Here is a 71,278-nt window from a genome sequence, read left to right as displayed (position 1 = left end):
AGCCGCCGGGTGTCTAGTTTTCAGAAATGCATGGGTTTGGTAGGTTTCCCTAGATGGCCGCCGAGCACCGGGTCAAAAACCAAAGTGAACCCCCTTGCAAAACCAGGTGGTTTTGCGATAGGCCATTTTGATGTCATCTCACTACGTTTTGGGCCCTTGCCTGCCGCGGGTACTTTGGCCTCCCACACAAGTGAGGCACCATTTTTACCGGGAGACCTGGGGGAACGCTGGGTGGTGGTAAATTTGTGTGAGCCTGGTGATGCCACAACTTTTCCACCCCAAAAAGTGTGAAAAAAGTGATTTTTTCAGCTAAAATTGAGGTTTGCAGGGGATTCTGGGTAAGGAAACGTTGAGGGATCCACGCAAGCCATACCTCCCTGGAAGCCGCCGGGTGTCTAGTTTTCAGAAATGCGTGGGTTTGGTAGGTTTCCCTAGATGGCCGCCGAGCACCGGGTCAAAAACCAAAGTGACCCCCCTTGCAAAACCAGGTGGTTTTGCGATAGGCCATTTTGATGTCATCTCACTACGTTTTGGGCCCTTGCCTGCCGCGGGTACTTGGGCCTCCCACAAAAGTGAGGCACCATTTTTACCGGGAGACCTGGGGGAACGCTGGGTGGTGGTAACTTTGTGTAATCCCGGTGATGCCACAACTTTCCCACCCCAAAATGTGTGAAAAAGTGATTTTTTCAGCTAAAATTGAGGTTTGCAGGGGATTCTGGGTAAGGAAACGTTGGGGGATCCACGCAATCCACACCTCCCTGGAAGCCGCCGGGTGTCTAGTTTTCAGAAATACGTGGGTTTGGTAGGTTTCCCTAGATGGCCGCCGAGCACCGGGTCAAAAACCAAAGTGACCCCCCTTGCAAAACTAGGTGGTTTTGCGATAGGCCATTTTGATGTCGCCTCACTACGTTTTGGGCCCTTGCCTGCCGCGGGTACTTGGGCCTCCCACACAAGTGAGGCACCATTTTTACCGGGAGACCTGGGGGAACGCTGGGTGGTGGTAAATTTGTGTGAGCCCGGTGATGCCACAACTTTCCCACCCCAAAATGTGTGAAAAAGTGATGTTTTCAGCTAAAATTGAGGTTTGCAGGGGATTCTGGGTAAGGAAACGTTGGGGGATCCACGCAAGCCATACCTCCCTGGAAGCCGCCGGGTGTCTAGTTTTCAGAAATGCGTGGGTTTGGTAGGTTTCCCTAGATGGCCGCCGAGCACCGGGTCAAAAACCAAAGTGACCCCCCTTGCAAAACCAGGTGGTTTTGCGATAGGCCATTTTGATGTCATCTCACTACGTTTTGGGCCCTTGCCTGCCGCGGGTACTTGGGCCTCCCACACAAGTGAGGCCCCATTTTTACCGGGAGACCTGGGGGAACGCTGGGTGGTGGTAAATTTGTGTGAGCCCGGTGATGCCACAACTTTCCCACCCCAAAATGTGTGAAAAAAGTGATTTTTTCAGCAAAAATTGAGGTTTGCAGGGGATTCTGGGTAAGGAAACGTTGAGGGATCCACGCAAGCCATACCTCCCTGGAAGCCGCCGGGTGTCTAGCTTAAGAAATGCGTGGGTTTGGTAGGTTTTCCTAGATGGCCGCCGAGCACCGGGTCAAAAACCAAAGTGACCCCCCTTGCAAAACCAGGGGGTTTGCGATAGGCCATTTTGATGTCATCTCACTACGTTTTGGGCCCTTGCCTGCCGCGGGTACTTGGGCCTCCCACACAAGTGAGGAACCATTTTTACCGGGAGACCTGGGGGAACGCTGGGTGGTGGTAAATTTGTGTGAGCCCGGTGATGCCACAACTTCCCCACCCCAAAATGTGTGAAAAAAGTGATTTTTTCAGCAACAATTGAGGTTTGCAGGGGATTCTGGGTAAGGAAACGTTGAGGGATCCACGCAAGCCATACCTCCCTGGAAGCCGCCGGGTGTCTAGTTTTCAGAAATGCATGGGTTTGGTAGGTTTCCCTAGATGGCCGCCGAGCACCGGGTCAAAAACCAAAGTGACCCCCCTTGCAAAACCAGGTGGTTTTGCGTTAGCCATTTTGATGTCGCCTCACTACGTTTTGGGCCCTTGCCTGCCGCGGGTACTTGGGCCTCCCACACACGTGAGGCACCATTTTTACCGGGAGACCTGGGGGAACGCTGGGTGGTGGTAAATTTGTGTGAGCCCGGTGATGCCACAACTTTCCCACCCCAAAATGTGTGAAAAAGTGATTTTTTCAGCTAAAATTGAGGTTTGCAGGGGATTCTGGGTAAGGAAACGTTGGGGGATACAACATTTTCTAGCTATCGCGACAAGAATTTTAGATTCTATTAAGGACACGGAGGCGAGGATTATGCTTTCTCTATTTCTTTACTGAACTCAGCAGCCAATGAGAAATAAACTACAATAAGTAAAAACATCACAACCCATGAGGCTTTGAACCACGCCTCCTCGTAACCACCAATGGCAATCAGGCAAAGTATACAAAACAGAGAGACACTTCCTTGTCTTCCTCTTTCTTTGCAAAACAGTCTATAAGTCCGAACGAAAACACAGCACAGGAACTCCAGCTCTCAACGGAGAGAAAAAACAGTCTTTAGGATTCTCAACAGAGAATATAGTCACCCGGTCCATAGAACACCATCTTCTCAACGGAGAGTCCACCTCTCAGCGGAGCAAAGCTGCAGGTCTTGACAGAGCCCTTCCGCAGATCCGAGAGCCACTCCTCGCTCCCGGGAAAAAACATCTCCAGTTGGAGCACCCCTTCAATTCTTGTTAGAATCATTTCCTGGAAAAAGAAATAAGATTGAAAAAAGGGGAAGTCCACAATCTGGTTCTTTAAGGGTGGGCAATAATCTGATATGCATATAATAGTCATATAACTAAACATTAGTTACTACAGTCCCAACGGGTGGGATAATCCTCGCCTCCGTGTCCTTAATAGAATCTAAAATTCTTGTCGCGATAGCTAGAAAATTTTGTATTCTATGGCAGGACCGGAGGCTTCTGATTATGCTGGTTCAAAGCTCATCAATAACAACAGAAGAAACATGAGGTATAGGCTTGTAATAAAACATTTTGAACATAGAATCTGTAGACCAATCAGCCGCTCTCAGGATATCCTCCAACCGAGAGCCCAACAAATAAGCTTTAGAGGCCATGGCTCCCCTAGTGGAATGAGCACCATAAACATTGACATCAATGCCCGCTTCAGACATCACCCATCTAACCCACCTGGCCAAGGTGGCCGCTGATACAGGCTTATAAGGTTTTTGAATAGCAATTAACAACTGCCCTAAAGGCTCAGATCTGTGGGTAAGCGTGCGTTCCTCATAGGTTTTCAAACAATGCAAAACACATAACTTATTATTGTGAGGGAAAGCAGGATACTCTACCGAACGTGACATCGTCTTAGTCCGCCTCGTGATGACAAAAGAGACGCCCTGTGGAGAAAACATTCTGCCCGCCAGATCCAGAGCTCGCACATCCGAGACTCGGCGGCAGGAAATCAGACATAATAGCATAGTGAGCTTGGCCGATAATTGCTTTAATGAAAGTTGTGGATTGTCCGGCCAAGATTCCAATAAAGAGAGTACCTTAGAAACATCCCATAGGGTCGAATACCTGGGTCTTGGGGGATTGGCCACTCTAATCCCTTTAAGAAGCTTGTACACTAGGGGATGCATCCCCACCGGCTTACCGTCAATAGAATCATGACCGGCCGAGATCGCTGACCTGAAATTATTAACTGACCTGTAAGCCAGCCCTGATTCCGCGCACTCCGACAGGAAATTCAAAATCTCCGTCACATCTGATCCCACGGGATCCACCTTCCGTTGAAGGCACCAACCCACCCATCGTTTCCATGAAGCCGAATATCGCTTCCGGGTGGATGGAGCCCAAGCCTGTCGCATAAAGCCGGCAGCCGCCTGTGAAAGGCCTGCAATGCTCTCGTGTCTCCCGAGAGCGTCCACACCATGAGCGGAAGTTGGTTCTGCAGGATCAGCGGGTGGCACTCCCCCACTGGGTCCTGGAGAATCGTCGGGAAAATCGGGAGCTGAAATGGAAGATCCACAGACAACTCCAATAGTGTGGGAAACCACGACTGAGTCTTCCACAATGGCGTCACCAACACTACTGAAGCCGTCTGGCGACGGACAAAGGCCGCCACTCTCGGGATCAGGGCAAACGGAGGAAAGGCATAATTCCTCTGCCGGCCCCAATGCTGAAGGAACGCGTCCGTTCCCAATGCCAGCGGGTCCGGTCTCCAGCTGAAGAACAACGGAATCTGGGCGTTGAGGCGAGAGGCAAAAAGGTCTATTGTGCAAGGGCCTCGCATACTCATGATCTCCGCAAACAGCGGGGGGTGACGCTTCCAATCGCTGTAATCGCGCAGGAACCTGGAGTTCCAGTCCGCCACCTGGTTGAGCTTGCCCGGGAGATATTCCGCTATGACCGTAATCCTGTGATTGAGGCAGAAGTGCCAGAACTCCTTGACGATGTTGACCAACATCTGGGACTTCGTCCCCCCTAACCGATTGATATATCTCACTGCTGAGACATTGTCCATCCGGAGGAGGATGCAACAATTGCTCTTCAGGGGAGATATCGATCGTATCGCAAACGAACCCGCTAACAGCTCGAGGCAGTTGATGTGCAGCCTTAACTCGTCGGCAGACCACCGTCCGCCTGTGGCAAAGTCTCCACACCGAGCACCCCAGCCCCAGCGGCTGGCGTCGGATTCTATAATGACATCCGGAGCGGCGCCAAAAATCGCCCGTCCGTTCCAGGCCGACATGTGCTCCAGCCACCACTGAAGCTCCTCTCGAGCGTCTAGAGATAATGGAACGAGGTGATCGTAATGAAACCTCCGCTGGAGGTAGTGTATCTTGAGTCGCTGAAGGGCTCGATAGTGAAGGGGACCCGGGAAAATGGCCTGAATGGAAGAGGCCAATAGGCCTACGATCCGTGCCAAAACTCTCAAGGAAATCATTTCCTTGGACAAGACAGATTTGATCTCCCGCTTGATAGACCTGACCTTGGGCAGAGGGAGAAGCAGTTGAGCCGAGACCGAATTTATTTGAAAGCCCAAGAATTCCATCTGTTGGTTCGGAACCATCATGGACTTCGAGTGATTGATGACGAACCCCAGATCCTGTAAAAGGGACACTGTCCACTCTAAGTGTGTGAGCAGTAGATCCCGGTTTTGGGCCAGGAGCAGCATGTCGTCGAGGTAGACAATCATGCGCACTCCCCATTCTCGCAACCGAGAGACCACCGGTTTCAGGAGTTTCGTGAAGACCCACGGGGCCGACGATAGACCGAAGGGAAGGGAAAGATACCGGTACCATTGTCCCTTCCATTGAAACTGAAGGAATTTCTGATGAGAGGGACAAATGGGAACCGTAAGATAAGCATCCTTCAAGTCCAACCGGACCATCCAATCCTTTTCCAGCAGCAGGTCTCTGAGGAGATGGATGCCCTCCATCCTGAAGTGCCGGTAGACTACAAAGGGGTTGAAATCTCTGAGGTTCAACACTAACCTCTGATCTCCTCCCTTCTTTTGCACCAAAAAGACGTTGCTGCAAAACCCTCCGGGAACGAAAGGTCCTACGGCAATGGCCTGTTTGTCCAAAAGCTCTTGCAGTTCGGAGTCTATAAAATTCTGTTCTAGAAGGGAAAAATGGAGAGGTCGCGGAGGACCCAGTTGACCTGGTGGGTCCAGCAGCTCTATCTGGTAACCCTGAACTGTCTGCAAAACCCAAACATCTGTGGTGAGGTGAGCCCAATTCACAACAAAGTGTAACAATCTGCCCCCCAGGGGAATCGCTGGGTACACAGGACTTACCAGAAGACTGGGACTCAAAGTTTTTGTGGCCGCGGTTGACACCTCGATTGAAGCGGCCCCTGTATCCACGTGATCTGGATGGATAGAAACCAGCCTGCTCAGGCTCTTGGGTATAGCCTCGGCGTCTGGGTGCGAAACCTCGCTGAGGACTGGGATTTGAGTAGCGGCCGGTCGAGCGTCCTCTACCACGCCCGGCCCTACCAGAGACCTGGTGAAATACTTTCTTCAAGGATGATTGGGACTTGTCGAGAGAGGCAAAAGTGTTCACAAATTTAGCAATGTCCTTCACGAATTTGTCACCAAAAAGTTGACCCTCTGCCAATGGACCCGGCTCCGCCGTGGCTAATTCCACCAGTTGCGGATCGGTCCTTAAAAGGACTGACTTGCGCCGCTCAGAAGCCAAGGCGCAATTGGCATTGCCCAGCATACATATCGCTCTCTGAGCCCATCCTGCGAGCACCTCAGGGTGGATGGTCGCCCCCGTCTCTTTCGCCTGTAGGGCCAACTCAAGAATTTTAGCTAAGGGGCCCGCAAGGTCAAGAACCTTATCTTGACACGCCCGAAGGGCGCGATCGATTCCCTTCTTGGGGTCTTTCTTATATTTTTTAAGGAAAGTGGTCATGGAGGAGTCAATGTCGGGAGTGATAGCTACTTTATGGGGCAAGTCGGGACGCGGGCATTCAGACTTCAGGCGGGCCCTCACCTCTTTGTCAAAGCTCTTCCTTAAATGAGTCTGCATGTAGTCAGCCACCGCTGATGGTGGGACCCAGTCCGCAGAGCGGGGGTGTACAATATCCGAGGGATCGAAAAGGAAAGGAGAGGGTTGGGCCGGGGGAGAGGAAGAGTGTTTGCGCTTTTTTGTGCGTTTACGAGGCCGAGACTCCCTTGAGGAGTCTGTGTCAGTATCAGGCTCTGATGAGGTGTCAATGACAGGGATGGGAGAGGGAGGCTTAGGCGGGAGGGCTGGGGCGTCAGCCAGGACCTGCTCGTTAGACTTGTAAAGTTTGGAATACGAGTGGGCGTGCGGCCAAGGAATACCAAAGGGCTCGGAAGGAGGGGGGGGGAGGAATCGGAGCAGGACCAGGGTTCGGGGCGACCAAACGATCCAACTTCTGAGCAATAGGCAACAAGGCGGAGGAGAGCGCCTTGTCTAACTTGGCATCCAATTTTTTATCAATTAAGTCCTCCATGGAGTCGTCATAGTAATAATCATCATCACCCTGGTCGTCACACGCAGCCACCTCCTCCTGGTAGAACTCACAGTCTGCCATGTCTCAGGTGAATATCTAGGTATTCAATCACAAAATCCCCAGAGGGAAGCTCAGTAAGCCAACCCCAACCTCCACAGGTTAGGGTGTCAGGTGGGAGCGATGCCAGAGCAAAAGGGAGCCCAGGAGTACAAACAGTCCCAACAGGGGTTCGAAAATTAGAGCTGCACCACTCAGGAGAGATGAGGGGGGACTGCCCCTCCAACCTGTGTGAGCCCAAAGTTCCACAAAGTACTTGTAGGGCCACCCGGCCAATGTTGAAGGTATTAGTGGCCACACCACAGCTAAAAGACAAGCGCTGCACAAAATATGTTAATTCACGTGCACCGGCCCGTACTCCGCTCCCGTTTTGCCTGCTGCGTTAATCCCCAATTCAGCCCGGGGCAAGGCGTCTTTACCGGCACATAGCAGGGAGGCGCGCGCGTCAGCGAGCATGCGTGCTCCCGAGGCGCACGCCGGAAGCCGTTCTGGCCTCGGCGTGCGACTCGCTCCCAAGAGGGGGGGGGCCAAATCCCTCCGATCGCTCACCGCGATCCAAATGCAGCGCGGGGACAAGGGCAAGAATAAAGGAACACCAAGAACACAGCGCAACACGCGCTGACCCTACCGGAGAAAAACCGACACCAAAGCCACCAACGCGCGCAGTGTGCAGCGCGCGACCGTAGCGACGAGCGGACCCTTCGTTCCGAGAGCAAACCTTCGCCTAGCGTACAGGTACAACCTGAACAACAGGAGCAATATGTGGCGAATAAACAATGAAACCAATGCTTGACAAAGCGGCACAGAGTCAAAGAATACAAAAGAGAGAGACACTTATCTTGACTGCGGAGCAGCAAAGAAAGAGGAAGACAAGGAAGTGTCTCTCTGTTTTGTATACTTTGCCTGATTGCCATTGGTGGTTACGAGGAGGCGTGGTTCAAAGCCTCATGGGTTGTGATGTTTTTACTTATTGTAGTTTATTTCTCATTGGCTGCTGAGTTCAGTAAAGAAATAGAGAAAGCATAATCCTCGCCTCCGTGTCCTTAATAGAATCTAAAATTCTTGTCGCGATAGCTAGAAAATTTTGTATCCCCCAACGTTTCCTTACCCAGAATCCCCTGCAAACCTCAATTTTAGCTGAAAAAATCACTTTTTCACACATTTTGGGGTGGGAAAGTTGTGGCATCACCGGGCTCACACAAATTTACCACCACCCAGCGTTCCCCCAGGTCTCCCGGTAAAAATGGTGCCTCACTTGTGTGGGAGGCCCAAGTACCCGCGGCAGGCAAGGGCCCAAAACGTAGTGAGGCGACATCAAAATGGCTAACGCAAAACCACCTGGTTTTGCAAGGGGGGTCACTTTGGTTTTTGACCCGGTGCTCGGCGGCCATCTAGGGAAACCTACCAAACCCATGCATTTCTGAAAACTAGACACCCGGCGGCTTCCAGGGAGGTATGGCTTGCGTGGATCCCTCAACGTTTCCTTACCCAGAATCCCCTGCAAACCTCAATTGTTGCTGAAAAAATCACTTTTTTCACACATTTTGGGGTGGGGAAGTTGTGGCATCACCGGGCTCACACAAATTTACCACCACCCAGCGTTCCCCCAGGTCTCCCGGTAAAAATGGTTCCTCACTTGTGTGGGAGGCCCAAGTACCCGCGGCAGGCAAGGGCCCAAAACGTAGTGAGATGACATCAAAATGGCCTATCGCAAAACCCCCTGGTTTTGCAAGGGGGGTCACTTTGGTTTTTGACCCGGTGCTCGGCGGCCATCTAGGAAAACCTACCAAACCCACGCATTTCTTAAGCTAGACACCCGGCGGCTTCCAGGGAGGTATGGCTTGCGTGGATCCCTCAACGTTTCCTTACCCAGAATCCCCTGCAAACCTCAATTTTTGCTGAAAAAATCCCTTTTTTCACACATTTTGGGGTGGGAAAGTTGTGGCATCACCGGGCTCACACAAATTTACCACCACCCAGCGTTCCCCCAGGTCTCCCGGTAAAAATGGTGCCTCACTTGTTGGGAGGCCCAAGTACCCGCGGCAGGCAAGGGCCCAAAACGTAGTGAGGCGACATCAAAATGGCTAACGCAAAACCACCTGGTTTTGCAAGGGGGGTCACTTTGGTTTTTGACCCGGTGCTCGGCGGCCATCTAGGGAAACCTACCAAACCCACGCATTTCTGAAAACTAGACACCCGGCGGCTTCCAGGGAGGTATGGCTTGCGTGGATCCCCCAACGTTTCCTTACCCAGAATCCCCTGCAAACCTCAATTTTAGCTGAAAACATCACTTTTTCACACATTTTGGGGTGGGAAAGTTGTGGCATCACCGGGCTCACACAAATTTACCACCACCCAGCGTTCCCCCAGGTCTCCCGGTAAAAATGGTGCCTCACTTGTGTGGGAGGCCCAAGTACCCGCGGCAGGCAAGGGCCCAAAACGTAGTGAGGCGACATCAAAATGGCCTATCGCAAAACCACCTAGTTTTGCAAGGGGGGTCACTTTGGTTTTTGACCCGGTGCTCGGCGGCCATCTAGGGAAACCTACCAAACCCACGTATTTCTGAAAACTAGACACCCGGCGGCTTCCAGGGAGGTGTGGCTTGCGTGGATCCCCCAACGTTTCCTTACCCAGAATCCCCTGCAAACCTTAATTTTAGCTGAAAAAATCACTTTTTCACACATTTTGGGGTGGGAAAGTTGTGGCATCACCGGGCTTACACAAAGTTACCACCACCCAGCGTTCCCCCAGGTCTCCTGGTAAAAATGGTGCCTCACTTGTGTGGGAGGCCCAAGTACCCGCGGCAGGCAAGGGCCCAAAACGTAGTGAGGTGACATCAAAATGGCCTATCGCAAAACCACCTGGTTTTGCAAGGGGGGTCACTTTGGTTTTTGACCCGGTGCTCGGCGGCCATCTAGGGAAACCTACCAAACCCACGCATTTCTGAAAACTAGACACCCGGCGGCTTCCAGGGAGGTATGGCTTGCGTGGATCCCCCAACGTTTCCTTACCCAGAATCCCCTGCAAACCTCAATTTTAGCTGAAAAAATCACTTTTTCACACAGCCTCCGGTCCTGCCATAGAATCCACGCAAGCCATACCTCCCTGGAAGCCGCCGGGTGTCTAGTTTTCAGAAATGCGTGGGTTTGGTAGGTTTCCCTAGATGGCCGCCGAGCACCGGGTCAAAAACCAAAGTGACCCCCCTTGCAAAACTAGGTGGTTTTGCGATAGGCCATTTTGATGTCACCTCACTACGTTTTGGGCCCTTGCCTGCCGCGGGTACTTGGGCCTCCCACACAAGTGAGGTACCATTTTTACCGGGAGACCTAGGGGAACGCTGGGTGGTGGTAAATTTGTGTGAGCCCGGTGATGCCACAACTTTCCCACCCCAAAATGTGTGAAAAAAGTGATTTTTTCTGCTAAAATTGAGGTTTGCAGGGGATTCTGGGTAAGAAAACGTTGGGGGATCCACGCAAGCCATACCTCCCTGGAAGCCGCCGGGTGTCTAGTTTTCAGAAATGTGTGGGTTTGGTAGGTTTCCCTAGATGACCGCCGAGCACCGGGTCAAAAACCAAAGTGACCCCCTTGCAAAACCAGGTGGTTTTGCGTTAGCCATTTTGATGTCGCCTCACTACGTTTTGGGCCCTTGCCTGCCACGGGTACTTGGGCCTCCCAACAAGTGCGGCACCATTTTTACCGGGAGACCTGGGGGAACGCTGGGTGGTGGTAAATTTGTGTGAGCCCGGTGATGCCACAACTTTCCCACCCCAAAATGTGTGAAAAAAGTGATTTTTTCTGCTAAAATTGAGGTTAGCAGGGGATTCTGGGTAAGGAAACGTTGGGGGATCCACGCAAGCCATACCTCCCTGGAAGCCGCCGGGTGTCTAGTTTTCAGAAATGCATGGGTTTGGTAGGTTTCCCTAGATGGCCGCCGAGCACCGGGTCAAAAAACAAAGTGACCCCGCTTGCAAAACCAGGTGGTTTTGCGTTAGCCATTTTGATGTCGCCTCACTACGTTTTGGGCCCTTGCCTGCCGCGGGTACTTGGGCCTCCCACACAAGTGAGGCACCATTTTTACCGGGAGACCTGGGGGAACGCTGGGTGGTGGTAAATTTGTGTGAGCCCGGTGATGCCACAACTTTCCCACCCCAAAATGTGTGAAAAAAGTGATTTTTTCAGCTAAAATTGAGGTTTGCAGGGGATTCTGGGTAAGGAAACGTTGGGGGATCCACGCAAACCATACCTCCCTGGAAGCCGCCGGGTGTCTAGTTTTCAGAAATGCGTGGGTTTGGTAGGTTTCCCTAGATGGCCGCCGAGCACCGGGTCAAAAACCAAAGTGACCCCCCTTGCAAAACCAGGTGGTTTTGCGTTAGCCATTTTGATGTCGCCTCACTACGTTTTGGGCCCTTGCCTGCCGCGGGTACTTGGGCCTCCCACACAAATGAGGCACCATTTTTACCGGGAGACCTGGGGGAACGCTGGGTGGTGGTAAATTTGTGTGAGCCCGGTGATACCACAACTTTCCCACCCCAAAATGTGTGAAAAAAGTGATTTTTTCAGCTACAATTGAGGTTTGCAGGGGATTCTGGGTAAGGAAACGTTGGGGGATCCACGCAAGCCATACCTCCCTGGAAGCCGCCGGGTGTCTAGTTTTCAGAAATGCGTGGGTTTGGTAGGTTTCCCTAGATGGTCGCCGAGCACCGGGTCAAAAACCAAAGTGACCCCCCTTGCAAAACTAGGTGGTTTTGCGATAGGCCATTTTGATGTTGCCTCACTAAGTTTTGGGCCCTTGCCTGCCGCGGGTACTTGGGCCTCCCACACAAGTGAGGCACCATTTTTACCAGTAGACCTGGGGGAACGCTGGGTGGTGGTAAATTTGTGTGATCCTGGTGATGCCACAACTTTACCACCCCAAAATGTGTGAAAAAACTGATTTTTTCAGCAAAAATTCAGGTTTGCAGGGGATTCTGGGTAAGGAAACGTTGAGGGATCCACGCAAGCCATACCTCCCTGGAAGCCGCCGGGTGTCTAGTTTTCAGAAATGCGTGGGTTTGGTAGGTTTTCCTAGATGGCCGCCGAGCACCGGGTCAAAAACCAAAGTGACCCCCCTTGCAAAACCAGGTGGTTTTGCGATAGGCCATTTTGATGTCATCTCACTACGTTTTGGGCCCTTGCCTGCCGCGGGTACTTGGGCCTCCCAACAAGTGAGGCACCATTTTTACCGGGAGACCTGGGGGAACGCTGGGTGGTGGTAAATTTGTGTGAGCCCGGTGATGCCACAACTTTCCCACCCCAAAATGTGTGAAAAAAGTGATTTTTTCAGCTAAAATTGAGGTTTGCAGGGGATTCTGGGTAAGGAAACGTTGGGGGATCCACGCAAACCATACCTCCCTGGAAGCCGCCGGGTGTCCAGTTTTCAGAAATGCATGGGTTTGGTAGGTTTCCCTAGATGGCCGCCGAGCACCGGGTCAAAAACCAAAGTGACCCCCCTTGCAAAACCAGGTGGTTTTGCGTTAGCCATTTTGATGTCGCCTCACTACGTTTTGGGCCCTTGCCTGCCGCGGGTACTTGGGCCTCCCACACAAGTGAGGCACCATTTATACCGGGAGACCTGGGGGAACGCTGGGTGGTGGTAAATTTGTGTGAGCCCGGTGATGCCACAACTTTCCCACCCCAAAATGTGTGAAAAAAGTGATTTTTTCAGCTAAAATTGAGGTTTGCAGGGGATTCTGGGTAAGGAAACGTTGGGGGATACACGCAAGCCATACCTCCCTGGAAGCCGCCGGGTGTCTAGTTTTCAGAAATGCGTGGATTTGGTAGGTTTCCCTAGATGGCCGCCGAGCACCGGGTCAAAAACCAAAGTGACCCCCCTTGCAAAACCAGGTGGTTTTGCGATAGGCCATTTTGATGTCACCTCACTACGTTTTGGGCCCTTGCCTGCCGCGGGTACTTGGGCCTCCCACACAAGTGAGGCCCCATTTTTACCGGGAGACCTGGGGGAACGCTGGGTGGTGGTAAATTTGTGTAAGCCCGGTGATGCCACAACTTTCCCACCCCAAAATGTGTGAAAAAAGTGATTTTTTCAGCTAAAATTGAGGTTTGCAGGGGATTCTGGGTAAGGAAACGTTGGGGGATCCATGCAAGCCATACCACCCTGGAAGCCGCCGGGTGTCTAGTTTTCAGAAATGCGTGGGTTTGGTAGGTTTCCCAAGATGGCCGCCGAGCACCGGGTCAAAAACCAAAGTGACCCCCCTTGCAAAACTAGGATTTCTGGTTGGCTAAGGCTTGCGCCAAAGTCAGGCAGAAACCACCACTCTAGTCAGGGCAAGGAAGTTACACGCCAAAGATAACCCCTGCTCACCCCCTTGGTAGCTTGGCACGAGCAGTCAGGCTTATCCCTGAGGCGATGTGTAAAGCGTTTGCGCGCGCACCCAGCAACAACACCCAAGGCCCACCACAAAGGAAACTCCATACAAGGTATTCTATAAAAATAGCCTTTGTATTATACACAACACATTAGATAAAAACACACACTCTACAATGTGCCAACAGGCACGGGCAGAATTTACAAGGGATTATATATACAGGGGACAGGGCCACCTGGACCACTGTCAGGAATTAGCACTTTTTAGAACATAGGAATAATACTGTAGTACAAAATAACATATGTAGCACACAACCAGTAACTACTGGTATCAGGTAAGTACCACCTACGCAACCCTAACCACCTTAGGAAAATATTGCGCAGGGAATCAGGACCTCACTAGCACCACCTGTACTAGGAAGAAAACAACCACCTAAGTATCACTCTACCTGTAGGGGTCTAAGCACATAAACACATGATGCATAAAATACATTCAGAGGTGTAAAGCAAAGCACATGACGCATAAACACATTCAGAGGTGCAGGAAAGGAACAATGGCGCAAAAACTCACATTAGCCACTATCTGTGGCAGTCCCTAGGCCAACTGGCCTTGACGGGGCTAGGACGCCCGGCGTCCAACAAAGTCAGAGGCAAGACTGCGCAGGAGGCGCAGTCCAAAACTCAGAGTCAGGGCAAGACTGCGCACGCAGTCAGGGCAAAGCGCCACGGGCCCCAACCTAAACGTTGGTTAGAGAGGCGGCGTCTCCTCACTCGGGGGTCTCCTCTGCAGCGCGGACCTTCGTTCGCCCGGGCCCCCTCCTGGGACCCGGGACTTGGGAGCGGAGCCGGCCGGGCTCCGGACTTCAGGATTCCTTTTCCGCCTCGCAGCGCAGGAGCGCGGGGTAGGCTCCCGTCGCTTCCTGCGTGAAGCCCCGCCCACGTCTCACGAAGGCTGCCTGACTTCCTGGGTTTCGGCCCGGGCTGCAGCGGTGATTCTCGGATCGCGGTGATGCGGGGTGGGCACCCGCTAGGGGGATGAATAAAACGAAAAGCGGCAAAGTCCCTGGCGGGGTGGGCACCCGCTAGCCAAATAAGCAAATAAGCGGGGTAGGCGCCGGGTGGGCACCGGCTCGTGCAACAGAGCGCTGAAGGAAAACAAAAGCGCTTCCAGGGGCTTTGGGATACAGATAAAGCGCTCCCAGCGCTTTAGGGCAAAATAATCCACCAAGTCCAGCAAAGTTCTTCCCTGCATGCAGCAGGGCAGGGGTGGGGGGCAAGGCTGGACCCAGAGCCAGCTCACTGGGCCTCCAGGCAGGGAGGTAGTCCAGGTGGCGGTCCTCTGGTCCAGCAGCAGCAGCAGCCCCCCCTCAGGTAAGATCCTGGCAGAGAACAGTTTCTGTGGGGACACAGCCCCATTTTTATACAGCAAACCCCTTTTTTCTGGGTTCAGGGTGAGGGGGAAAACCAGTCGCAGCTGGTTGGGGAGCACCCTTGATGTGCTCAGCCCCTCACTCTATTCATTGGCAGGGCTAGGGTCGTCAGTCGCACCGCAGGGGGCGGGGCCAGCATTGTGTGTGGAAAACCCTGTCCTATTCAGGACCCAGGTGTACTCCTCCCACCCATCTAGCTGCTGATCTCCCCATTCACCACTGGGTGACTCATCCTGACTCTGGGGAATCCCTAGCCCGTCACATGACATGACCAGCCAATCAGGCGACAGACACACTGCACACAGAAGTGCCCACTTCTAGAAGTGGCACTTCCACACTAGGTACATGCACGCCGCACACATCATCGCGCAGCATTCACTCCCACGAGTCCGCACATACCAAACTCGGGCCTGCACACCCCACGCATCAGGAACTACTAGGGACACATACATTCCCCATGCGTTCCTATGGGAGGGCAGGCCTATCTCACCACATGCACTCAGAGCGCGCACGCACTTTACCCTGGGACACAGGGAAAGTGCGCAGAAACCAAAAAATCACCACACCAAGTCACCAGTAAAAAGCAAAAAGGTTCAGGGGTGAACCTGCCAGAAGGGCCAAGTCCAACACAACCCCCTTCCAGCCAAAACGCAGGGCAGCCCAATCACCACCGTGATGGACTTCCCTGCTTGGGGCGATAGAACACGGACGCGGGCCCGCAACTGCAGGGACACCCTCCGGTTCTACGCCACGGTGAACCCATGGAACTCTTTCTAACACCACTGCCTGGACCAACTGGGCTACCCCACTGGTACTCCCAAGCTGTCCGCGGCCAAGACCAGGCCCTAGGCCACCCAGGTGCCACCGGTCTTTGCCTAATCACAGAGTGGGGGGTAGTAACCCCTGGCACATAGCGGCCATTCTCCACTCTTCCTCTCTGCAAGACAGGACTAGACTGCCACTGGTTCTCCAGCCTAGGGTCTACACCCTCAGGCGGACCAGGAGTCTCAGGGAAGGCTCTCCTCCCCTTACCTCTTCTCCTAGGGTTCCTCCTCCTCTGGCGAGGGGTACACCTAGAACGCCATTCCAACCCAGGGTTTAACCCCTCAGGTTGTACCGGGGGCAGAGGTGGGCTCTCCCACCCTCTGCACCCCCTTCCAGAACCCTGCTCCCTACCAACTGGGGCGGTACCTCTGGAAGAAGAACTGGTCGGGACGCTGATTACAGACGTCCCACCCTTCAGGTCAGGCTGATCCTGAACCTGGCCTCCCAACCTCCGGCCTAGAACCTTTGGTGGAATAATTGCCTGGCACTCCAGGACTTCTGGGGATTTCCACTCCATCCCCCTGAGGCTATCAAAGGACACATATGTCGAGCGACTGTCTGTCTGGCGCTGATCTCCCGTCCCCTGTCCACCTGACAGTGTGCGGAGATCCCCCAGAACAGAAGTGGTGCCACCCTAGTCACTACACGGGATCCTAGCCCAACTGGGTAGTCCCTGACCCACAGGCTCTTCCACTGGGAAACTCATCCCCCAATCACTCCTCACACTGGACTCCTGTACCCTCCCTACCGGAGCGGTACTGCCAGACTCTAGAACCACAGGAGCCCTGGTTACAGGTGCTCCAGGTCCTCTACTCACCAGGAGATCTTCCTCAAATGGGCTAACAGGACAGCCTAGGTCCCCAACTTGGGGTTCCCTCATGGAACCATCCAAGTCCTGAGGCAGGGTTTCGTACGTCCGGGGACCCTCGGTCACCCTCTCACTCCTGCTCCACTGAGCCAGGCAGTGAGCCCCTACACCCTCCTCGCTATCCTGGGACCTAGCTGGGCTACACTGAGCCTCTTCCACCACGCTGGGCTGGAAGATACCTGACCCACTACTTTTGGAGTCACTCCCTAATGAATCTAGAGAACCTCTAGCCCTTTCCCAGCGCTCTGCTTCCTCCGCTAGCTCAAGGGGCTCAGACAATCCACACCCCAACAGGTGTTGGCGCAACCCTGGCACACAACAACTGAGCAGGTGTTCTTTGAGAACCAGATTACACAGTATGTCAAAATCACTTGCTGTGGAAATCCAATCAAACATTGCATCCTCACATCCATCCACAAACTCCTCCCAAGTCTGGTGAGACAGTTTCCTACTGCCCCTGAATTTCAACCTTAACTCCTCCTCCTGGGAAACAGGTACTAGACTGGGGGAACTGGGACTGGGATTTCCTACACTGGAATCTATCTGGCTGCTACCACTGGACTCAACCCTCCCTGGGGAGTCCAGAAAATTAAAACTGCGCGCAGGGGATAGTCTACCCTCCAGAGCTACTTTGCCTCTGGTGGAGGCCCTCTCAGCCTCCTCTACCCTCTCCCGCGCCAAGACCCACTCAGTCTCTCGCTGTTGCTTCCTGGCCTCCAGCTGCGCCATAGCCTGTGCATGCTCTAACCTGAGCTTCTCTAACGCCAGCTGGTGCTCCCTTTCTTTCCTCCTATCTTCCCACTCCTCTGGGGACAGGGAAAGGGATGAGGCGCTGCCTCCTACGCTGGACCCAGCAAGGGACGCCCTACCTATGGGGTCCTCACTCTCTACTGGCGTCCAGGTATTGTCATCCTCTACCTCCTCTTCTGAATCTTCAGGGCTCCCCACAGACCCACCACCCTCCAGGTGTGAGGCCCGGGCCCTTTCCATACTGTGCTCAAGATCCCATGGACCCTTTTGCCATAGGACCAGGTGGTCCTGAAGTTCGTACCGAGTGTCGGACTCTCTCCCTGTACAGGACCTTTCTAACTCCTGCCTCTGGCGCCAAGCTAGCTCATAGGGATCACAAGCAGGCTCCATTCTGGCGGACGTTATGGTAAAAATTATACAGGGAACCTAGGGGTCTGAGTTTCACACAGGAGCACACAATTCACAAAAAGATTCAGCAAGCTCTCTAACCCAGAGAACTCACACTCACTTGCCTAGTGCCACACACCATCCATCCACACACACAACCCTCCCCTCGGACTGATAAGGCAGTTTCTACCACCCCTGATTCCTCAACCTGACCACCACGTGACACAGGTACCAACTCTGGGCGCAGGGCGGGGGACAAATGTACTGGACACTATTACGCTGCCACCACTGGATCCCACCCTCTGGTGAATCCAGAAAACACACTGCACTTAGGGGGATGATCTACCCTCCCGAGCTAGGGACACCTAACTCACAGTGCACAAAAACACATTTCCAAAGAAATGACAATTAAAAACAATCTTAAAACAATAATCCCTATACCATGTGATTTATCTAAATGCAGAGTTTTGTAGTGCGGCCAGTTGCCGCTGCGGTACAGCGCAAACGCAAGTCCAAATCCCACCGCTGATCACCAATGTTAGAAATGGGATTTCTGGTTGGCTAAGGCTTGCGCCAAAGTCAGGCAGAAACCACCACTCTAGTCAGGGCAAGGAAGTTACACGCCAAAGATAACCCCTGCTCACCCCCTTGGTAGCTTGGCACGAGCAGTCAGGCTTATCCCTGAGGCGATGTGTAAAGCGTTTGCGCGCGCACCCAGCAACAACACCCAAGGCCCACCACAAAGGAAACTCCACACAAGGTATTCTATAAAAATAGCCTTTGTATTATACACAACACATTAGATAAAAACACACACTCTACAATGTGCCAACAGGCACGGGCAGAATTTACAAGGGATTATATATACAGGGGACAGGGCCACCTGGACCACTGTCAGGAATTAGCACTTTTTAGAACATAGGAATAATACTGTAGTACAAAATAACATATGTAGCACACAACCAGTAACTACTGGTATCAGGTAAGTACCACCTACGCAACCCTAACCACCTTAGGAAAATATTGCGCAGGGAATCAGGACCTCACTAGCACCACCTGTACTAGGGAGAAAACAACCACCTAAGTATCACTCTACCTGTAGGGGTCTAAGCACATAAACACATGATGCATAAAATACATTCAGAGGTGTAAAGCAAAGCACATGACGCATAAACACATTCAGAGGTGCAGGAAAGGAACAATGGCGCAAAAACTCACATTAGCCACTATCTGTGGCAGTCCCTAGGCCAACTGGCCTTGACGGGGCTAGGACGCCCGGCGTCCAACAAAGTCAGGGGCAAGACTGCGCAGGAGGCGCAGTCCAAAACTCAGAGTCAGGGCAAGACTGCGCACGCAGTCAGGGCAAAGCGCCACGGGCCCCAACCTAAACGTTGCAGCTGCCCACTAAGTGCTGGGCAGCTGTGGAAAGTGAGCGTGGGCACCACCGTGCCTTTAGAACAGTTATGGCCTCCTGAGCCCCTCTGGGCTCTAAGCAAATGACATGCCCCCTAGAGCCTGTCAGGGCTCAAAACAACTTTGTGGGGCAAGGGGGGAGCGGCCCGCTGCCATCGGGGGCCGCTCTACCATGGAGGAACTGGTGCCCCGTTCGTTGGAGTCCCGCTCGGGGGACTCGTTAACAAATAATGCCCCCGCAAGCGTGGGAGCCTCGTGGGCTCTCAAAACAATGGGCCCCTTCGTTGGAGCCTCTCAGGGGCTCAAGGATCAATTATGACCCCGCGTTGGAGTGCTACTCGCACTCGAGACCAACGCTGCGGTCCCAACAGTACTGTGGCCGAGTCCCCTTCTGGGACTCAACCAGGACTTGCCCTGATACGTCGGAGCGCAACTGCGCTCGAAGCAAGCAATGGTGGAGCCTTACTCGGCTCTACGGTCCTGCCCCCCCCGCGTGGGAGCATACTCGAGCTCCTCCAACCAGGCGGCCCCGTGGTGGGGCTGCCTCGGTGAGCAGCAGGAAGAACTCTGGGTGCGGCAGAGGAGGGACCCCCAGGGACGCCCGCACTCACCTGTGGTTAGAGAGGCGGCGTCTCCTCACTCGGGGGTCTCCTCTGCAGCGCGGACCTTCGTTCGCCCGGGCCCCCTCCTGGGACCCGGGACTTGGGAGCGGAGCCGGCCGGGCTCCGGACTTCAGGATTCCTTTTCCGCCTCGCAGCGCAGGAGCGCGGGGTAGGCTCCCGTCGCTTCCTGCGTGAAGCCCCGCCCACGTCTCACGAAGGCTGCCTGACTTCCTGGGTTTCGGCCCGGGCTGCAGCGGTGATTCTCGGATCGCGGTGATGCGGGGTGGGCACCCGCTAGGGGGATGAATAAAACGAAAAGCGGCAAAGTCCCTGGCGGGGTGGGCACCCGCTAGCCAAATAAGCAAATAAGCGGGGTAGGCGCCGGGTGGGCACCGGCTCGTGCAACAGAGCGCTGAAGGAAAACAAAAGCGCTTCCAGGGGCTTTGGGATACAGATAAAGCACTCCCAGCGCTTTAAGGCAAAATAATCCACCAAGTCCAGCAAAGTTCTTCCCTGCATGCAGCAGGGCAGGGGTGGGGGGCAAGGCTGGACCCAGAGCCAGCTCACTGGGCCTCCAGGCAGGGAGGTAGTCCAGGTGGCGGTCCTCTGGTCCAGCAGCAGCAGCAGCCCCCCCTCAGGTAAGATCCTGGCAGAGAACAGTTTCTGTGGGGACACAGCCCCATTTTTATACAGCAAACCCCTTTGTTCTGGGTTCAGGGTGAGGGGGAAAACCAGTCGCAGCTGGTTGGGGAGCACCCTTGATGTGCTCAGCCCCTCACTCTATTCATTGGCAGGGCTAGGGTCGTCAGTCGCACCGCAGGGGGCGGGGCCAGCATTGTGTGTGGAAAACCCTGTCCTATTCAGGACCCAGGTGTACTCCTCCCACCCATCTAGCTGCTGATCTCCCCATTCACCACTGGGTGACTCATCCTGACTCTGGGGAATCCCTAGCCCGTCACATGACATGACCAGCCAATCAGGCGACAGACACACTGCACACAGAAGTGCCCACTTCTAGAAGTGGCACTTCCACACTAGGTACATGCACGCCGCACACATCATCGCGCAGCATTCACTCCCACGAGTCCGCACATACCAAACTCGGGCCTGCACACCCCACGCATCAGGAACTACTAGGGACACTGTTAGACCTGGCCCCTTGGCGTGAGTCTCCCTTCCTCTTTTTGTCGCTGTGCCTCATGTGTTTTTATGGTGTTGGCCGCTCAGCGCGCTGTGCCGCTGCCAACCAGTGTCGCGGTGCGAGTGCTCCCTATGTAAATTGTATATGTTGGTTGGATTCCATGATTGGATTGTTTGATTTACTGTCAGACCCCAGTAAAATGCGCCGGGGGCGCCAGGGCATGTAAATACGAACAACGCTGGTGGGCTTGCAGCACTGGTTGTGCCACCCACAGAAGCGGCCGGTAAAATATGTCTGAGGTCTGCCATCGCAGAACCTGCGTGCAGTCTGGTACTGACATGCTGACCGGCAAGTGCCCACACTTGCCAGTCCCTAAAACCTTCCCTTAGCTGCATGTTAGTCACCCCTCTGGTAGGCCCACGGGCAGGGTGCGTTGTAAGCCTAAGGTAGGACAAGCCCGGATGCGTGGCATGTCCTAGTAGTGAATTACCGCCATCTTGTTGTTCACTACTGCAAGGCTACCCTGTTCTCATAGGCCAGTATGGGCGGCCTGGATTATTACACCCTATGATCCTAACCGACCCAGGGAACATGGTAGAAGATCGAGTTTAGTATGCCTGAACTCGGAATAATAAGGTACATCTTTTCGCAAGGTTTATTTTAATATTCCGGGTTTGCAAATGCCGCTTTTAGAAAGTTGGCCTTTGCTTGCCTAAACCTTTCAGCCGCCTCTGCGTGATGTGTATCTGATGTCTGGCTGGTATGAGTGACAGGGCTGGGGGAACCCAGATGGGCAGGGCTAGGTAGCCTGTTAATGAATAGGACGATCGACAGGTAGATGGGTGGGAGGAGTGCTCCTAGGCTCTGAATAGGACAGTGCTCTGCTACCTCAATGCCGGCTCCGCCCCCTGTGGAGCGTCTGATGACTCTGCCCTGCACTCTGAAAGAAGAAGCCTGCATCGCGTAAACAAAGTGCTCAGAAACCGGACTGAACTAGGCAAGGGCCCCCCTGGCCTGGGAGAACAAAAGATTTGCTGTATAAATGGAGGAGCCCTGCTCCTGAGAAACCAGATCCGCTTTTGACCAAGAAGAATCTCTGCCTGAGGAGGAGGCACCGGGAAAGCTGTAGGAGGAAGACTGTCCCTATCCTGGGGGATTGGCCTGCAGTGGTGACCTTGCTGCCAAAGGAGAGAAGAGAAACTGTTGCTGAAGACTTTCACTTTACTTTTACTTTCAAGACTTGTGCTTTTCCAAAACGATCTCCAAGGGCTTGGAACTGAGCTTGCCCCCTGAACTGAGCCCCAGGACCATTGGGCTCTACCTGATCTTCACTCGCCTGCTGCTGGACTGTGGTGTCCTTTCCCTCGCCGGAGCTGTGACCCTCGTGCCCCAGTCCCTCCTTGAGCCGTGACCAGGACTGCTTAGCCGCCCCCGCCTTGGGAAGAGCCTCGCTTGATCGGAGCCGCTCCCCCTACGCTGTGCTGGGCTGCCCCGTCACCTCGCTCGTTGGAGGCTCGCTGTGCACCTTCACCCTCCCGCCGGAATCGGCGTTTGTGAGCATCTCCAAGCCTCGGACGGCCCGGACGTATCTGCGTGCCCGGCTGCCCCGCTTTGTTCACCCGCCACCTGCAACACCCCGCTCTTGTCGTGAGCCTGAAGATCAGACCCCCATCATTTTTACCGGGAGACCTGGGGGAACGCTGGGTGGTGGTAAATTTGTGTGAGCCCGGTGATGCCACAACTTTCCCACCCCAAAATGTGTGAAAAAAGTGATTTTTTCAGCTAAAATTGAGGTTTGCAGGGGATTCTGGGTAAGGAAACGTTGGGGGATCCACGCAAACCATACCTCCCTGGAAGCCGCCGGGTGTCTAGTTTTCAGAAATGCATGGGTTTGGTAGGTTTCCCTAGATGGCCGCCGAGCACCGGGTCAAAAACCAAAGTGACCCCCCTTGCAAAACCAGGTGGTTTTGCGTTAGCCATTTTGATGTCGCCTCACTACGTTTTGGGCCCTTGCCTGCCGCGGGTACTTGGGCCTCCCACACAAGTGAGGCACCATTTTTACCGGGAGACCTGGGGGAACGCTGGGTGGTGGTAAATTTGTGTGAGCCCGGTGATGCCACAACTTTCCCACCCCAAAATGTGTGAAAAAAGTGATTTTTTCAGCTAAAATTGAGGTTTGCAGGGGATTCTGGGTAAGGAAACGTTGGGGGATACACGCAAGCCATACCTCCCTGGAAGCCGCCGGGTGTCTAGTTTTCAGAAATGCGTGGATTTGGTAGGTTTCCCTAGATGGCCGCCGAGCACCGGGTCAAAAACCAAAGTGACCCCCCTTGCAAAACCAGGTGGTTTTGCGATAGGCCATTTTGATGTCACCTCACTACGTTTTGGGCCCTTGCCTGCCGCGGGTACTTGGGCCTCCCACACAAGTGAGGCACCATTTTTACCGGGAGACCTGGGGGAACGCTGGGTGGTGGTAAATTTGTGTAAGCCCAGTGATGCCACAACTTTCCCATCCCAAAATGTGTGAAAAAAGTGATTTTTTCTGCTAAAATTGAGGTTTGCAGGGGATTCTGGGTAAGGAAACGTTGGGGGATCCACGCAAGCCATACCACCCTGGAAGCCACCGGGTGTCTAGTTTTCAGAAATGCGTGGGTTTGGTAGGTTTGCCAAGATGGCCGCCGAGCACCGGGTCAAAAACCAAAGTGACCCCACTTGCAAAACTAGGTGGTTTTGCGATAGGCCATTTTGATGTCGCCTCACTACGTTTTGGGCCCTTGCCTGCCGCGGGTACTTGGGCCTCCCACACAAGTGAGGCACCATTTTTACCGGGAGACCTGGGGGAACGCTGGGTGGTGGTAAATTTGTGTGAGCCCGGTGATGCCACAACTTTCCCACCCCAAAATGTGTGAAAAAAGTGATTTTTTCAGCTAAAATTGAGGTTTGCAGGGAAATCTGGGTAAGGAAACGTTGGGGGATCCACGCAAGCCATACCTCCCTGGAAGCCGCCGGGTGTCTAGTTTTCAGAAATGTGTGGGTTTGGTAGGTTTCCCTAGATGGCCGCCGAGCACCGGGTCAAAAACCAAAGTGACCCCCCTTGCAAAACTAGGTGGTTTTGCGATAGGCCATTTTGATGTCGCCTCACTACGTTTTGGGCCCTTGCCTGCCGCGGGTACTTGGGCCTCCCACACAAGTGAGGCACCATTTTTACCGTGAGACCTGGGGGAACGCTGGGTGGTGGTAAATTTGTGTGAGCCCGGTGATGCCACAACTTTCCCACCCCAAAATGTGTGAAAAAAGTGATTTTTTCTGCTAAAATTGAGGTTTGCAGGGGATTCTGGGTAAGGAAACGTTGAGGGATCCACGCAAGCCATACCTTCCTGGAAGCCGCCACGTGTCTAGTTTTCAGAAATGCGTGGGTTTGGTAGGTTTCCCTAGATGGCCGCCGAGCACCGGGTCAAAAACCAAAGTGACCCCCCTTGCAAAACCAGGTGGTTTTGCGTTAGCCATTTTGATGTCGCCTCACTACGTTTTGGGCCCTTGCCTGCCACGGGTACTTGGGCCTCCCAACAAGTGAGGCACCATTTTTACCGGGAGACCTGGGGGAACGCTGGGTGGTGGTAAATTTGTGTGAGCCCGGTGATGCCACAACTTTCCCACCCCAAAATGTGTGAAAAAAGTGATTTTTTCAGCTAAAATTGAGGTTTGCAGGGGATTCTGGGTAAGGAAACGTTGGGGGATCCACGCAAACCATACCTCCCTGGAAGCCGCCGGGTGTCTAGTTTTCAGAAATGCGTGTGTTTGGTAGGTTTCCCTAGATGGCCGCCGAGCACCGGGTCAAAAACCAAAGTGACCCCCCTTGCAAAACCAGTTGGTTTTGCGTTAGCCATTTTGATGTCGCCTCACTACGTTTTGGGCCCTTGCCTGCCGCGGGTACTTGGGCCTCCCACACAAGTGAGGCACCATTTTTACCGGGAGACCTGGGGGAACGCTGGGTTGTGGTAAATTTGTGTGAGCCCGGTGATGCCACAACTTTCCCACCCCAAAATGTGTGAAAAAAGTGATTTTTTCAGCTAAAATTGAGGTTTGCAGGGGATTCTGGGTAAGGAAACGTTGGGGGATACACGCAAGCCATACCTCCCTGGAAGCCGCCGGGTGTCTAGTTTTCAGAAATGCGTGGATTTGGTAGGTTTCCCTAGATGGCCGCCGAGCACCGGGTCAAAAACCAAAGTGACCCCCCTTGCAAAACCAGGTGGTTTTGCGATAGGCCATTTTGATGTCACCTCACTACGTTTTGGGCCCTTGCCTGCCGCGGGTACTTGGGCCTCCCACACAAGTGAGGCACCATTTTTACCGGGAGACCTGGGGGAACGCTGGGTGGTGGTAAATTTGTGTAAGCCCGGTGATGCCACAACTTTCCCACCCCAAAATGTGTGAAAAAAGTGATTTTTTCTGCTAAAATTGAGGTTTGCAGGGGATTCTGGGTAAGGAAACGTTGGGGGATCCACGCAAGCCATACCACCCTGGAAGCCGCCGGGTGTCTAGTTTTCAGAAATGCGTGGGTTTGGTAGGTTTGCCAAGATGGCCGCCGAGCACCGGGTCAAAAACCAAAGTGACCCCACTTGCAAAACTAGGTGGTTTTGCGATAGGCCATTTTGATGTCGCCTCACTACGTTTTGGGCCCTTGCCTGCCGCGGGTACTTGGGCCTCCCACACAAGTGAGGCACCATTTTTACCGGGAGACCTGGGGGAATGCTGGGTGGTGGTAAATTTGTGTGAGCCCGGTGATGCCACAACTTTCCCACCCCAAAATGTGTGAAAAAGTGATTTTTTCAGCTAAAATTGAGGTTTGCAGGGAAATCTGGGTAAGGAAACGTTGGGGGATCCACGCAAGCCATACCTCCCTGGAAGCCGCCGGGTGTCTAGTTTTCAGAAATGTGTGGGTTTGGTAGGTTTCCCTAGATGGCCGCCGAGCACCGGGTCAAAAACCAAAGTGACCCCCCCTTGCAAAACTAGGTGGTTTTGCGATAGGCCATTTTGATGTCGCCTCACTACGTTTTGGGCCCTTGCCTGCCGCGGGTACTTGGGCCTCCCACACAAGTGAGGCACCATTTTTACCGTGAGACCTGGGGGAACGCTGGGTGGTGGTAAATTTGTGTGAGCCCGGTGATGCCACAACTTTCCCACCCCAAAATGTGTGAAAAAAGTGATTTTTTCTGCTAAAATTGAGGTTTGCAGGGGATTCTGGGTAAGGAAACGTTGAGGGATCCACGCAAGCCATACCTTCCTGGAAGCCGCCACGTGTCTAGTTTTCAGAAATGCGTGGGTTTGGTAGGTTTCCCTAGATGGCCGCCGAGCACCGGGTCAAAAACCAAAGTGACCCCCCTTGCAAAACTAGGTGGTTTTGCGATAGGCCATTTTGATGTCGCCTCACTACGTTTTGGGCCCTTGCCTGCCGCGGGTACTTGGGCCTCCCACACAAGTGAGGCACCATTTTTACCGGGAGACCTGGGGGAACGCTGGGTGGTGGTAAATTTGTGTGAGCCCGGTGATGCCACAACTTTCCCACCCCAAAATGTGTGAAAAAAGTGATTTTTTCAGCTAAAATTGAGGTTTGCAAGGAAATCTGGGTAAGGAAACGTTGGGGGATCCACGCAAGCCATACCTCCCTGGAAGCCGCCGGGTGTCTAGTTTTCAGAAATGTGTGGGTTTGGTAGGTTTCCCTAGATGGCCGCCGAGCACCGGGTCAAAAACCAAAGTGACCCCCCTTGCAAAACTAGGTGGTTTTGCGATAGGCCATTTTGATGTCGCCTCACTACGTTTTGGGCCCTTGCCTGCCGCGGGTACTTGGGCCTCCCACACAAGTGAGGCACCATTTTTACCGTGAGACCTGGGGGAACGCTGGGTGGTGGTAAATTTGTGTGAGCCCGGTGATGCCACAACTTTCCCACCCCAAAATGTGTGAAAAAAGTGATTTTTTCTGCTAAAATTGAGGTTTGCAGGGGATTCTGGGTAAGGAAACGTTGAGGGATCCACGCAAGCCATACCTTCCTGGAAGCCGCCACGTGTCTATTTTTCAGAAATGCGTGGGTTTGGTAGGTTTCCCTAGATGGCCGCCGAGCACCGGGTCAAAAACCAAAGTGACCCCCCTTGCAAAACCAGGTGGTTTTGCGTTAGCCATTTTGATGTCGCCTCACTACGTTTTGGGCCCTTGCCTGCCACGGGTACTTGGGCCTCCCAACAAGTGAGGCACCATTTTTACCGGGAGACCTGGGGGAACGCTGGGTGGTGGTAAATTTGTGTGAGCCCGGTGATGCCACAACTTTCCCACCCCAAAATGTGTGAAAAAAGTGATTTTTTCAGCTAAAATTGAGGTTTGCAGGGGATTCTGGGTAAGGAAACGTTGGGGGATCCACGCAAACCATACCTCCCTGGAAGCCGCCGGGTGTCTAGTTTTCAGAAATGCGTGGGTTTGGTAGGTTTTCCTAGATGGCCGCCGAGCACCGGGTCAAAAACCAAAGTGACCCCCCTTGCAAAACCAGTTGGTTTTGCGTTAGCCATTTTGATGTCGCCTCACTACGTTTTGGGCCCTTGCCTGCCGCGGGTACTTGGGCCTCCCACACAAGTGAGGCACCATTTTTACCGGGAGACCTGGGGGAACGCTGGGTTGTGGTAAATTTGTGTGAGCCCGGTGATGCCACAACTTTCCCACCCCAAAATGTGTGAAAAAAGTGATTTTTTCAGCTAAAATTGAGGTTTGCAGGGGATTCTGGGTAAGGAAACGTTGGGGGATACACGCAAGCCATACCTCCCTGGAAGCCGCCGGGTGTCTAGTTTTCAGAAATGCGTGGATTTGGTAGGTTTCCCTAGATGGCCGCCGAGCACCGGGTCAAAAACCAAAGTGACCCCCCTTGCAAAACCAGGTGGTTTTGCGATAGGCCATTTTGATGTCGCCTCACTACGTTTTGGGCCCTTGCCTGCCGCGGGTACTTGGGCCTCCCACACAAGTGAGGCACCATTTTTACCGGGAGACCTGGGGGAACGCTGGGTGGTGGTAAATTTGTGTGAGCCCGGTGATGCCACAACTTTCCCACCCCAAAATGTGTGAAAAAAGTGATTTTTTCAGCTAAAATTGAGGTTTGCAGGGAAATCTGGGTAAGGAAACGTTGGGGGATCCACGCAAGCCATACCTCCCTGGAAGCCGCCGGGTGTCTAGTTTTCAGAAATGTGTGGGTTTGGTAGGTTTCCCTAGATGGCCGCCGAGCACCGGGTCAAAAACCAAAGTGACCCCCCTTGCAAAACTAGGTGGTTTTGCGATAGGCCATTTTGATGTCGCCTCACTACGTTTTGGGCCCTTGCCTGCCGCGGGTACTTGGGCCTCCCACACAAGTGAGGCACCATTTTTACCGTGAGACCTGGGGGAACGCTGGGTGGTGGTAAATTTGTGTGAGCCCGGTGATGCCACAACTTTCCCACCCCAAAATGTGTGAAAAAAGTGATTTTTTCTGCTAAAATTGAGGTTTGCAGGGGATTCTGGGTAAGGAAACGTTGAGGGATCCACGCAAGCCATACCTTCCTGGAAGCCGCCACGTGTCTAGTTTTCAGAAATGCGTGGGTTTGGTAGGTTTCCCTAGATGGCCGCCGAGCACCGGGTCAAAAACCAAAGTGACCCCCCTTGCAAAACCAGGTGGTTTTGCGTTAGCCATTTTGATGTCGCCTCACTACGTTTTGGGCCCTTGCCTGCCACGGGTACTTGGGCCTCCCAACAAGTGAGGCACCATTTTTACCGGGAGACCTGGGGGAACGCTGGGTGGTGGTAAATTTGTGTGAGCCCGGTGATGCCACAACTTTCCCACCCCAAAATGTGTGAAAAAAGTGATTTTTTTCAGCTAAAATTGAGGTTTGCAGGGGATTCTGGGTAAGGAAACGTTGGGAGATCCACGCAAACCATACCTCCCTGGAAGCCGCCGGGTGTCTAGTTTTCAGAAATGCATGGGTTTGGTAGGTTTCCCTAGATGGCCGCCGAGCACCGGGTCAAAAACCAAAGTGACCCCCTTGCAAAACCAGGTGGTTTTGCGTTAGCCATTTTGATGTCGCCTCACTACGTTTTGGGCCCTTGCCTGCCGCGGGTACTTGGGCCTCCCACACAAGTGAGGCACCATTTTTACCGGGAGACCTGGGGGAACGCTGGGTGGTGGTAAATTTGTGTGAGCCCGGTGATGCCACAACTTTCCCACCCCAAAATGTGTGAAAAAAGTGATTTTTTCAGCTAAAATTGAGGTTTGCAGGGGATTCTGGGTAAGGAAACGTTGGGGGATCCACGCAAGCCATACCTCCCTGGAAGCTGCCGGGTGTCTAGTTTTCAGAAATGCGTGGATTTGGTAGGTTTCCATAGATGGCCGCCGAGCACCGGGTCAAAAACCAAAGTGACCCCCTTGCAAAACCAGGTGGTTTTGCGATAGGCCATTTTGATGTCACCTCACTACGTTTTGGGCCCTTGCCTGCCGCTGGTACTTGGGCCTCCCACAAAAGTGAGGCACCATTTTTACCGGGAGACCTGGGGGAACGCTGGGTGGTGGTAAATTTGTGTAAGCCCGGTGATGCCACAACTTTCCCACCCCAAAATGTGTGAAAAAAGTGATTTTTTCAGCTAAAATTGAGGTTTGCAGGGGATTCTGGGTAAGGAAACGTTGGGAAATCCACGCAAGCCATACCTCCCTGGAAGCCGCCGGGTGTTTAGTTTTCAGAAATGCGTGGGTTTGGTAGGTTTCCCTAGATGGCCGCCGAGCACCGGGTCAAAAACCAAAGTGACCCCCCTTGCAAAACTAGGTGGTTTTGCGATAGGCCATTTTGATGTCGCCTCACTACGTTTTGGGCCCTTGCCTGCCGCGGGTACTTGGGCCTCCCACACAAGTGAGGCACCATTTTTACCGGGAGACCTGGGGGAACGCTGGGTGGTGGTAAATTTGTGTGAGCCCGGTGATGCCACAACTTTCCCACCCCAAAATGTGTGAAAAAAGTGATTTTTTCTGCTAAAATTGAGGTTTGCAGGGGATTCTGGGTAAGGAAACGTTGGGGGATCCACACAAGCCATACCTCCCTGGAAGCCGCCGGGTGTCTAGTTTTCAGAAATGCGTGGGTTTGGTAGGTTTCCCTAGATGGCCGCCGAGCACCGGGTCAAAAACCAAAGTGACCCCCATTGCAAAACCAGGTGGTTTTGCGATAGGCCATTTTGATGTCGCCTCACTACGTTTTGGGCCCTTGCCTGCCGCGGGTACTTGAGCCTCCCACACACGTGAGGCACCATTTTTACCGGGAGACCTGGGGGAACGCTGGGTGGTGGTAAATTTGTGTGAGCCCGGTGATGCCACAACTTTCCCACCCCAAAATGTGTGAAAAAAGTGATTTTTTCAGCAAAAATTGAGGTTTGCAGGGGATTCTGGGTAAGGAAACCTTGAGGGATCCACGCAAGCCATACCTCCCTGGAAGCCGCCGGGTGTCTAGTTTTCAGAAATGTGTGGGTTTGGTAGGTTTCCCTAGATGGCCGCCGAGCACCGGGTCAAAAACCAAAGTGACCCCCCTTGCAAAACCAGGTGGTTTTGCGATAGGCCATTTTGATGTCATCTCACTACGTTTTGGGCCCTTGCCTGCCGCGGGTACTTGGGCCTCCCACACAAGTGAGGCACCATTTTTACAGGGAGACCTGGGGGAACGCTGGGTGGTGGTAAATTTGTGTGAGCCCGGTGATGCCACAACTTTCCCACCCCAAAATGTGTGAAAAAAGTGATTTTTTCTGCTAAAATTGAGGTTTGCAGGGGATTCTGGGTAAGGAAACTTTGGGGGATCCACGCAAGCCATACCACCCTGGAAGCCACCGGGTGTCTAGTTTTCAGAAATGCGTGGGTTTGGTAGGTTTGCCAAGATGGCCGCCGAGCACCGGGTCAAAAACCAAAGTGACCCCACTTGCAAAACTAGGTGGTTTGGCGATAGGCCATTTTGATGTCGCCTCACTACGTTTTGGGCCCTTGCCTGCCGCGGGTACTTGGGCCTCCCACACAAGTGAGGCACCATTTTTACCGGGAGACCTGGGGGAACGCTGGGTGGTGGTAAATTTGTGTGAGCCCGGTGATGCCACAACTTTCCCACCCCAAAATGTGTGAAAAAAGTGATTTTTTCAGCTAAAATTGAGGTTTGCAGGGAAATCTGGGTAAGGAAACGTTGGGGGATCCACGCAAGCCATACCTCCCTGGAAGCCGCCGGGTGTCTAGTTTTCAGAAATGTGTGGGTTTGGTAGGTTTCCCTAGATGGCCGCCGAGCACCGGGTCAAAAACCAAAGTGACCCCCCTTGCAAAACTAGGTGGTTTTGCGATAGGCCATTTTGATGTCGCCTCACTACGTTTTGGGCCCTTGCCTGCCGCGGGTACTTGGGCCTCCCACACAAGTGAGGCACCATTTTTACCGTGAGACCTGGGGGAACGCTGGGTGGTGGTAAATTTGTGTGAGCCCGGTGATGCCACAACTTTCCCACCCCAAAATGTGTGAAAAAAGTGATTTTTTCTGCTAAAATTGAGGTTTGCAGGGGATTCTGGGTAAGGAAACGTTGAGGGATCCACGCAAGCCATACCTTCCTGGAAGCCGCCACGTGTCTAGTTTTCAGAAATGCGTGGGTTTGGTAGGTTTCCCTAGATGGCCGCCGAGCACCGGGTCAAAAACCAAAGTGACCCCCCTTGCAAAACCAGGTGGTTTTGCGTTAGCCATTTTGATGTCGCCTCACTACATTTTGGGCCCTTGCCTGCCACGGGTACTTGGGCCTCCCAACAAGTGAGGCACCATTTTTACCGGGAGACCTGGGGGAACGCTGGGTGGTGGTAAATTTGTGTGAGCCCGGTGATGCCACAACTTTCCCACCCCAAAATGTGTGAAAAAAGTGATTTTTTCAGCTAAAATTGAGGTTTGCAGGGGATTCTGGGTAAGGAAACGTTGGGGGATCCACGCAAACCATACCTCCCTGGAAGCCGCCGGGTGTCTAGTTTTCAGAAATGCGTGTGTTTGGTAGGTTTCCCTAGATGGCCGCCGAGCACCGGGTCAAAAACCAAAGTGACCCCCCTTGCAAAACCAGTTGGTTTTGCGTTAGCCATTTTGATGTCGCCTCACTACGTTTTGGGCCCTTGCCTGCCGCGGGTACTTGGGCCTCCCACACAAGTGAGGCACCATTTTTACCGGGAGACCTGGGGGAACGCTGGGTTGTGGTAAATTTGTGTGAGCCCGGTGATGCCACAACTTTCCCACCCCAAAATGTGTGAAAAAAGTGATTTTTTCAGCTAAAATTGAGGTTTGCAGGGGATTCTGGGTAAGGAAACGTTGGGGGATACACGCAAGCCATACCTCCCTGGAAGCCGCCGGGTGTCTAGTTTTCAGAAATGCGTGGATTTGGTAGGTTTCCCTAGATGGCCGCCGAGCACCGGGTCAAAAACCAAAGTGACCCCCCTTGCAAAACCAGGTGGTTTTGCGATAGGCCATTTTGATGTCACCTCACTACGTTTTGGGCCCTTGCCTGCCGCGGGTACTTGGGCCTCCCACACAAGTGAGGCACCATTTTTACCGGGAGACCTGGGGGAACGCTGGGTGGTGGTAAATTTGTGTGAGCCCGGTGATGCCACAACTTTCCCACCCCAAAATGTGTGAAAAAAGTGATTTTTTCTGCTAAAATTGAGGTTTGCAGGGGATTCTGGGTAAGGAAACGTTGAGGGATCCACGCAAGCCATACCTTCCTGGAAGCCGCCACGTGTCTAGTTTTCAGAAATGCGTGGGTTTGGTAGGTTTCCCTAGATGGCCGCCGAGCACCGGGTCAAAAACCAAAGTGACCCCCCTTGCAAAACTAGGTGGTTTTGCGATAGGCCATTTTGATGTCGCCTCACTACGTTTTGGGCCCTTGCCTGCCGCGGGTACTTGGGCCTCCCACACAAGTGAGGCACCATTTTTACCGGGAGACCTGGGGGAACGCTGGGTGGTGGTAAATTTGTGTGAGCCCGGTGATGCCACAACTTTCCCACCCCAAAATGTGTGAAAAAAGTGATTTTTTCAGCTAAAATTGAGGTTTGCAAGGAAATCTGGGTAAGGAAACGTTGGGGGATCCACGCAAGCCATACCTCCCTGGAAGCCGCCGGGTGTCTAGTTTTCAGAAATGTGTGGGTTTGGTAGGTTTCCCTAGATGGCCGCCGAGCACCGGGTCAAAAACCAAAGTGACCCCCCTTGCAAAACTAGGTGGTTTTGCGATAGGCCATTTTGATGTCGCCTCACTACGTTTTGGGCCCTTGCCTGCCGCGGGTACTTGGGCCTCCCACACAAGTGAGGCACCATTTTTACCGTGAGACCTGGGGGAACGCTGGGTGGTGGTAAATTTGTGTGAGCCCGGTGATGCCACAACTTTCCCACCCCAAAATGTGTGAAAAAAGTGATTTTTTCTGCTAAAATTGAGGTTTGCAGGGGATTCTGGGTAAGGAAACGTTGAGGGATCCACGCAAGCCATACCTTCCTGGAAGCCGCCACGTGTCTATTTTTCAGAAATGCGTGGGTTTGGTAGGTTTCCCTAGATGGCCGCCGAGCACCGGGTCAAAAACCAAAGTGACCCCCCTTGCAAAACCAGGTGGTTTTGCGTTAGCCATTTTGATGTCGCCTCACTACGTTTTGGGCCCTTGCCTGCCACGGGTACTTGGGCCTCCCAACAAGTGAGGCACCATTTTTACCGGGAGACCTGGGGGAACGCTGGGTGGTGGTAAATTTGTGTGAGCCCGGTGATGCCAGAACTTTCCCACCCCAAAATGTGTGAAAAAAGTGATTTTTTCAGCTAAAATTGAGGTTTGCAGGGGATTCTGGGTAAGGAAACGTTGGGGGATCCACGCAAACCATACCTCCCTGGAAGCCGCCGGGTGTCTAGTTTTCAGAAATGCGTGGGTTTGGTAGGTTTTCCTAGATGGCCGCCGAGCACCGGGTCAAAAACCAAAGTGACCCCCCTTGCAAAACCAGTTGGTTTTGCGTTAGCCATTTTGATGTCGCCTCACTACGTTTTGGGCCCTTGCCTGCCGCGGGTACTTGGGCCTCCCACACAAGTGAGGCACCATTTTTACCGGGAGACCTGGGGGAACGCTGGGTTGTGGTAAATTTGTGTGAGCCCGGTGATGCCACAACTTTCCCACCCCAAAATGTGTGAAAAAAGTGATTTTTTCAGCTAAAATTGAGGTTTGCAGGGGATTCTGGGTAAGGAAACGTTGGGGGATACACGCAAGCCATACCTCCCTGGAAGCCGCCGGGTGTCTAGTTTTCAGAAATGCGTGGATTTGGTAGGTTTCCCTAGATGGCCGCCGAGCACCGGGTCAAAAACCAAAGTGACCCCCCTTGCAAAACCAGGTGGTTTTGCGATAGGCCATTTTGATGTCACCTCACTACGTTTTGGGCCTTTGCCTGCCGCGGGTACTTGGGCCTCCCACACAAGTGAGGCACCATTTTTACCGGGAGACCTGGGGGAACGCTGGGTGGTGGTAAATTTGTGTAAGCCCGGTGATGCCACAACTTTCCCACCCCAAAATGTGTGAAAAAAGTGATTTTTTCTGCTGAAATTGAGGTTTGCAGGGGATTCTGGGTAAGGAAACGTTGGGGGATCCACGCAAGCCATACCACCCTGGAAGCCGCCGGGTGTCTAGTTTTCAGAAATGCGTGGGTTTGGTAGGTTTGCCAAGATGGCCGCCGAACACCGGGTCAAAAACCAAAGTGACCCCACTTGCAAAACTAGGTGGTTTTGCGATAGGCCATTTTGATGTCGCCTCACTACGTTTTGGGCCCTTGCCTGCCGCGGGTACTTGGGCCTCCCACACAAGTGAGGCACCATTTTTACCGGGAGACCTGGGGGAACGCTGGGTGGTGGTAAATTTGTGTGAGCCCGGTGATGCCACAACTTTCCCACCCCAAAATGTGTGAAAAAAGTGATTTTTTCAGCTAAAATTGAGGTTTGCAGGGAAATCTGGGTAAGGAAACGTTGGGGGATCCACGCAAGCCATACCTCCCTGGAAGCCGCCGGGTGTCTAGTTTTCAGAAATGTGTGGGTTTGGTAGGTTTCCCTAGATGGCCGCCGAGCACCGGGTCAAAAACCAAAGTGACCCCCCTTGCAAAACTAGGTGGTTTTGCGATAGGCCATTTTGATGTCGCCTCACTACGTTTTGGGCCCTTGCCTGCCGCGGGTACTTGGGCCTCCCACACAAGTGAGGCACCATTTTTACCGTGAGACCTGGGGGAACGCTGGGTGGTGGTAAATTTGTGTGAGCCCGGTGATGCCACAACTTTCCCACCCCAAAATGTGTGAAAAAAGTGATTTTTTCTGCTAAAATTGAGGTTTGCAGGGGATTCTGGGTAAGGAAACGTTGAGGGATCCACGCAAGCCATACCTTCCTGGAAGCCGCCACGTGTCTAGTTTTCAGAAATGCGTGGGTTTGGTAGGTTTCCCTAGATGGCCGCCGAGCACCGGGTCAAAAACCAAAGTGACCCCCCTTGCAAAACCAGGTGGTTTTGCGTTAGCCATTTTGATGTCGCCTCACTACGTTTTGGGCCCTTGCCTGCCACGGGTACTTGGGCCTCCCAACAAGTGAGGCACCATTTTTACCGGGAGACCTGGGGGAACGCTGGGTGGTGGTAAATTTGTGTGAGCCCGGTGATGCCACAACTTTCCCACCCCAAAATGTGTGAAAAAAGTGATTTTTTCAGCTAAAATTGAGGTTTGCAGGGGATTCTGGGTAAGGAAACGTTGGGAGATCCACGCAAACCATACCTCCCTGGAAGCCGCCGGGTGTCTAGTTTTCAGAAATGCATGGGTTTGGTAGGTTTCCCTAGATGGCCGCCGAGCACCGGGTCAAAAACCAAAGTGACCCCCTTGCAAAACCAGGTGGTTTTGCGTTAGCCATTTTGATGTCGCCTCACTACGTTTTGGGCCCTTGCCTGCCGCGGGTACTTGGGCCTCCCACACAAGTGAGGCACCATTTTTACCGGGAGACCTGGGGGAACGCTGGGTGGTGGTAAATTTGTGTGAGCCCGGTGATGCCACAACTTTCCCACCCCAAAATGTGTGAAAAAAGTGATTTTTTCAGCTAAAATTGAGGTTTGCAGGGGATTCTGGGTAAGGAAACGTTGGGGGATCCACGCAAGCCATACCTCCCTGGAAGCCGCCGGGTGTCTAGTTTTCAGAAATGCGTGGATTTGGTAGGTTTCCATAGATGGCCGCCGAGCACCGGGTCAAAAACCAAAGTGACCCCCTTGCAAAACCAGGTGGTTTTGCGATAGGCCATTTTGATGTCACCTCACTACGTTTTGGGCCCTTGCCTGCCGCTGGTACTTGGGCCTCCCACAAAAGTGAGGCACCATTTTTACCGGGAGACCTGGGGGAACGCTGGGTGGTGGTAAATTTGTGTAAGCCCGGTGATGCCACAACTTTCCCACCCCAAAATGTGTGAAAAAAGTGATTTTTTCAGCTAAAATTGAGGTTTGCAGGGGATTCTGGGTAAGGAAACGTTGGGAAATCCACGCAAGCCATACCTCCCTGGAAGCCGCCGGGTGTTTAGTTTTCAGAAATGCGTGGGTTTGGTAGGTTTCCCTAGATGGCCGCCGAGCACCGGGTCAAAAACCAAAGTGACCCCCCTTGCAAAACTAGGTGGTTTTGCGATAGGCCATTTTGATGTCGCCTCACTACGTTTTGGGCCCTTGCCTGCCGCGGGTACTTGGGCCTCCCACACAAGTGAGGCACCATTTTTACCGGGAGACCTGGGGGAACGCTGGGTGGTGGTAAATTTGTGTGAGCCCGGTGATGCCACAACTTTCCCACCCCAAAATGTGTGAAAAAAGTGATTTTTTCTGCTAAAATTGAGGTTTGCAGGGGATTCTGGGTAAGGAAACGTTGGGGGATCCACACAAGCCATACCTCCCTTGAAGCCGCCGGGTGTCTAGTTTTCAGAAATGCGTGGGTTTGGTAGGTTTCCCTAGATGGCCGCCGAGCACCGGGTCAAAAACCAAAGTGACCCCCATTGCAAAACCAGGTGGTTTTGCGATAGGCCATTTTGATGTCGCCTCACTACGTTTTGGGCCCTTGCCTGCCGCGGGTACTTGAGCCTCCCACACACGTGAGGCACCATTTTTACCGGGAGACCTGGGGGAACGCTGGGTGGTGGTAAATTTGTGTGAGCCCGGTGATGCCACAACTTTCCCACCCCAAAATGTGTGAAAAAAGTGATTTTTTCAGCAAAAATTGAGGTTTGCAGGGGATTCTGGGTAAGGAAACCTTGAGGGATCCACGCAAGCCATACCTCCCTGGAAGCCGCCGGGTGTCTAGTTTTCAGAAATGTGTGGGTTTGGTAGGTTTCCCTAGATGGCCGCCGAGCACCGGGTCAAAAACCAAAGTGACCCCCCTTGCAAAACCAGGTGGTTTTGCGATAGGCCATTTTGATGTCATCTCACTACGTTTTGGGCCCTTGCCTGCCGCGGGTACTTGGGCCTCCCACACAAGTGAGGCACCATTTTTACAGGGAGACCTGGGGGAACGCTGGGTGGTGGTAAATTTGTGTGAGCCCGGTGATGCCACAACTTTCCCACCCCAAAATGTGTGAAAAAAGTGATTTTTTCTGCTAAAATTGAGGTTTGCAGGGGATTCTGGGTAAGGAAACTTTGGGGGATCCACGCAAGCCATACCTCCCTGGAAGCCGCCGGGTGTCTAGTTTTCAGAAATGCATGGGTTTGGTAGGTTTCCCTAGATGGCCGCCGAGCACCGGGTCAAAAACCAAAGTGACCCCCCTTGCAAAACCAGGTGGTTTTGCGTTAGCCATTTTGATGTCGCCACACTACGTTTTGGGCCCTTGCCTGCCGCAGGTACTTGGGCCTCCCAACAAGTGAGGCACCATTTTTACCGGCAGACCTGGGGGAACGCTGGGTGGTGGTAAATTTGTGTGAGCCCGGTGATGCCACAACTTTCCCACCCCAAAATGTGTGAAAAAAGTGATTTTTTCAGCTAAAATTGAGGTTTGCAGGGGATTCTGGGTAAGGCAACGTTGGGGGATCCACGCAAACCATACCTCCCTGGAAGCCGCCGGGTGTCTAGTTTTCAGAAATGCGGGGGTTTGGTAGGTTTCCCTAGATGGCCGCCGAGCACCGGGTCAAAAACCAAAGTGACCCCCCTTGCAAAACCAGGTGGTTTTGCGTTAGCCATTTTGATGTCGCCTCACTACGTTTTGGGCCCTTGCCTGCCGCGGGTACTTGGGCCTTGTTAGAAATGGGATTTCTGGTTGGCTAAGGCTTGCGCCAAAGTCAGGCAGAAACCACCACTCTAGTCAGGGCAAGGAAGTTACACGCCAAAGATAACCCCTGCTCACCCCCTTGGTAGCTTGGCACGAGCAGTCAGGCTTATCCCTGAGGCGATGTGTAAAGCGTTTGCGCGCGCACCCAGCAACAACACCCAAGGCCCACCACAAAGGAAACTCCACACAAGGTATTCTATAAAAATAGCCTTTGTATTATACACAACACATTAGATAAAAACACACACTCTACAATGTGCCAACAGGCACGGGCAGAATTTACAAGGGATTATATATACAGGGGACAGGGCCACCTGGACCACTGTCAGGAATTAGCACTTTTTAGAACATAGGAATAATACTGTAGTACAAAATAACATATGTAGCACACAACCAGTAACTACTGGTATCAGGTAAGTACCACCTACGCAACCCTAACCACCTTAGGAAAATATTGCGCAGGGAATCAGGACCTCACTAGCACCACCTGTACTAGGGAGAAAACAACCACCTAAGTATCACTCTACCTGTAGGGGTCTAAGCACATAAACACATGATGCATAAAATACATTCAGAGGTGTAAAGCAAAGCACATGACGCATAAACACATTCAGAGGTGCAGGAAAGGAACAATGGCGCAAAAACTCACATTAGCCACTATCTGTGGCAGTCCCTAGGCCAACTGGCCTTGACGGGGCTAGGACGCCCGGCGTCCAACAAAGTCAGGGGCAAGACTGCGCAGGAGGCGCAGTCCAAAACTCAGAGTCAGGGCAAGACTGCGCACGCAGTCAGGGCAAAGCGCCACGGGCCCCAACCTAAACGTTGCAGCTGCCCACTAAGTGCTGGGCAGCTGTGGAAAGTGAGCGTGGGCACCACCGTGCCTTTAGAACAGTTATGGCCTCCTGAGCCCCTCTGGGCTCTAAGCAAATGACATGCCCCCTAGAGCCTGTCAGGGCTCAAAACAACTTTGTGGGGCAAGGGGGGAGCGGCCCGCTGCCATCGGGGGCCGCTCTACCATGGAGGAACTGGTGCCCCGTTCGTTGGAGTCCCGCTCGGGGGACTCGTGAACAAATAATGCCCCCGCAAGCGTGGGAGCCTCGTGGGCTCTCAAAACAATGGGCCCCTTCGTTGGAGCCTCTCAGGGGCTCAAGGATCAATTATGACCCCGCGTTGGAGTGCTACTCGCACTCGAGACCAACGCTGCGGTCCCAACAGTACTGTGGCCGAGTCCCCTTCTGGGACTCAACCAGGACTTGCCCTGATACGTCGGAGCGCAACTGCGCTCGAAGCAAGCAATGGTGGAGCCTTACTCGGCTCTACGGTCCTGCCCCCCCGTGTGGGAGCGTACTCGAGCTCCTCCAACCAGGTGGCCCCGTGGTGGGGCTGCCTCGGTGAGCAGCAGGAAGAACTCTGGGTGCGGCAGAGGAGGGACCCCCAGGGATGCCCGCACTCACCTGTGGTTAGAGAGGCGGCGTCTCCTCACTCGGGGGTCTCCTCTGCAGCGCGGACCTTCGTTCGCCCGGGCCCCCTCCTGGGACCCGGGACTTGGGAGCGGAGCCGGCCGGGCTCCGGACTTCAGGATTCCTTTTCCGCCTCGCAGCGCAGGAGCGCGGGGTAGGCTCCCGTCGCTTCCTGCGTGAAGCCCCGCCCACGTCTCACGAAGGCTGCCTGACTTCCTGGGTTTCGGCCCGGGCTGCAGCGGTGATTCTCGGATCGCGGTGATGCGGGGTGGGCACCCGCTAGGGGGATGAATAAAACGAAAAGCGGCAAAGTCCCTGGCGGGGTGGGCACCCGCTAGCCAAATAAGCAAATAAGCGGGGTAGGTGCCGGGTGGGCACCGGCTCGTGCAACAGAGCGCTGAAGGAGAACAAAAGCGCTTCCAGGGGCTTTGGGATACAGATAAAGCGCTCCCAGCGCTTTAGGGCAAAATAATCCACCAAGTCCAGCAAAGTTCTTCCCTGCATGCAGCAGGGCAGGGGGGGGGGCAAGGCTGGACCCAGAGCCAGCTCACTGGGCCTCCAGGCAGGGAGGTAGTCCAGGTGGCGGTCCTCTGGTCCAGCAGCAGCAGCAGCCCCCCCTCAGGTAAGATCCTGGCAGAGAACAGTTTCTGTGGGGACACAGCCCCATTTTTATACAGCAAACCCCTTTGTTCTGGGTTCAGGGTGAGGGGGAAAACCAGTCGCAGCTGGTTGGGGAGCACCCTTGATGTGCTCAGCCCCTCACTCTATTCATTGGCAGGGCTAGGGTCGTCAGTCGCACCGCAGGGGGCGGGGCCAGCATTGTGTGTGGAAAACCCTGTCCTATTCAGGACCCAGGTGTACTCCTCCCACCCATCTAGCTGCTGATCTCCCCATTCACCACTGGGTGACTCATCCTGACTCTGGGGAATCCCTAGCCCGTCACATGACATGACCAGCCAATCAGGCGACAGACACACTGCACACAGAAGTGCCCACTTCCACACTAGGTACATGCACGCCGCACACATCATCGCGCAGCATTCACTCCCACGAGTCCGCACATACCAAACTCGGGCCTGCACACCCCACGCATCAGGAACTACTAGGGACACATACATTCCCCATGCGTTCCAATGGGAGGGCAGGCCTATCTCACCACATGCACTCAGAGCGCGCACACACTTTACCCTGGGACACAGGGAAAGTGCGCAGAAACCAAAAAATCACCACACCAAGTCACCAGTAAAAAGCAAAAAGGTTCAGGGGTGAACCTGCCAGAAGGGCCAAGTCCAACAGGCCTCCCACACAAGTGAGGCACCATTTTTACCGGGAGACCTGGGGGAACGCTGGGTGGTGGTAAATTTGTGTGAGCCCGGTGATGCCACAACTTTCCCACCCCAAAATGTGTGAAAAAAGTGATTTTTTCAGCTAAAATTGAGGTTTGCAGGGGATTCTGGGTAAGGAAACGTTGGGAAATCCACGCAAGCCATACCTCCCTGGAAGCCGCCGGGTGTTTAGTTTTCAGAAATGCGTGGGTTTGGTAGGTTTCCCTAGATGGCCGCCGAGCACCGGGTCAAAAACCAAAGTGACCCCCCTTGCAAAACTAGGTGGTTTTGCGATAGGCCATTTTGATGTCGCCTCACTACGTTTTGGGCCCTTGCCTGCCGCGGGTACTTGGGCCTCCCACACAAGTGAGGCACCATTTTTACCGGGAGACCTGGGGGAACGCTGGGTGGTGGTAAATTTGTGTGAGCCCGGTGATGCCACAACTTTCCCACCCCAAAATGTGTGAAAAAAGTGATTTTTTCTGCTAAAATTGAGGTTTGCAGGGGATTCTGGGTAAGGAAACGTTGGGGGATCCACACAAGCCATACCTCCCTGGAAGCCGCCGGGTGTCTAGTTTTCAGAAATGCGTGGGTTTGGTAGGTTTCCCTAGATGGCCGCCGAGCACCGGGTCAAAAACCAAAGTGACCCCCATTGCAAAACCAGGTGGTTTTGCGATAGGCCATTTTGATGTCGCCTCACTACGTTTTGGGCCCTAGCCTGCCGCGGGTACTTGAGCCTCCCACACACGTGAGGCACCATTTTTACCGGGAGACCTGGGGGAACGCTGGGTGGTGGTAAATTTGTGTGAGCCCGGTGATGCCACAACTTTCCCACCCCAAAATGTGTGAAAAAAGTGATTTTTTCAGCAAAAATTGAGGTTTGCAGGGGATTCTGGGTAAGGAAACCTTGAGGGATCCACGCAAGCCATACCTCCCTGGAAGCCGCCGGGTGTCTAGTTTTCAGAAATGTGTGGGTTTGGTAGGTTTCCCTAGATGGCCGCCGAGCACCGGGTCAAAAACCAAAGTGACCCCCCTTGCAAAACCAGGTGGTTTTGCGATAGGCCATTTTGATGTCATCTCACTACGTTTTGGGCCCTTGCCTGCCGCGAGTACTTGGGCCTCCCACACAAGTGAGGCACCATTTTTACAGGGAGACCTGGGGGAACGCTGGGTGGTGGTAAATTTGTGTGAGCCCGGTGATGCCACAACTTTCCCACCCCAAAATGTGTGAAAAAAGTGATTTTTTCTGCTAAAATTGAGGTTTGCAGGGGATTCTGGGTAAGGAAACTTTGGGGGATCCACGCAAGCCATACCTCCCTGGAAGCCGCCGGGTGTCTAGTTTTCAGAAATGCATGGGTTTGGTAGGTTTCCCTAGATGGCCGCCGAGCACCGGGTCAAAAACCAAAGTGACCCCCCTTGCAAAACCAGGTGGTTTTGCGTTAGCCATTTTGATGTCGCCACACTACGTTTTGGGCCCTTGCCTGCCGCAGGTACTTGGGCCTCCCAACAAGTGAGGCACCATTTTTACCGGCAGACCTGGGGGAACGCTGGGTGGTGGTAAATTTGTGTGAGCCCGGTGATGCCACAACTTTCCCACCCCAAAATGTGTGAAAAAAGTGATTTTTTCAGCTAAAATTGAGGTTTGCAGGGGATTCTGGGTAAGGAAACGTTGGGGGATCCACGCAAACCATACCTCCCTGGAAGCCGCCGGGTGTCTAGTTTTCAGAAATGCGGGGGTTTGGTAGGTTTCCCTAGATGGCCGCCGAGCACCGGGTTAAAAACCAAAGTGACCCCCCTTGCAAAACCAGGTGGTTTTGCGTTAGCCATTTTGATGTCGCCTCACTACGTTTTGGGCCCTTGCCTGCCGCGGGTACTTGGGCCTTGTTAGAAATGGGATTTCTGGTTGGCTAAGGCTTGCGCCAAAGTCAGGCAGAAACCACCACTCTAGTCAGGGCAAGGAAGTTACACGCCAAAGATAACCCCTGCTCACCCCCTTGGTAGCTTGGCACGAGCAGTCAGGCTTATCCCTGAGGCGATGTGTAAAGCGTTTGCGCGCGCACCCAGCAACAACACCCAAGGCCCACCACAAAGGAAACTCCACACAAGGTATTCTATAAAAATAGCCTTTGTATTATACACAACACATTGGATAAAAACACACACTCTACAATGTGCCAACAGGCACGGGCAGAATTTACAAGGGATTATATATACAGGGGACAGGGCCACCTGGACCACTGTCAGGAATTAGCACTTTTTAGAACATAGGAATAATACTGTAGTACAAAATAACATATGTAGCACACAACCAGTAACTACTGGTATCAGGTAAGTACCACCTACGCAACCCTAACCACCTTAGGAAAATATTGCGCAGGGAATCAGGACCTCACTAGCACCACCTGTACTAGGGAGAAAACAACCACCTAAGTATCACTCTACCTGTAGGGGTCTAAGCACATAAACACATGATGCATAAAATACATTCAGAGGTGTAAAGCAAAGCACATGACGCATAAACACATTCAGAGGTGCAGGAAAGGAACAATGGCGCAAAAACTCACATTAGCCACTATCTGTGGCAGTCCCTAGGCCAACTGGCCTTGACGGGGCTAGGACGCCCGGCGTCCAACAAAGTCAGGGGCAAGACTGCGCAGGAGGCGCAGTCCAAAACTCAGAGTCAGGGCAAGACTGCGCACGCAGTCAGGGCAAAGCGCCACGGGCCCCAACCTAAACGTTGCAGCTGCCCACTAAGTGCTGGGCAGCTGTGGAAAGTGAGCGTGGGCACCACCGTGCCTTTAGAACAGTTATGGCCTCCTGAGCCCCTCTGGGCTCTAAGCAAATGACATGCCCCCTAGAGCCTGTCAGGGCTCAAAACAACTTTGTGGGGCAAGGGGGGAGCGGCCCGCTGCCATCGGGGGCCGCTCTACCATGGAGGAACTGGTGCCCCGTTCGTTGGAGACCCGCTCGGGGGACTCGTTAACAAATAATGCCCCCGCAAGCGTGGGAGCCTCGTGGGCTCTCAAAACAATGGGCCCCTTCGTTGGAGCCTCTCAGGGGCTCAAGGATCAATTATGACCCCGCGTTGGAGTGCTACTCGCACTCGAGACCAACGCTGCGGTCCCAACAGTACTGTGGCCGAGTCCCCTTCTGGGACTCAACCAGGACTTGCCCTGATACGTCGGAGCGCAACTGCGCTCGAAGCAAGCAATGGTGGAGCCTTACTCGGCTCTACGGTCCTGCCCCCCCGCGTGGGAGCGTACTCGAGCTCCTCCAACCAGGCGGCCCCGTGGTGGGGCTGCCTCGGTGAGCAGCAGGAAGAACTCTGGGTGCGGCAGAGGAGGGACCCCCAGGGACGCCCGCACTCACCTGTGGTTAGAGAGGCGGCGTCTCCTCACTCGGGGGTCTCCTCTGCAGCGCGGACCTTCGTTCGCCCGGGCCCCCTCCTGGGACCCGGGACTTGGGAGCGGAGCCGGCCGGGCTCCGGACTTCAGGATTCCTTTTCCGCCTCGCAGCGCAGGAGCGCGGGGTAGGCTCCCGTCGCTTCCTGCGTGAAGCCCCGCCCACGTCTCACGAAGGCTGCCTGACTTCCTGGGTTTCGGCCCGGGCTGCAGCGGTGATTCTCGGATCGTGGTGATGCAGGGTGGGCACCCGCTAGGGGGATGAATAAAACGAAAAGCGGCAAAGTCCCTGGCGGGGTGGGCACCCGCTAGCCAAATAAGCAAATAAGCGGGGTAGGTGCCGGGTGGGCACCGGCTCGTGCAACAGAGCGCTGAAGGAGAACAAAAGCGCTTCCAGGGGCTTTGGGATACAGATAAAGCGCTCCCAGCGCTTTAGGGCAAAATAATCCACCAAGTCCAGCAAAGTTCTTCCCTGCATGCAGCAGGGCAGGGGTGGGGGGCAAGGCTGGACCCAGAGCCAGCTCACTGGGCCTCCAGGCAGGGAGGTAGTCCAGGTGGCGGTCCTCTGGTCCAGCAGCAGCAGCAGCCCCCCCTCAGGTAAGATCCTGGCAGAGAACAGTTTCTGTGGGGACACAGCCCCATTTTTATACAGCAAACCCCTTTGTTCTGGGTTCAGGGTGAGGGGGAAAACCAGTCGCAGCTGGTTGGGGAGCACCCTTGATGTGCTCAGCCCCTCACTCTATTCATTGGCAGGGCTAGGGTCGTCAGTCGCACCGCAGGGGGCGGGGCCAGCATTGTGTGTGGAAAACCCTGTCCTATTCAGGACCCAGGTGTACTCCTCCCACCCATCTAGCTGCTGATCTCCCCATTCACCACTGGGTGACTCATTCTGACTCTGGGGAATCCCTAGCCCGTCACATGACATGACCAGCCAATCAGGCGACAGACACACTGCACACAGAAGTGCCCACTTCCACACTAGGTACATGCACGCCGCACACATCATCGCGCAGCATTCACTCCCACGAGTCCGCACATACCAAACTCGGGCCTGCACACCCCACGCATCAGGAACTACTAGGGACACATACATTCCCCATGCGTTCCTATGGGAGGGCAGGCCTATCTCACCACATGCACTCAGAGCGCGCACGCACTTTACCCTGGGACACAGGGAAAGTGCGCAGAAACCAAAAAATCACCACACCAAGTCACCAGTAAAAAGCAAAAAGGTTCAGGGGTGAACCTGCCAGAAGGGCCAAGTCCAACAGGCCTCCCACACAAGTGAGGCACCATTTTTACCGGGAGACCTGGGGGAACGCTGGGTGGTGGTAAATTTGTGTGAGCCCGGTGATGCCACAGCTTTCCCACCCCAAAATGTGTGAAAAAAGTGATTTTTTCAGCTACAATTGAGGTTTGCAGGGGATTCTGCTGAGTAAGGGAACGTTGGGGGATCCACGCAAGCCATACCTCCCTGGAAGCCGCCGGGTGTCTAGTTTTCAGAAATGCGTGGGTTTGGTAGGTTTCCCTAGATGGCCGCCGAGCACCGGGTCAAAAACCAAAGTGACCCCCCTTGCAAAACTAGGTGGTTTTGCGATAGGCCATTTTGATGTCGCCTCACTACGTTTTGGGCCCTTGCCTGCCGCGGGTACTTGGGCCTCCCACACAAGTGAGGCACCATTTTTACCGGGAGACCGGGGGAACGCTGGGTGGTGGTAAATTTGTGTGAGCCCGGTGATGCCACAACTTTCCCACCCCAAAATGTGTGAAAAAAGTGATTTTTTCTGCTAAAATTGAGGTTTGCAGGGGATTCTGGGTAAGAAAACGTTGGGGGATCCACGCAAGCCATACCTCCCTGGAAGCCGCCGGGTGTCTAGTTTTCAGAAATGCGTGGGTTTGGTAGGTTTCCCTAGATGGCCGCCGAGCACCGGGTCAACAACCAAAGTGAACCCCCTTGCAAAACCAGGTGGTTTTGCGATAGGCCATTTTGATGTCGCCTCACTACGTTTTGGGCCCTTGCCTGCCGCGGGTACTTGAGCCTCCCACACACGTGAGGCACCATTTTTACCGGGAGACCTGGGGGAACGCTGGGTGGTGGTAAATTTGTGTGAGCCCGGTGATGCCACAACTTTCCCACCCCAAAATGTGTGAAAAAAGTGATTTTTTCAGCAAAAATTGAGGTTTGCAGGGGATTCTGGGTAAGGAAACGTTGAGGGATCCACGCAAGCCATACCTCCCTGGAAGCCACCGGGTGTCTAGTTTTCAGAAATGCGTGGGTTTGGTAGGTTTCCCTAGATGGCCGCCGAGCACCGGGTCAAAAACCAAAGTGACCCCCCTTGCAAAACCAGGTGGTTTTGCGATAGGCCATTTTGATGTCATCTCACTAAGTTTTGGGCCCTTGCCTGCCGCGGGTACTTGGGCCTCCCACACAAGTGAGGCACCATTTTTACCGGGAGACCTGGGGGAACGCTGGGTGGTGGTAAATTTGTGTGAGCCCGGTGATGCCACAACTTTCCCACCACAAAATGTGTGAAAAAAGTGATTTTTTCAGCAAAAATTGAGGTTTGCAGGGGATTCTGGGTAAGGAAACGTTGAGGGATCCATGCACGCCATACCTCCCTGGAAGCCGCCGGGTGTCTAGTTTTCAGAAATGCGTGGGTTTGGTAGGTTTCCCTAGATGGCCGCCGAGCACCGGGTCAAAAACCAAAGTGACCCCCCTTGCAAAACCAGGTGGTTTTGCGTTAGCCATTTTGATGTCGCCTCACTACGTTTTGGGCCCTTGCCTGCCGCAGGTACTTGGACCTCCCAACAAGTGAGGCACCATTTTTACCGGGAGACCTGGGGAAACGCTGGGTGGTGGTAAATTTGTGTGAGCCCGGTGATGCCACAACTTTCCCACCCCAAAATGTGTGAAAAAAGTGATTTTTTCAGCTAAAATTGAGGTTTGCAGGGGATTCTGGGTAAGGAAACGTTGGGGGATCCACGCAAACCATACCTCCCTGGAAGCCGCCGGGTGTCTAGTTTTCAGAAATGCGTGGGTTTGGTAGGTTTCCCTAGATGGCCGCCGAGCACCGGGTCAAAAACCAAAGTGACCCCCCTTGCAAAACCAGGTGGTTTTGCGTTAGCCATTTTGATGTCGCCTCACTACGTTTTGGGCCCTTGCCTGCCGCGGGTACTTGGGCCTCCCACACAAGTGAGGCACCATTTTTACCGGGAGACCTGGGGGAACGCTGGGTGGTGGTAAATTTGTGTGAGCCTGGTGATGCCACAGCTTTCCCACCCCAAAATGTGTGAAAAAAGTGATTTTTTCAGCTAAAATTGAGGTTTGCAGGGGATTCTGGGTAAGGGAACGTTGGGGGATCCACGCAAGCCATACCTCCCTGGAAGCCGCCGGGTGTCTAGTTTTCAGAAATGCGTGGATTTGGTAGGTTTCCCTAGATAGCCGCCGAGCACCGGGTCAAAAACCAAAGTGACCCCCCTTGCAAAACCAGGTGGTTTTGCGATAGGCCATTTTGATGTCACCTCACTACGTTTTGGGCCCTTGCCTGCCGCGGGTACTTGGGCCTCCCACACAAGTGAGGCACCATTTTTACCGGGAGACCTGGGGGAACGCTGGGTGGTGGTAAATTTGTGTGAGCCCGGTGATGCCACAGCTTTCCCACCCCAAAATGTGTGAAAAAAGTGATTTTTTCAGCTAAAATTGAGGTTTGCAGGGGATTCTGGGTAAGGGAACGTTGGGGGATCCACGCAAGCCATACCTCCCTGGAAGCCACCGGGTGTCTAGTTTTCAGAAATGCGTGGGTTTGGTAGGTTTCCCTAGATAGCCGCCGAGCACCGGGTCAAAAACCAAAGTGACCCCCCTTGCAAAACCAGGTGGTTTTGCGATAGGCCATTTTGATGTAACCTCACTACGTTTTGGGCCCTTGCCTGCCGCGGGTACTTGGGCCTCCCACACAAGTGAGGCACCATTTTTACCGGGAGACCTGGGGGAACGCTGGGTGGTGGTAAATTTGTGTAAGCCCGGTGATGCCACAACTTTCCCACCCCAAAATGTGTGAAAAAAGTGATATTTTCAGCTAAAATTGAGGTTTGAAGTGGATTCTGGGTAAGGAAACGTTGGGGGATCCACGCAAGCCATACCTACCTGGAAGCCGCCGGGTGTCTAGTTTTCAGAAATTTATGGGTTTGGTAGGTTTCCCTAGATGGCCGCCGAGCACCGGGTCAAAAACCAAAGTGACCCCCCTTGCAAAACTAGGTGGTTTTGCGATAGGCCATTTTGATGTCGCCTCACTACGTTTTGGGCCCTTGCCTGCCGCGGGTACTTGGGCCTCCCACACAAGTGAGGCACCATTTTTACCGGGAGACCTGGGGGAACGCTGGGTGGTGGTAAATTTGTGTGAGCCCGGTGATGCCACAACTTTCCCACCCCAAAATGTGTGAAAAAAGTGATTTTTTCTGCTAAAATTGAGGTTTGCAGGGGATTCTGGGTAAGAAAACGTTGGGGGATCCACGCAAGCCATACCTCCCTGGAAGCCGCCGGGTGTCTAGTTTTCAGAAATGCGTGGGTTTGGTAGGTTTCCCTAGATGGCCGCCGAGCACCGGGTCAACAACCAAAGTGAACCCCCTTGCAAAACCAGGTGGTTTTGCGATAGGCCATTTTGATGTCGCCTCACTACGTTTTGGGCCCTTGCCTGCCGCGGGTACTTGAGCCTCCCACACACGTGAGGCACCATTTTTACCGGGAGACCTGGGGGAACGCTGGGTGGTGGTAAATTTGTGTGAGCCCGGTGATGCCACAACTTTCCCACCCCAAAATGTGTGAAAAAAGTGATTTTTTCAGCAAAAATTGAGGTTTGCAGGGGATTCTGGGTAAGGAAACGTTGAGGGATCCACGCAAGCCATACCTCCCTGGAAGCCACCGGGTGTCTAGTTTTCAGAAATGCGTGGGTTTGGTAGGTTTCCCTAGATGGCCGCCGAGCACCGGGTCAAAAACCAAAGTGACCCCCCTTGCAAAACCAGGTGGTTTTGCGACAGGCCATTTTGATGTCATCTCACTACGTTTTGGGCCCTTGCCTGCCGCGGGTACTTGGGCCTCCCACACAAGTGAGGCACCATTTTTACCGGGAGACCTGGGGGAACGCTGGGTGGTGGTAAATTTGTGTGAGCCCGGTGATGCCACAACTTTCCCACCACAAAATGTGTGAAAAAAGTGATTTTTTCAGCAAAAATTGAGGTTTGCAGGGGATTCTGGGTAAGGAAACGTTGAGGGATCCACGCAAGCCATTCCTCCCTGGAAGCCGCCGGGTGTCTAGTTTTCAGAAATGTGTGGGTTTGGTAGGTTTCCCTAGATGGCCGCCGAGCACCGGGTCAAAAACCAAAGTGACCCCCCTTGCAAAACCAGGTGGTTTTGCGATAGGCCATTTTGATGTCATCACACTACGTTTTGGGCCCTTGCCTGCCGCGGGTACTTGGGCCTCCCACACAAATGAGGCACCATTTTTACCGGGAGACCTGGGGGAACGCTGGGTGGTGGTAAATTTGTGTGTGCCCGGTGATGCCACAACTTTCCCACCCCAAAATGTGTGAAAAAAGTGATTTTTTCAGCTAAAATTGAGGTTTGCAGGGGATACTGGGTAAGGAAACGTTGGGGGATCCACGCAAGCCATACCTCCCTGGAAGCCCCTGGGTGTCTAGTTTTCAGAAATGCGTGGGTTTGGTAGGTTTCCCTAGATGGTCGCCGAGCACCGGGTCAAAAACCAAAGTGACCCCCCTTGCAAAACTAGGTGGTTTTGCGATAGGCCATTTTGATGTTGCCTCACTAAGTTTTGGGCCCTTGCCTGCCGCGGGTACTTGGGCCTCCCACACAAGTGAGGCACCATTTTTACCGGGAGACCTGGGGGAACGCTGGGTGGTGGTAAATTTGTGTGAGCCTGGTGATGCCACAACTTTACCACCCCAAAATGTGTGAAAAAACTGATTTTTTCAGCAAAAATTGAGGTTTGCAGGGGATTCTGGGTAAGGAAACGTTGAGGGATCCACGCAAGCCATACCTCCCTGGAAGCCGCCGGGTGTCTAGCTTTCAGAAATGCATGGGTTTGGTAGGTTTTCCTAGATGGCCGCCGAGCACCGGGTCAAAAACCAAAGTGACCCCCCTTGCAAAACCAGGTGGTTTTGCGTTAGCCATTTTGATGTCGCCTCACTACGTTTTGGGCCCTTGCCTGCCGCGGGTACTTGGGCCTCCCACACAAGTGAGGCACCATTTTTACCGGGAGACCTGGGGGAACGCTGGGTGGTGGTAAATTTGTGTGAGCCCGGTGATGCCACAACTTTCCCACCCCAAAATGTGTGAAAAAAGTGATTTTTTCAGCTAAAATTGAGGTTTGCAGGGGATTCTGGGTAAGGAAACGTTGGGGGATACACGCAAGCCATACCTCCCTGGAAGCCGCCGGGTGTCTAGTTTTCAGAAATGCGTGGGTTTGGTAGGTTTCCCTAGATGGCCGCCGAGCACCGGTTCAAAAACCAAAGTGACCCCCCTTGCAAAACCAGGTGCTTTTGCGATAGGCCATTTTGATGTCATCTCACTATGTTTTGGGCCCTTGCCTGCCGCGGGTACTTGGGCCTCCCACACAAGTGAGGCACCATTTTTACCGGGAGACCTGGGGGAACGCTGGGTGGTGGTAAATTTGTGTGAGCCCGGTGATGCCACAACTTTCCCACCCCAAAATGTGTGAAAAAAAGTGATTTTTTCTGCTAAAATTGAGGTTTGCAGGGGATTCTGGGTTTGGAAACGTTGGGGGATCCACGCAAGCCATACCTCCCTGGAAGCCGCCGGGTGTCTAGTTTTCAGAAATGCATGGGTTTGGTAGGTTTCCCTAGATGGCCGCCGAGCACCGGGTCAAAAACCAAAGTGACCCCCCTTGCAAAACTAGGTGGTTTTGCGATAGGCCATTTTGATGTCGCCTCACTACGTTTTGGGCCCTTGCCTGCCGCGGGTACTTGGGCCTCCCACACAAGTGAGGCACCATTTTTACAGGGAGACCTGGGGGGATGCTGGGTGGTGGTAAATTTGTGGGAGCCCGGTGATGCCACAACTTTCCCACCCCACAATATGTGAAAAAAGTGATTTTTTCTGCTAAAATTGAGGTTTGCAGGGGATTCTGGGTAAGGAAACGTTGGGGGATCCACGCAAGTCATACCTCCCTGGAAGCCGCCGGGTGTCTAGTTTTCAGAAATGCATGGGTTTGGTAGGTTTCCCTAGATGGCCGCCGAGCACCGGGTCAAAAACCAAAGTGACCCCCCTTGCAAAACCAGGTGGTTTTGCGTTAGCCATTTTGATGTCGCCTCACTACGTTTTGGGCCCTTGCCTGCCGCAGGTACTTGGGCCTCCCAACAAGTGAGGCACCATTTTTACCGGGAGACCTGGGGGAACGCTGGGTGGTGGTAAATTTGTGTGAGCCCGGTGATGCCACAACTTTCCCACCCCAAAATGTGTGAAAAAAGGGATTTTTTCAGCTAAAATTGAGGTTTTCAGGGGATTCTGGGTAAGGAAACGTTGGGGGATCCACGCAAACCATACCTCCCTGGAAGCCGCCGGGTGTCTAGTTTTCAGAAATGCATGGGTTTGGTAGGTTTCCCTAGATGGCCGCCGAGCACCGGGTCAAAAACCAAAGTGACCCCCCTTGCAAAACCAGGTGGTTTTGCGTTAGCCATTTTGATGTCGCCTCACTACGTTTTGGGCCCTTGCCTGCCGCGGGTACTTGGGCCTCCCACACAAGTGAGGCACCATTTTTACCGGGAGACCTGGGGGAACGCTGGGTGGTGGTAAATTTGTGTGAGCCCGGTGATGCCATAGCTTTCCCACCCCAAAATGTGTGAAAAAAGTGATTTTTTCAGCTAAAATTGAGGTTTGCAGGGGATTCTAGGTAAGGGAACGTTGGGGGATCCACGCAAGCCATTTTATTTATTTATTTATTTATTTTAGTGTTTTATAGAGCGCGAACATGACCCATGCGGGTATCAGAGCGCTTTACATGGTTAACGGGAAAAAACATCATAGAGAAACAGTGCAAACAGTAAAGTATCAAAAGCAAAGAAATATAACATATAGGTGGGGGGGATGAGGGAGCATGGGGGCAAAGGGAGCACACATGAGAGCTAAAATTCAAGCTAGGGTTGGCAGAGACCGTGGCCCCCTTGGGTCTCGATGGAGTCCGGTTATAGGGTTGCGGAAGACGCAATAGTCATGGAATCAAGCAGCAAGTCATATCTGCTGAGAGGAGGACTTAGTACAGGAATTTACCCATGAGGAAGGTTTTGGCTTCCTTCTTGAAGCGAGCAAGAGTGGGGATTCTTCTGATAACGGGCGGGAAGGAGTTCCAAATTCTTGGTGCTGCCCCGGTGAATGCCCTATTGTAGGTTCTTTTTTTACGAAAGTGGGCGGGTCGGAGCAGGAGACTGTTAGTGGAGCGAGATTTCCTGTTTCCTCCCGATAGCACAAGCTTCTGTGAGAGGTATGCCGGGGAGTTTGCGTATAAGGCCTTGTGTGTAATGCACGCCAGTTTCAACTGTATTCTGGCCTCTAGAGGGAGCCAGTTTAGGGCTTTCAGATGTGGAGAGATGTGGTCGAATTTCCTGGTGCCGGTGAGTAGTCTGGCAGCCGCGTTGAGACAGGCTTTTAGCGGTGCCAAGGAGCGCTTGGGTAGGCCTGTGAGGGTGGAGCATCCAAATTCCAGTCTGGATATGACTAGAGCTTGGACTGCCATTTTCAAATCAGGAGCATCGATGAAGGGTTTTAGTTTCCAGAGGTAGCTCAGGTGGAATCTGGCTGCCTTGGCCATTGAATTAATGTGGTCACGCATGTTCAGGTTGCAGTCAAGAAATATGCCCAGTGATTTGGCGGAGTCCACGATGGTCGGGGGACAATTTAGGGCTGTGATGGCCTTGAACCACACCTGTAGCTCCGGGTTGGCTTTGGATGGGGAGATCAGGAGAAATTCAGTTTTCTTGGCGTTGAGTTTTAGTTGGTTAGTGGCAAGCCACTGAACGGTTAGTTTCAGGGTTTCGTTCAGGGCGAGGACCTCCTTGAGTGAGGAGATATTGATGTAGATTTGGGTGTCATCCGCGTACATGTGGTAGGAGATATTGGCGGAGCGTAGAATTTCAGTGAGAGGCTCCAAGTAAAGATTAAAGAGGGTAGGAGACAGGGTTGAGCCTTGAGGGACTCCAACCGTGACCGGGGTGGGAGCGGATAGTTTGCCGTCAATGAGGAATCTTTGAGATCGGTTATGGAGGAAGGACCTGAACCATTCAAGGACAGCGCCATCCAGACCCATCCTATGTTTAAGGCGTTCAAGTAGTTTATCATGATTGACCGTGTCGAAGGCGGAAGATAGATCTAAAAGGATTAGGAGGCATGTTTTGCCTTGGTCCAGGGCTTGGAGGGCGTCGTCCACAATGTGGAGCATGGTTGTTTGAGTGCTGTGCCCTGGTCTGAATCCCGATTGGAAGTCGTCCAGCAGGTGGAAGTTGTCGATGTGTTGACTAAGCTGGTATTGTACGCATTTCTCTAACACTTTGGCTAGTAGGGGTATATTAGAGATGGGTCTGAAATTGTCTGGTGCGGCGGGATCAAGCGTTGGTTTTTTTAGAATAGGAAGGACTTGGCCGGCTTTCAGGGGGTCCGGAATCGATCCCTGCTGGAGAGAGGCGTTGATCATCGCGGTCCAGCAAGGAACAATGGCACGGGAGGCCGCAGCGAGGCAGTTGGATGGTAGCGGGTCATTGAAGTGGTTGTTTGGTTTTAATGTAGAGAGGATTTTAGCAATGGAGTCTTCGTCGTAGATTTTGAAGTCAGTCCAGCAAGCTTCGTTTTTGGGTAAGGTCGAAGATGAGGGTGCATGGGGAGGCAGTTGGTCATGAGGGGGTTGAGCGCAAGAGGCGGTACTAAGTTCGATTCCTAGGGAGGCAGTTTTTTCGGTGAAGAAGGAGGAGAATTCATCCGAAGATATAAGAGATTTCGGGGATTCTTTAGGGGTTTTGGCCAGCTTGTTTGATTGAAGTTTAACCAGTTCAAAAAGCTTGCGGGGCCTATTCGTGGCATTCCCCAGTTCGGATCTGAAGTAATCTTTTTTTGAGTTGAGGATGTGTCTGTTGTAGGAGTTTCTTGCCTGCCGGAGAAGTTTGAGGTGCTCGGTAGATGGGTACTGCCTCCATGGTGACCCCCCTTGCAAAACCAGGTGGTTTTGCGTTAGCCATTTTGATGTCGCCTCACTACGTTTTGGGCCCTTGCCTGCCGCGGGTACTTGGGCCTCCCACACAAGTGAGGCACCATTTTTACCGGGAGACCTGGGGGAACGCTGGGTGGTGGTAAATTTGTGTGAGCCCGGTGATGCCACAACTTTCCCACCCCAAAATGTGTGAAAAAAGTGATTTTTTCAGCTAAAATTGAGGTTTGCAGGGGATTCTGGGTAAGGAAACGTTGGGGGATACACGCAAGCCATACCTCCCTGGAAGCTGCCGGGTGTCTAGTTTTCAGGAATGCGTGGATTTGGTAGGTTTCCCTAGATGGCCGCCGGGCACCGGGTCAAAAACCAAAGTGACCCCCCTTGCAAAACCAGGTGGTTTTGCGATAGGCCCTTTTGATGTCACCTCACTACGTTTTGGGCCCTTGCCTGCCGCGGGTACTTGGGCCTCCCACACAAGTGAGGCACCATTTTTACAGGGAGACCTGGGGGAACGCTGGGTGGTGGTAAATTTGTGTGAGCCCGGTGATGCCACAACTTTCCCACCCCAAAATGTGTGAAAAAAGTGATTTTTTCAGCTAAAATTGAGGTTTGCAGGGGATTCTGGGTAAGGAAACGTTGAGGGATCCACGCAAGCCATACCTCCCTGGAAGCCGCTGGGTGTCTAGTTTTCAGAAATGCGTGGGTTTGGTAGGTTTCCCCTGATGGCCGCCGAGCACCGGGTCAAAAACCAAAGTGACCACCCTTGCAAAACCAGGTGGTTTTGCGATAGGCCATTTTGATGTCACCTCACTACGTTTTGGGCCCTTGCCTGCCGCGGGTACTTGGGCCTCCCACACAAGTGAGGCAGCATTTTTACCGGGAGACCTGGGGGAACGCTGGGTGGTGGTAAATTTGTGTGAGCCCGGTGATGCCACAACTTTCCCACCCCAAAATGTGTGAAAAAAGTGATTTTTTCAGCTAAAATTGAGGTTTGCAGGGGATTCTGGGTAAGGAAACGTTGGGGGATACACGCAAGCCATACCTCCCTGGAAGCCGCCGGGTGTCTAGTTTTCAGGAATGCGTGGATTTGGTAGGTTTCCCTAGATGGCCGCCGGGCACCGGGTCAAAAACCAAAGTGACCCCCCTTGCAAAACCAGGTGGTTTTGCGATAGGCCATTTTGATGTCACCTCACTACGTTTTGGGCCCTTGCCTGCCGCGGGTACTTGGGCCTCCCACACAAGTGAGGCACCATTTTTACAGGGAGACCTGGGGGAACGCTGGGTGGTGGTAAATTTGTGTGAGCCCGGTGATGCCACAACTTTCCCACCCCAAAATGTGTGAAAAAAGTGATTTTTTCAGCTAAAATTGAGGTTTGCAGGGGATTCTGGGTAAGGAAACGTTGAGGGATCCACGCAAGCCATACCTCCCTGGAAGCCGCTGGGTGTCTAGTTTTCAGAAATGCGTGGGTTTGGTAGGTTTCCCTAGATGGCCGCCGAGCACCGGGTCAAAAACCAAAGTGACCCCCCTTGCAAAACCAGGTGGTTTTGCGATAGGCCATTTTGATGTCATCTCACTACGTTTTGGGCCCTTGCCTGCCGCGGGTACTTGGGCCTCCCACACAAGTGAGGCACCATTTTTACCGGGAGACCTGGGGGAACGCTGGGTGGTGGTAAATTTGTCTAAGCCCGGTGATGCCACAACATTCCCACCCCAAAATGTGTGAAAAAGTGATATTTTGCAGCTAAAATTGAGGTTTGCAGGGGATTCTGGGTAAGGAAACGTGGGGGATCCACGCAAGCCATACCTCCCTGGAAGCCGCCGGGTGTCTAGTTTTCAGAAATGCGTGGGTTTGGTAGGTTTCCCTAGATGGCCGCCGAGCACCGGGTCAAAAACCAAAGTGACCCCCCTTGCAAAACTAGGTGGTTTTGCGATAGGCCATTTTGATGTCGCCTCACTACGTTTTGGGCCCTTGCCTGCCGCGGGTACTTGGGCCTCCCACACAAGTGAGGCACCATTTTTACCGGGAGACCTCAAGGAACGCTGGGTGGTGGTAAATTTGTGTGAGCCCGGTGATGCCACAACTTTCCCACCCCAAAATGTGTGAAAAAAGTGATTTTTTCTGCTAAAATTGAGGTTTGCAGGGGATTCTGGGTAAGGAAACGTTGAGGGATCCACGCAAGCCATACCTTCCTGGAAGCCGCCACGTGTCTAGTTTTCAGAAATGCGTGGGCTTGGTAGGTGTACCTAGATGGCCGCCGAGCACCGGGTCAAAAACCAAAGTGACCCCCCTTGCAAAACCAGGTGGTTTTGCGTTAGCCATTTTGATGTCGCCTCACTACGTTTTGGGCCCTTGCCTGCCGCGGGTACTTGGGCCTCCCACACAAGTGAGGCACCATTTTTACCGGGAGACCTGGGGGAACGCTGGGTGGTGGTAAATTTGTGTGAGCCCGGTGATGCCACAACTTTCCCACCCCAAAATGTGTGAAAAAAGTGATTTTTTCAGCTAAAATTGAGGTTTGCAGGGGATTCTGGGTAAGGAAACGTTGGGGGATACACGCAAGCCATACCTCCCTGGAAGCCGCCGGGTGTCTAGTTTTCAGGAATGCGTGGGTTTGGTAGGTTTCCCTAGATGGCCGCCGAGCACCGGGTCAAAAACCAAAGTGACCCCCCTTGCAAAACCAGGTGGTTTGGCGATAGGCCATTTTGATGTCACCTCACTACGTTTTGGGCCCTTGCCTGCCGCGGGTACTTGGGCCTCCCACACAAGTGAGGCACCATTTTTACAGGGAGACCTGGGGGAACGCTGGGTGGTGGTAAATTTGTGTGAGCCCGGTGATGCCACAACTATCCCACCCCAAAATGTGTGAAAAAAGTGATTTTTTCAGCTAAAATTGAGGTTTGCAGGGGATTCTGGGTAAGGAAACGTTGAGGGATCCACGCAAGCCATACCTCCCTGGAAGCCGCCGGGTGTCTAGTTTTCAGAAATGCGTGGGTTTGGTAGGTTTCCCTAGATGGCCGCCGAGCACCGGGTCAAAAACCAAAGTGACCCCCCTTGCAAAACCAGGTGGTTTTGCGTTAGCCATTTTGATGTCGCCTCACTAAGTTTTGGGCCCTTGCCAGCCACGGGTACTTGGGCCTCCCAACAAGTGAGGCACCATTTTTACCGGGAGACCTGGGGGAACGCTGGGTGGTGGTAAATTTGTGTGAGCCCGGTGATGCCACAACTTTTCCACCCCAAAATGTGTGAAAAAAGTGATTTTTTCAGCTAAAATTGAGGTTTGCAGGGGATTCTGGGTAAGGAAACGTTGGGAGATCCACGCAAACCATACCTCCCTGGAAGCCGCCGGGTGTCTAATTTTCAGAAATGCGTGGGTTTGGTAGGTTTCCCTAGATGGCCGCCGAGCACCGGGTCAAAAACCAAAGTGACCCCCCTTGCAAAACCAGGTGGTTTTGCGTTAGCCATTTTGATGTCGCCTCACTACGTTTTGGGCCCTTGCCTGCCGCGGGTACTTGGGCCTCCCACACAAGTGAGGCACCATTTTTACCGGGAGACCTGGGGGAACGCTGGGTGGTGGTAAATTTGTGTGAGCCCGGTGATGCCACAACTTTCCCACCCCAAAATGTGTGAAAAAAGTGATTTTTTCAGCTAAAATTGAGGTTTGCAGGGGATTCTGGGTAAGGAAACGTTGGGGGATCCACGCAAGCTATACCTCCCTGGAAGCCGCCGGGTGTCTAGTTTTCAGAAATGCATGGGTTTGGTAGGTTTCCCTAGATGGCCGCCGAGCACCGGGTCAAAAACCAAAGTGACCCCCCTTGCAAAACCAGGTGGTTTTGCGATGGCCATTTTGATGTCGCCTCACTACGTTTTGGGCCCTTGCCTGCCGCGGGTACTTGAGCCTCCCACACATGTGAGGCATAATTTTTACCGGGAGACCTGGGGGAACGCTGGGTGGTGGTAAATTTGTGTGAGCCCGGTGATGCCACAACTTTCCCACCCCAAAATGTGTGAAAAAAGTGATTTTTTCAGCTAAAATTGAGGTTTGCAGGGGATTCTGGGTAAGGGAACGTTGGGGGATCCACGCAAGCCATACCTCCCTGGAAGCCGCCGGGTGTCTAGTTTTCAGAAATGCGTGGATTTGGTAGGTTTCCCTAGATAGCCGCCGAGCACCGGGTCAAAAACCAAAGTGACCCCCCTTGCAAAACCAGGTGGTTTTGCGATAGGCCATTTTGATGTCACCTCACTACGTTTTGGGCCCTTGCCTGCCGCGGGTACTTGGGCCTCCCACACAAGTGAGGCACCATTTTTACCGGGAGACCTGGGGGAACGCTGGGTGGTGGTAAATTTGTGTAAGCCCGGTGATGCCACAACTTTCCCACCCCAAAATGTGTGAAAAAAGTGATATTTTCAGCTAAAATTGAGGTTTGAAGTGGATTCTGGGTAAGGAAACGTTGGGGGATCCACGCAAGCCATACCTACCTGGAAGCCGCCGGGTGTCTAGTTTTCAGAAATTTATGGGTTTGGTAGGTTTCCCTAGATGGCCGCCGAGCACCGGGTCAAAAACCAAAGTGACCCCCCTTGCAAAACTAGGTGGTTTTGCGATAGGCCATTTTGATGTCGCCTCACTACGTTTTGGGCCCTTGCCTGCCGCGGGTACTTGGGCCTCCCACACAAGTGAGGCACCATTTTTACCGGGAGACCTGGGGGAACGCTGGGTGGTGGTAAATTTGTGTGAGCCCGGTGATGCCACAACTTTCCCACCCCAAAATGTGTGAAAAAAGTGATTTTTTCTGCTAAAATTGAGGTTTGCAGGGGATTCTGGGTAAGAAAACGTTGGGGGATCCACGCAAGCCATACCTCCCTGGAAGCCGCCGGGTGTCTAGTTTTCAGAAATGCGTGGGTTTGGTAGGTTTCCCTAGATGGCCGCCGAGCACCGGGTCAACAACCAAAGTGAACCCCCTTGCAAAACCAGGTGGTTTTGCGATAGGCCATTTTGATGTCGCCTCACTACGTTTTGGGCCCTTGCCTGCCGCGGGTACTTGAGCCTCCCACACACGTGAGGCACCATTTTTACCGGGAGACCTGGGGGAACGCTGGGTGGTGGTAAATTTGTGTGAGCCCGGTGATGCCACAACTTTCCCACCCCAAAATGTGTGAAAAAAGTGATTTTTTCAGCAAAAATTGAGGTTTGCAGGGGATTCTGGGTAAGGAAACGTTGAGGGATCCACGCAAGCCATACCTCCCTGGAAGCCACCGGGTGTCTAGTTTTCAGAAATGCGTGGGTTTGGTAGGTTTCCCTAGATGGCCGCCGAGCACCGGGTCAAAAACCAAAGTGACCCCCCTTGCAAAACCAGGTGGTTTTGCGACAGGCCATTTTGATGTCATCTCACTACGTTTTGGGCCCTTGCCTGCCGCGGGTACTTGGGCCTCCCACACAAGTGAGGCACCATTTTTACCGGGAGACCTGGGGGAACGCTGGGTGGTGGTAAATTTGTGTGAGCCCGGTGATGCCACAACTTTCCCACCACAAAATGTGTGAAAAAAGTGATTTTTTCAGCAAAAATTGAGGTTTGCAGGGGATTCTGGGTAAGGAAACGTTGAGGGATCCACGCAAGCCATTCCTCCCTGGAAGCCGCCGGGTGTCTAGTTTTCAGAAATGCGTGGGTTTGGTAGGTTTCCCTAGATGGCCGCCGAGCACCGGGTCAAAAACCAAAGTGACCCCCCTTGCAAAACCAGGTGGTTTTGCGATAGGCCATTTTGATGTCATCACACTACGTTTTGGGCCCTTGCCTGCCGCGGGTACTTGGGCCTCCCACACAAATGAGGCACCATTTTTACCGGGAGACCTGGGGGAACGCTGGGTGGTGGTAAATTTGTGTGAGCCCGGTGATGCCACAACTTTCCCACCCCAAAATGTGTGAAAAAAGTGATTTTTTCAGCTAAAATTGAGGTTTGCAGGGGATACTGGGTAAGGAAACGTTGGGGGATCCACGCAAGCCATACCTCCCTGGAAGCCCCTGGGTGTCTAGTTTTCAGAAATGCGTGGGTTTGGTAGGTTTCCCTAGATGGTCGCCGAGCACCGGGTCAAAAACCAAAGTGACCCCCCTTGCAAAACTAGGTGGTTTTGCGATAGGCCATTTTGATGTTGCCTCACTAAGTTTTGGGCCCTTGCCTGCCGCGGGTACTTGGGCCTCCCACACAAGTGAGGCACCATTTTTACCGGGAGACCTGGGGGAACGCTGGGTGGTGGTAAATTTGTGTGAGCCTGGTGATGCCACAACTTTACCACCCCAAAATGTGTGAAAAAACTGATTTTTTCAGCAAAAATTGAGGTTTGCAGGGGATTCTGGGTAAGGAAACGTTGAGGGATCCACGCAAGCCATACCTCCCTGGAAGCCGCCGGGTGTCTAGCTTTCAGAAATGCATGGGTTTGGTAGGTTTTCCTAGATGGCCGCCGAGCACCGGGTCAAAAACCAAAGTGACCCCCCTTGCAAAACCAGGTGGTTTTGCGTTAGCCATTTTGATGTCGCCTCACTACGTTTTGGGCCCTTGCCTGCCGCGGGTACTTGGGCCTCCCACACAAGTGAGGCACCATTTTTACCGGGAGACCTGGGGGAACGCTGGGTGGTGGTAAATTTGTGTGAGCCCGGTGATGCCACAACTTTCCCACCCCAAAATGTGTGAAAAAAGTGATTTTTTCAGCTAAAATTGAGGTTTGCAGGGGATTCTGGGTAAGGAAACGTTGGGGGATACACGCAAGCCATACCTCCCTGGAAGCCGCCGGGTGTCTAGTTTTCAGAAATGCGTGGGTTTGGTAGGTTTCCCTAGATGGCCGCCGAGCACCGGTTCAAAAACCAAAGTGACCCCCCTTGCAAAACCAGGTGCTTTTGCGATAGGCCATTTTGATGTCATCTCACTATGTTTTGGGCCCTTGCCTGCCGCGGGTACTTGGGCCTCCCACACAAGTGAGGCACCATTTTTACCGGGAGACCTGGGGGAACGCTGGGTGGTGGTAAATTTGTGTGAGCCCGGTGATGCCACAACTTTCCCACCCCAAAATGTGTGAAAAAAAGTGATTTTTTCTGCTAAAATTGAGGTTTGCAGGGGATTCTGGGTTTGGAAACGTTGGGGGATCCACGCAAGCCATACCTCCCTGGAAGCCGCCGGGTGTCTAGTTTTCAGAAATGCATGGGTTTGGTAGGTTTCCCTAGATGGCCGCCGAGCACCGGGTCAAAAACCAAAGTGACCCCCCTTGCAAAACTAGGTGGTTTTGCGATAGGCCATTTTGATGTCGCCTCACTACGTTTTGGGCCCTTGCCTGCCGCGGGTACTTGGGCCTCCCACACAAGTGAGGCACCATTTTTACAGGGAGACCTGGGGGAATGCTGGGTGGTGGTAAATTTGTGGGAGCCCGGTGATGCCACAACTTTCCCACCCCACAATATGTGAAAAAAGTGATTTTTTCTGCTAAAATTGAGGTTTGCAGGGGATTCTGGGTAAGGAAACGTTGGGGGATCCACGCAAGTCATACCTCCCTGGAAGCCGCCGGGTGTCTAGTTTTCAGAAATGCATGGGTTTGGTAGGTTTCCCTAGATGGCCGCCGAGCACCGGGTCAAAAACCAAAGTGACCCCCCTTGCAAAACCAGGTGGTTTTGCGTTAGCCATTTTGATGTCGCCTCACTACGTTTTGGGCCCTTGCCTGCCGCAGGTACTTGGGCCTCCCAACAAGTGAGGCACCATTTTTACCGGGAGACCTGGGGGAACGCTGGGTGGTGGTAAATTTGTGTGAGCCCGGTGATGCCACAACTTTCCCACCCCAAAATGTGTGAAAAAAGGGATTTTTTCAGCTAAAATTGAGGTTTTCAGGGGATTCTGGGTAAGGAAACGTTGGGGGATCCACGCAAACCATACCTCCCTGGAAGCCGCCGGGTGTCTAGTTTTCAGAAATGCATGGGTTTGGTAGGTTTCCCTAGATGGCCGCCGAGCACCGGGTCAAAAACCAAAGTGACCCCCCTTGCAAAACCAGGTGGTTTTGCGTTAGCCATTTTGATGTCGCCTCACTACGTTTTGGGCCCTTGCCTGCCGCGGGTACTTGGGCCTCCCACACAAGTGAGGCACCATTTTTACCGGGAGACCTGGGGGAACGCTGGGTGGTGGTAAATTTGTGTGAGCCCGGTGATGCCATAGCTTTCCCACCCCAAAATGTGTGAAAAAAGTGATTTTTTCAGCTAAAATTGAGGTTTGCAGGGGATTCTGGGTAAGGGAACGTTGGGGGATCCACGCAAGCCATTTTATTTATTTATTTATTTATTTTAGTGTTTTATAGAGCGCGAACATGACCCATGCGGGTATCAGAGCGCTTTACATGGTTAACGGGAAAAAACATCATAGAGAAACAGTGCAAACAGTAAAGTATCAAAAGCAAAGAAATATAACATATAGGTGGGGGGGATGAGGGAGCATGGGGGCAAAGGGAGCACACATGAGAGCTAAAATTCAAGCTAGGGTTGGCAGAGACCGTGGCCCCCTTGGGTCTCGATGGAGTCCGGTTATAGGGTTGCGGAAGACGCAATAGTCATGGAATCAAGCAGCAAGTCATATCTGCTGAGAGGAGGACTTAGTACAGGAATTTACCCATGAGGAAGGTTTTGGCTTCCTTCTTGAAGCGAGCAAGAGTGGGGATTCTTCTGATAACGGGCGGGAAGGAGTTCCAAATTCTTGGTGCTGCCCCGGTGAATGCCCTATTGTAGGTTCTTTTTTTACGAAAGTGGGCGGGTCGGAGCAGGAGACTGTTAGTGGAGCGAGATTTCCTGTTTCCTCCCGATAGCACAAGCTTCTGTGAGAGGTATGCCGGGGAGTTTGCGTATAAGGCCTTGTGTGTAATGCACGCCAGTTTCAACTGTATTCTGGCCTCTAGAGGGAGCCAGTTTAGGGCTTTCAGATGTGGAGAGATGTGGTCGAATTTCCTGGTGCCGGTGAGTAGTCTGGCAGCCGCGTTGAGACAGGCTTTTAGCGGTGCCAAGGAGCGCTTGGGTAGGCCTGTGAGGGTGGAGCATCCAAATTCCAGTCTGGATATGACTAGAGCTTGGACTGCCATTTTCAAATCAGGAGCATCGATGAAGGGTTTTAGTTTCCAGAGGTAGCTCAGGTGGAATCTGGCTGCCTTGGCCATTGAATTAATGTGGTCACGCATGTTCAGGTTGCAGTCAAGAAATATGCCCAGTGATTTGGCGGAGTCCACGATGGTCGGGGGACAATTTAGGGCTGTGATGGCCTTGAACCACACCTGTAGCTCCGGGTTGGCTTTGGATGGGGAGATCAGGAGAAATTCAGTTTTCTTGGCGTTGAGTTTTAGTTGGTTAGTGGCAAGCCACTGAACGGTTAGTTTCAGGGTTTCGTTCAGGGCGAGGACCTCCTTGAGTGAGGAGATATTGATGTAGATTTGGGTGTCATCCGCGTACATGTGGTAGGAGATATTGGCGGAGCGTAGAATTTCAGTGAGAGGCTCCAAGTAAAGATTAAAGAGGGTAGGAGACAGGGTTGAGCCTTGAGGGACTCCAACCGTGACCGGGGTGGGAGCGGATAGTTTGCCGTCAATGAGGAATCTTTGAGATCGGTTATGGAGGAAGGACCTGAACCATTCAAGGACAGCGCCATCCAGACCCATCCTATGTTTAAGGCGTTCAAGTAGTTTATCATGATTGACCGTGTCGAAGGCGGAAGATAGATCTAAAAGGATTAGGAGGCATGTTTTGCCTTGGTCCAGGGCTTGGAGGGCGTCGTCCACAATGTGGAGCATGGTTGTTTGAGTGCTGTGCCCTGGTCTGAATCCCGATTGGAAGTCGTCCAGCAGGTGGAAGTTGTCGATGTGTTGACTAAGCTGGTATTGTACGCATTTCTCTAACACTTTGGCTAGTAGGGGTATATTAGAGATGGGTCTGAAATTGTCTGGTGCGGCGGGATCAAGCGTTGGTTTTTTTAGAATAGGAAGGACTTGGCCGGCTTTCAGGGGGTCCGGAATCGATCCCTGCTGGAGAGAGGCGTTGATCATCGCGGTCCAGCAAGGAACAATGGCACGGGAGGCCGCAGCGAGGCAGTTGGATGGTAGCGGGTCATTGAAGTGGTTGTTTGGTTTTAATGTAGAGAGGATTTTAGCAATGGAGTCTTCGTCGTAGATTTTGAAGTCAGTCCAGCAAGCTTCGTTTTTGGGTAAGGTCGAAGATGAGGGTGCATGGGGAGGCAGTTGGTCATGAGGGGGTTGAGCGCAAGAGGCGGTACTAAGTTCGATTCCTAGGGAGGCAGTTTTTTCGGTGAAGAAGGAGGAGAATTCATCCGAAGATATAAGAGATTTCGGGGATTCTTTAGGGGTTTTGGCCAGCTTGTTTGATTGAAGTTTAACCAGTTCAAAAAGCTTGCGGGGCCTATTCGTGGCATTCCCCAGTTCGGATCTGAAGTAATCTTTTTTTGAGTTGAGGATGTGTCTGTTGTAGGAGTTTCTTGCCTGCCGGAGAAGTTTGAGGTGCTCGGTAGATGGGTACTGCCTCCATGGTGACCCCCCTTGCAAAACCAGGTGGTTTTGCGTTAGCCATTTTGATGTCGCCTCACTACGTTTTGGGCCCTTGCCTGCCGCGGGTACTTGGGCCTCCCACACAAGTGAGGCACCATTTTTACCGGGAGACCTGGGGGAACGCTGGGTGGTGGTAAATTTGTGTGAGCCCGGTGATGCCACAACTTTCCCACCCCAAAATGTGTGAAAAAAGTGATTTTTTCAGCTAAAATTGAGGTTTGCAGGGGATTCTGGGTAAGGAAACGTTGGGGGATACACGCAAGCCATACCTCCCTGGAAGCTGCCGGGTGTCTAGTTTTCAGGAATGCGTGGATTTGGTAGGTTTCCCTAGATGGCCGCCGGGCACCGGGTCAAAAACCAAAGTGACCCCCCTTGCAAAACCAGGTGGTTTTGCGATAGGCCCTTTTGATGTCACCTCACTACGTTTTGGGCCCTTGCCTGCCGCGGGTACTTGGGCCTCCCACACAAGTGAGGCACCATTTTTACAGGGAGACCTGGGGGAACGCTGGGTGGTGGTAAATTTGTGTGAGCCCGGTGATGCCACAACTTTCCCACCCCAAAATGTGTGAAAAAAGTGATTTTTTCAGCTAAAATTGAGGTTTGCAGGGGATTCTGGGTAAGGAAACGTTGAGGGATCCACGCAAGCCATACCTCCCTGGAAGCCGCTGGGTGTCTAGTTTTCAGAAATGCGTGGGTTTGGTAGGTTTCCCCTGATGGCCGCCGAGCACCGGGTCAAAAACCAAAGTGACCACCCTTGCAAAACCAGGTGGTTTTGCGATAGGCCATTTTGATGTCACCTCACTACGTTTTGGGCCCTTGCCTGCCGCGGGTACTTGGGCCTCCCACACAAGTGAGGCAGCATTTTTACCGGGAGACCTGGGGGAACGCTGGGTGGTGGTAAATTTGTGTGAGCCCGGTGATGCCACAACTTTCCCACCCCAAAATGTGTGAAAAAAGTGATTTTTTCAGCTAAAATTGAGGTTTGCAGGGGATTCTGGGTAAGGAAACGTTGGGGGATACACGCAAGCCATACCTCCCTGGAAGCCGCCGGGTGTCTAGTTTTCAGGAATGCGTGGATTTGGTAGGTTTCCCTAGATGGCCGCCGGGCACCGGGTCAAAAACCAAAGTGACCCCCCTTGCAAAACCAGGTGGTTTTGCGATAGGCCATTTTGATGTCACCTCACTACGTTTTGGGCCCTTGCCTGCCGCGGGTACTTGGGCCTCCCACACAAGTGAGGCACCATTTTTACAGGGAGACCTGGGGGAACGCTGGGTGGTGGTAAATTTGTGTGAGCCCGGTGATGCCACAACTTTCCCACCCCAAAATGTGTGAAAAAAGTGATTTTTTCAGCTAAAATTGAGGTTTGCAGGGGATTCTGGGTAAGGAAACGTTGAGGGATCCACGCAAGCCATACCTCCCTGGAAGCCGCTGGGTGTCTAGTTTTCAGAAATGCGTGGGTTTGGTAGGTTTCCCTAGATGGCCGCCGAGCACCGGGTCAAAAACCAAAGTGACCCCCCTTGCAAAACCAGGTGGTTTTGCGATAGGCCATTTTGATGTCATCTCACTACGTTTTGGGCCCTTGCCTGCCGCGGGTACTTGGGCCTCCCACACAAGTGAGGCACCATTTTTACCGGGAGACCTGGGGGAACGCTGGGTGGTGGTAAATTTGTCTAAGCCCGGTGATGCCACAACATTCCCACCCCAAAATGTGTGAAAAAGTGATATTTTGCAGCTAAAATTGAGGTTTGCAGGGGATTCTGGGTAAGGAAACGTGGGGGATCCACGCAAGCCATACCTCCCTGGAAGCCGCCGGGTGTCTAGTTTTCAGAAATGCGTGGGTTTGGTAGGTTTCCCTAGATGGCCGCCGAGCACCGGGTCAAAAACCAAAGTGACCCCCCTTGCAAAACTAGGTGGTTTTGCGATAGGCCATTTTGATGTCGCCTCACTACGTTTTGGGCCCTTGCCTGCCGCGGGTACTTGGGCCTCCCACACAAGTGAGGCACCATTTTTACCGGGAGACCTCAAGGAACGCTGGGTGGTGGTAAATTTGTGTGAGCCCGGTGATGCCACAACTTTCCCACCCCAAAATGTGTGAAAAAAGTGATTTTTTCTGCTAAAATTGAGGTTTGCAGGGGATTCTGGGTAAGGAAACGTTGAGGGATCCACGCAAGCCATACCTTCCTGGAAGCCGCCACGTGTCTAGTTTTCAGAAATGCGTGGGCTTGGTAGGTGTACCTAGATGGCCGCCGAGCACCGGGTCAAAAACCAAAGTGACCCCCCTTGCAAAACCAGGTGGTTTTGCGTTAGCCATTTTGATGTCGCCTCACTACGTTTTGGGCCCTTGCCTGCCGCGGGTACTTGGGCCTCCCACACAAGTGAGGCACCATTTTTACCGGGAGACCTGGGGGAACGCTGGGTGGTGGTAAATTTGTGTGAGCCCGGTGATGCCACAACTTTCCCACCCCAAAATGTGTGAAAAAAGTGATTTTTTCAGCTAAAATTGAGGTTTGCAGGGGATTCTGGGTAAGGAAACGTTGGGGGATACACGCAAGCCATACCTCCCTGGAAGCCGCCGGGTGTCTAGTTTTCAGGAATGCGTGGGTTTGGTAGGTTTCCCTAGATGGCCGCCGAGCACCGGGTCAAAAACCAAAGTGACCCCCCTTGCAAAACCAGGTGGTTTGGCGATAGGCCATTTTGATGTCACCTCACTACGTTTTGGGCCCTTGCCTGCCGCGGGTACTTGGGCCTCCCACACAAGTGAGGCACCATTTTTACAGGGAGACCTGGGGGAACGCTGGGTGGTGGTAAATTTGTGTGAGCCCGGTGATGCCACAACTATCCCACCCCAAAATGTGTGAAAAAAGTGATTTTTTCAGCTAAAATTGAGGTTTGCAGGGGATTCTGGGTAAGGAAACGTTGAGGGATCCATGCAAGCCATACCTCCCTGGAAGCCGCCGGGTGTCTAGTTTTCAGAAATGCGTGGGTTTGGTAGGTTTCCCTAGATGGCCGCCGAGCACCGGGTCAAAAACCAAAGTGACCCCCCTTGCAAAACCAGGTGGTTTTGCGTTAGCCATTTTGATGTCGCCTCACTAAGTTTTGGGCCCTTGCCAGCCACGGGTACTTGGGCCTCCCAACAAGTGAGGCACCATTTTTACCGGGAGACCTGGGGGAACGCTGGGTGGTGGTAAATTTGTGTGAGCCCGGTGATGCCACAACTTTTCCACCCCAAAATGTGTGAAAAAAGTGATTTTTTCAGCTAAAATTGAGGTTTGCAGGGGATTCTGGGTAAGGAAACGTTGGGAGATCCACGCAAACCATACCTCCCTGGAAGCCGCCGGGTGTCTAATTTTCAGAAATGCGTGGGTTTGGTAGGTTTCCCTAGATGGCCGCCGAGCACCGGGTCAAAAACCAAAGTGACCCCCCTTGCAAAACCAGGTGGTTTTGCGTTAGCCATTTTGATGTCGCCTCACTACGTTTTGGGCCCTTGCCTGCCGCGGGTACTTGGGCCTCCCACACAAGTGAGGCACCATTTTTACCGGGAGACCTGGGGGAACGCTGGGTGGTGGTAAATTTGTGTGAGCCCGGTGATGCCACAACTTTCCCACCCCAAAATGTGTGAAAAAAGTGATTTTTTCAGCTAAAATTGAGGTTTGCAGGGGATTCTGGGTAAGGAAACGTTGGGGGATCCACGCAAGCCATACCTCCCTGGAAGCCGCCGGGTGTCTAGTTTTCAGAAATGCATGGGTTTGGTAGGTTTCCCTAGATGGCCGCCGAGCACCGGGTCAAAAACCAAAGTGACCCCCCTTGCAAAACCAGGTGGTTTTGCGATGGCCATTTTGATGTCGCCTCACTACGTTTTGGGCCCTTGCCTGCCGCGGGTACTTGAGCCTCCCACACATGTGAGGCATAATTTTTACCGGGAGACCTGGGGGAACGCTGGGTGGTGGTAAATTTGTGTGAGCCCGGTGATGCCACAACTTTCCCACCCCAAAATGTGTGAAAAAAGTGATTTTTTCAGCAAAAATTGAGGTTTGCAGGGGATTCTGGGTAAGGAAACGTTGAGGGATCCATGCAAGCCATACCTCCCTGGAAGCCACCGGGTGTCTAGTTTTCAGAAATGCGTGGGTTTGGTAGGTTTCCCTAGATGGCCGCCGAGCACCGGGTCAAAAACCAAAGTGACCCCCCTTGCAAAACCAGGTGGTTTTGCGATAGGCCATTTTGATGTCATCTCACTACGTTTTGGGCCCTTGCCTGCCGCGGGTACTTGGGCCTCCCACACAAGTGAGGCACCATTTTTACCGGGAGACCGGGGGGAACGCTGGGTGGTGGTAAATTTGTGTGAGCCCGGTGATGCCACAACTTTCCCACCACAAAATATGTGAAAAAAGTGATTTTTTCAGCAAAAATTGAGGTTTGCAGGGGATTCTGGGTAAGGAAACGTTGAGGGATCCACGCTAGCCATACCTCCCTGGAAGCTGCCGGGTGTCTAGTTTTCAGAAATGTGTGGGTTTGGTAGGTTTCCCTACATGGCCGCCGAGCACCGGGTCAAAAACCAAAGTGACCCCCCTTGCAAAACCAGGTGGTTTTGCGATAGGCCATTTTGATGTCATCTCAATACGTTTTGGGCCCTTGCCTGCCGCGGGTACTTGGGCCTCCCACACAAGTGAGGCACCATTTTTACCGGGAGACCTGGGGGAACGCTGGGTGGTGGTAAATTTGTGTGAGCCCGGTGATGCCACAACTTTCCCACCCCAAAATGCGTGAAAAAAGTGATTTTATCAGCTAAAATTGAGGTTTGCAGGGGATTCTGGGTAAGGAAACGTTGGGGGATCCACGCAAACCATACCTCCCTGGAAGCCGCCGGGTGTCTAGTTTTCAGAAATGCGTGGGTTTGGTAGGTTTCCCTAGATGGCCGCCGAGCACCGGGTCAAAAACCAAAGTGACCCCCCTTGCAAAACCAGGTGGTTTTGCGTTAGCCATTTTGATGTCGCCTCACTACGTTTTGGGCCCTTGCCTGCCGCGGGTACTTGGGCCTCCCACACAAGTGAGGCACCATTTTTACCGGGAGACCTGGGGGAACGCTGGGTGGTGGTAAATTTGTGTGAGCCTGGTGGTGCCACAACTTTACCACCCCAAAATGTGTGAAAAAACTGATTTTTTGAGCAAAAATTGAGGTTTGCAGGGGATTCTGGGTAAGGAAACGTTGAGGGATCCACGCAAGCCATACCTCCCTGGAAGCCGCCGGGTGTCTATTTTTCAGAAATGCGTGGGTTTGGTAGGTTTTCCTAGATGGCCGCCGAGCACCAGCTCAAAAACCAAAGTGACCCCCCCTTGCAAAACCAGGTGGTTTTGCGATAGGCCATTTTGATGTCATCTCACTACGTTTTGGGCCCTTGCCTGCCGCGGGTACTTGGGCCTCCCAACAAGTGAGGCACCATTTTTACCGGGAGACCTGGGGGAACGCTGGGTGGTGGTAAATTTGTGTGAGCCCGGTGATGCCACAACTTTCCCACCCCAAAATGTGTGAAAAAAGTGATTTTTTCAGCTAAAATTGAGGTTTGCAGGGGATTCTGGGTAAGGAAACGTTGGGGGATCCACGCAAACCATACCTCCCTGGAAGCCGCCGGGTGTCTAGTTTTCAGAAATGCGTGGGTTTGGTAGGTTTCCCTAGATGGCCGCCGAGCACCGGTTCAAAAACCAAAGTGACCCCCCTTGCAAAACCAGGTGGTTTTGCGTTAGCCATTTTGATGTCGCCTCACTACGTTTTGGGCCCTTGCCTGCCGCGGGTACTTGGGCCTCCCACACAAGTGAGGCACCATTTTTACCGGGAGACCTGGGGGAACGCTGGGTGGTGGTAAATTTGTGTGAGCCCGGTGATGCCACAACTTTCCCACCCCAAAATGTGTGAAAAAAGTGATTTTTTCAGCTAAAATTGAGGTTTGCAGGGGATTCTGGGTAAGGAAACGTTGAGGGATCCACGCAAGCCATACCTCCCTGGAAGCCGCTGGGTGTCTAGTTTTCAGAAATGCGTGGGTTTGGTAGGTTTCCCTAGATGGCCGCCGAGCACCGGGTCAAAAACCAAAGTGACCCCCCTTGCAAAACCAGGTGGTTTTGCGATAGGCCATTTTGA

This window comes from Triturus cristatus, chromosome 1_1 (genome assembly GCF_964204655.1).
Source record: "Triturus cristatus chromosome 1_1, aTriCri1.1, whole genome shotgun sequence".
In the NCBI taxonomy this organism is placed as follows: domain Eukaryota; kingdom Metazoa; phylum Chordata; class Amphibia; order Caudata; family Salamandridae; genus Triturus; species Triturus cristatus.
This window is presented reverse-complemented; position numbering follows the sequence as displayed.